This window comes from Scomber japonicus, chromosome 12, assembly GCF_027409825.1.
Source record: "Scomber japonicus isolate fScoJap1 chromosome 12, fScoJap1.pri, whole genome shotgun sequence".
Classification (NCBI taxonomy): domain Eukaryota; kingdom Metazoa; phylum Chordata; class Actinopteri; order Scombriformes; family Scombridae; genus Scomber; species Scomber japonicus.
This window is the reverse complement of record NC_070589.1, coordinates 27,107,905-27,168,852: the sequence shown is the minus strand read 5'-3', so window position 1 is coordinate 27,168,852 and position 60,948 is coordinate 27,107,905. Positions and strand designations below refer to the sequence as shown.

General features: G+C 36.8%; 3 protein-coding genes across 4 annotated transcripts; 1 reads left to right on the top strand and 2 right to left on the bottom strand.

The window, feature by feature from the left end:
* The first annotated feature begins 5,033 nt into the window (after positions 1 to 5,033).
* Positions 5,034 to 14,651, top strand: LOC128368602 (heterogeneous nuclear ribonucleoprotein C-like). 2 transcript variants are annotated; one of them, XM_053329453.1, is made up of 9 exons: positions 5,034 to 5,122; positions 7,781 to 7,893; positions 9,625 to 9,893; positions 11,274 to 11,346; positions 11,475 to 11,528; positions 11,824 to 11,996; positions 12,846 to 12,959; positions 13,153 to 13,310; positions 13,969 to 14,651. In XM_053329453.1, exons 2-9 carry the CDS (start codon positions 7,889 to 7,891, stop codon positions 14,080 to 14,082), a joined length of 960 nt encoding a protein of 319 aa, XP_053185428.1. In that variant the 5' UTR covers positions 5,034 to 5,122; positions 7,781 to 7,888; the 3' UTR covers positions 14,083 to 14,651. The 2 variants fall into 2 exon arrangements, with proteins under 2 accessions (XP_053185428.1, XP_053185429.1); XM_053329454.1 differs by lacking the exon at positions 5,034 to 5,122 and adding an exon at positions 5,635 to 5,752.
* Positions 14,652 to 17,477: 2,826 nt separating this feature from the next.
* Positions 17,478 to 26,742, bottom strand: LOC128369106 (putative ferric-chelate reductase 1). The gene is made up of 7 exons (XM_053330071.1): positions 26,664 to 26,742; positions 24,308 to 24,411; positions 23,338 to 23,547; positions 21,573 to 21,689; positions 19,996 to 20,137; positions 18,728 to 18,850; positions 17,478 to 18,111 (listed from the first exon to the last, which is right to left on the bottom strand). Exons 2-7 carry the CDS (start codon positions 24,407 to 24,409, stop codon positions 18,065 to 18,067), a joined length of 741 nt encoding a protein of 246 aa, XP_053186046.1. The 5' UTR covers positions 24,410 to 24,411; positions 26,664 to 26,742; the 3' UTR covers positions 17,478 to 18,064.
* A 17,028-nt stretch (positions 26,743 to 43,770) lies between these two features.
* Positions 43,771 to 46,631, bottom strand: apold1a (apolipoprotein L domain containing 1a; the record flags this gene model as incomplete). Its single annotated transcript, XM_053330798.1, has 6 exons — positions 46,602 to 46,631; positions 46,396 to 46,473; positions 46,258 to 46,297; positions 45,702 to 45,753; positions 45,139 to 45,553; positions 43,771 to 44,361 (listed from the first exon to the last, which is right to left on the bottom strand). Coding segments are annotated over exons 1-6 (1,206 nt in total), but the record flags the coding sequence as incomplete, so codon positions are not given.
* Between the last annotated feature and the right edge of the window lie 14,317 nt (positions 46,632 to 60,948).

Here is a 60,948-nt window from a genome sequence, read left to right as displayed (position 1 = left end):
AAAAATGAAAAGTCAATGCTCACCTTTAACTCTACTGTACAACACAAAAATCTACTAATCATGCCAGAAATCTTGGCTTAATTATGGACTTGACCATTACAAAATCAGCCTACTACCACCTTAAAAAACACAGTAAGAGTTAAAGAGTTTCAGCCTATAAATGAGATACAGAAAAACCTGGGGGGAAAAAAAAGGTTAATGTGTTTATTTTCAGCAGGCTAGACTACTGTAATGGTGTCTTCACCGGTCTTCAGACAGCTGCAGTTCATCCTGAACACTGCTGCCAAAGTCTTCACTCACACTGAGGAAGTGGAGTACATTACACCAGTCTTTAAATCACTGCACTGGTTTCCTGTGTGTCAAAGGATAGATTTTAAAATTCTGTTACTTAAAGTACTAAATGGTCTTGAGCCCAAATACATCTCTGATATATATTTATACATTACGAAGCACCCGGACACATCAGGGAGAGATTTACTCAGAGTTCCCAAGATCAGAACCGAACAGGATGAAGCAACAAGGTGAATAGGTGCTAAAACAGCCCATTTAAAATCAGGGCTTACTTCTTTTTTAATCTTTAACGATTTATTTGCATGTTTTTGCTTTTATTGTGTTTTAAAAGCACTTTAATGTCTTCTTAACATCTTACTTTCCATGTATTTCTGTGCCACTGTAAAGCACTTTGAATTACCTTTTGTCTGAATGTTGCCATCTAATTAAATTTGCCTCGCTCTGCTTTATACTGGGGTAAAAAAAAAAAAAAAAGATATGTGATGCTCTCCTATCACTGGCAGCACTGACATTTAGAAGTTGATGTGTATACTCCCACATGCTCCAATCGCGTCAAAACTTGGAGATAAAGCCTGACAGCTTGTCAAACATCTGGTCCTCCGTAAGATTGACTGAGATACACAAAGGAGACAAACAAGCAGAGAAACTGTTTCATCTGTGTGTCTGATTACACAGTGAAACTGCAAGTTGGAATTATATTTCTGATTCCCGAGATGATGCACAGAGCAACAAGTCCTCTGGGACAACGCTCAAGAATCAAACCCAGATGGGTGAAAACAATTCACAAAAGAACATATTCTCCATGAAAATTGGGACGTTGTAGGGATTTCATCTCCTAACTAGATACAGAAAACAGCTGTTCTTGGTCCCTTTTACTCGCCATCCTTTTCCTTCTTGTCCTCCTCAGGTGCAATAAAGTCAGTCAGGAAGCTTAATAGGCCTTTTTCACAGCAGATATTGTGACATGTCATAGCGAGGGAAAACACAGGTGTTACTAATAACGTTAACGATGACTCAAGTGTACCAGTAAAATATGACAATACAGAGTCCTGAAACTGAAGCAGCAAAGTGGAGTTGTTTTTTTTTATGTTGTTGGTGTCATGTTTTATGTTTTTCTGCTTCTGGTTTATGTTTAATCTTTGGGTTAGGTACAACGTGTGCTTGTGTGTGTGTGGGTTTGTGTCGTGTTACTTTAAATCATCATTAATCTTTATTGTTTGCATGTTTGCATTTCTTATGGCGGCACACAAAGTACTGTAAGAGTCTTCTGTAATGTATTGGGACCCAAGTGTTACAAAGGAAATGCATATATGAATATATGAATGACAATTGGTTATTTAATACATGTTTTTTGAAAATTGCATTAATGTATTTCCACATTTAAGTATATAATTGCTTCAAGGTTTTTCTTACCCTGTTGTCGTCTCGTTTAATCACATAAACTCTAAACATGTTACTGGAAACGATGTGTTGATGATGCTGATGAGACATATTTGGACAGTAAATTGCTAAAATCTTTTCCACATGTTTCAAAAGTTTTGTCCAGTATAAATTATTTGCAGACGTTTCGACTTTGTAACACTCCCAGTTTTTTTGTTTTTTTTTTTTTGGGGGGGGGGGGTTGAATCCAACATTAATCTGAGAGATTACACATGATTTGATTAATGCAATAGGAAATAAGACACAAATACATATTTCTGTGACACAAATTGTTTCTATCTGGTTGTTATTAAATATACTGGCCCTGTTGTACGTCCTATTGGGACATTTAATGTTACAAAGTCACTGTTAAAACTATTAGTGCTGTTTCTGATAAAATAAGTCAAAATATGTGCTGTGAAAAAGGTCTGCTGTGCATCACCTGTCCACTAGATGTCCTCAGCGAGCCTCAGCGGATCACCTGACTTCCTTCATCGTCAGTCACCTTCCTGCACAGCTGTTTATTATTTTCTCATTAGTTCCTCTGTTTATAGAGAGTGGAGTTATGAATTTGCAAAATGTACCTCTCAATTTTGCCCCTAAAGTACAAAACCAGGTTGAACTTGGATGAAACGTGACAACTCAGCAGACAATATTGGGATTACATTCAAGATCCTTTTAAGTGACTTTCCCTTTTCTTTTCTTTTTTAAAACATCTGTCATCACAGCTTAATGTGTGCATGGGAATCAAAGAGGAACCAACACCATCGACAGGGTGTTCAGATCATCTGCCACATGCTGTATCACATTAACAGTAACACATGATTATTGGGTTTGTATCCATCTGAAACTGTTCAACGCTCGAGTAAATCTGCTGAAGCTGGAGGGAACGAGGTGTATTTTTTTCCCTCACCCTGAAACGGGCTGCAACCACCATCTGTCTTCCACATATCGTGCACTGATGACAAATGATAATTAGGATTAGTATGATCTAATTTAACTGATTAATCAGAACTGATCTGATTTAGGCTTTTTGCAACTTTGTTTTCTCCTTTTTCCCCTCCTCTGTTTTGGAAGAGATGTTTCATTTAGCAGTTTGTGAATGTACTCACAAGATATTTAATTTCTTGTTTTGTGAATGTGAAGTTTGTCAAAATATCAGCCAGCCATGTTGTGTACTTTATTCCAGTTTCACCATTCATCTATTTTTATAACAACACTACTGTCCTCTGCTGGTTGATTTTGGTAATACACTTATGACATTATACCCTGTTTTTTACAATGGGACAATATTTGAATTAAAGTTTGATTTTAAGTTGTTTTCTAAGAAGATAAAAATGCTTTTTAAGGTAGAAAAACACAAAGTATTCCACCACACAGGGTTTTATCTACTGAGAAGTTCAGGAATTAAAGCTAAATCCATTCATAAACTAGTGTTGTCACTTTCATCATTGTTATTTGTAGATAGCAGCATGTGTGTGTGTGTGTGTATTTTCATAATTTTCTTTATATTTTAAGATGTTACTCAAGCCAGACAGATTAATATATATACAGTAGTATTATAATATTACACATGACCAAATTGTTGCTTTTTACATTTCATTATTTGTTCTCAGTTAAGAAAATTAGGTCTCAAGTAGGCTGGACTGTTTGCTTGTAATTTCTCTCATCTGCACACACATGGCAAATATCTAAATGTGTGATTTTTTTTACATATAAAAATAAAAATGACTTTGAAAACTTAATGTCAGCTATAATATTCTTATGTAAAATATATTTTCTGGTGTTTATTCTATATTACAAGAAACTCCTGTCTTGTAAAGATACAGTACATAGAGATGGAGACAAAGTGCAAGATCATGTGCTCAGGTGAACCCTATCAGGCTGATTGACAATTAGCAGCTGTGATGCTATGATGATGAGATTTTTTAATGAAAAAAATGGAAACAATGGTAATCAGTTACAAAAACTGCACCAAAAAGAGGAAAAAAATATCTTATAGATGATTCAGTATTGCGTCAGTGGCCATAAATGCCACATACTTTCTGTCATTAGGGCTGCTATTGACAATTATTTTCATTATAGATTCATGAAATTATTTTATTAACTGTTTCCCAGAGCCCAACATAACATCTTAAAATGTTTTGTATCACCAAGAACCCAAAAATACAGTCACAAAAGAAAAAGAAACCAGAAAATATTCACCTCTGAGAAGCTGCAATCATTTATTAATTGATTTTCAAGATAGTAGGAGAGTAATTAATAGTTGGCAAGTAATCGATTCAGTGACAAATTGTTGCACCTCTACATAAAATACAACCTAATTTTTGATTTGTTCAGACAGAAGAATGAAACATGTAACTAATTGTGTGTGTGTGTGTGTGTGTGGAGGGGGGGGGGGTTTAAATATTAAACTCAAAAATATGTTTTCTCTACTTGTTTCCACAGCTGGATGTTTGAGCTTCACTGTGCAGAGTGATGAATGTGCAGACACCTAAAATCTGTTTTTATATTAATCTGCAGAAGAGGAAAGTTTCTCTGTGCTCATCATGAATCTTAGTTATAGAAATAGGCCAATGAGCATGACTTTTGGGAGCTGATCCTGGTCCAATATTAAACTTAGACAAGAGTGAGGTGGAAACCTGAAGCCTCTAGTGGACAAACACTGAGAGCTGACCTTACAGTGAAGAAGGAGACATTTTGAATTAGCAATATTGACATAATCATAAATACTGTTACTTCATGAGGAAGATGTCATTCTAAGGAAGTCTAACCTAGGTAATTCAGCTTTTTTGGGGGGAAAAAGACAAATTATTATTCAAAGCAAAGTATTAAAACATGAATTGAGGTGTTATTTAATGTTATTTAATATAATATAATGTCAATTAATAACGTGTTTGTTTACTAAAGTTGAAAACAAAAATCAAGCACAAATCATTACATGCTTTGGTTTGCAGCCAGGAGGACGGATTGCTTTTCAAAGACAACAGGTGAGCACGTTGTATACATCCGGACACACCGGAGCCTCTATGTGATGCTCCAGTTATTATTACAGAGTTAGTGTATGTTTTGGTAGATTTTAACTAATCTTATGCACATATTTTAACGTATTTATCACACAGTTGCTTTGGCGATGTTAAATAATGTCCTCTACGCCGAATAAATCCGATGTGGATTGAATTTGTGTTGAAATTAAGCTTTAACCCCGCTCACTCCGCACTGCTCCGCTACACAAAACGAGCGCGCCTCATCCACTACTGCGCCATCGCTGCTACCGTTAGCTCCGCGGCTAGAAGAAAGCTAGCTCGCTGCACAGGGGGGCGACTCGCTTCTGCTCCTAAAAGGACGACCTATTTACTACTATTTAACAGATTTTACCCGAAAGCAAGACATTTTACTCGTAAAGGTCGTGGTGAGTATTTTGTTCCCAGCTATTTTTCATTTTTCCTTCCTTTTTTTTCTTTTTAATTTTGGATTTTTTCCTCAACGATGTGTTTTTTTTTTCTCCCTATTTTGTGCTGGCTAGCGGAGGTAGCTCCATTCACCCTCCTGCACAGAATTTCTCCTCCAAAAACGAACCGAAAAAAAAGAGTTGTTTTGAATTTGGATGCACCTTTTAACAAAAAAAATGCTACAGTTTTACCACCTTTCCTTCTTTTGCAAAAGGCCGTGTATATTTTTGTAGACTTTTCCTTAACGGGACTGCTTTGTTTTTGGTTTTTCAGCCAGCTAGCTTCAGTTAGCTCTCAGCTCCGCCCTGCTGCTCATCAACCAGTCACTACAATAATCAAACATATAGATATATTTATTTATATATATTATGCAGGTTTTGAGAGAGGGGCACGGGGTCTTTTTTGTTTTTTTGCAAACACAAGAACTGGTCTGATTGCTGTGTGTTTTTCATGCTTTTCCATTTTTTGGGTGACCGGCTATCGGTAGCCATGCTTAGCCGGCTTTGAGCCCTCAAGGCCGGGCCTGTTTTCTCCCGCTGCCCGCTGGTGGCGCTGCTGAGCTCCAGGCTGCAGGGTGTTTATGGTTTTAGGTAATTTTTCTTATGCTTTTTGTGGAATAGATTTTTTTTCCTATACATATTACCATCTAATAATGAAGAGTACATTTTTTTCTATTTTTTTAACCTTTTTTTTTTACCTCAGTTTTGTTACATAACGTTACAAAACATTATTTTTTTTTCCTCGCATCTAATAATGAAGAATACATTTAATTTCTATAATTTTTTACGATCTAATAATGAAGAGTACATTTTTCCTTCATTTTTTTAGAATTTCTTTTCTTTTTGTGGAGTAGATTTTTTTTTTCCAACATATTTTAAAATTTATTTTTTCTTATTTATACCAGCTAATAATGAAGAGTACATTTTTTTCCCCTTTTTTTTAGCATTTTCTTTTATTTTTGTGGAGTAGATTTTCTTCCAACATATTTTTTATTTTATTTATTTATACCATTTAATAATGAAGAGTACATTTTTTTTTATATTTTTTCTTTTTTTTTTTGTGGAGTAGATTTTTTTTCCCCACATATACTTTTTATTTTATTTTTTACCATTTAATAATGAAGAGTCGATTTTTTTTCTATAATTTTTTGAAGCTTTTTTTTTTTTTTTGGACCTCAGTTTTGTTGAATAACGTTACAAAACACACATTTGATTAATTAAAGGTTTATTTATCTGAATGAGTATGATGGTGGTTTATCTATATGAAAAATCAAGTCTCTCCATGAACACCCATAAAAGCCCCATTTAGTCACAGATGAAAACACACAAACGCTGGTTGTCCCGTTAAGGAAATAATTAACTAACATGAACTGCAACCTCTGGAGGATAGGGCATTAAAAACAGGGGCCCTGTAGTAAGGTGTTAAAAGAAGCATCCCATTATAAGAGTCATAATAGTAAATATGAAAGTCCATGTAAATATCTTTATCATATCCCAGTTTCTTATCTTGAAGTAGTGAAAGTAATCATTTTTATTGGGTTAATGATGCTGGAAAAGATACTAACATTTGCCTTTATTGTCATACCTTATGAATAATCAGGCTAGAAATTAATTATTTTATATCTGTAATGTCACTGAATGATTATTCCTCTTATTTTAATGTATCATATCCCTGTTTCTTATCTTGAAGTAGTGAAAGTTATCATTTTTATTGGGTTAAAGATGCTGGAAAAGATACTCACATTTGCCATATTGTCAAAACCTATGTATTGTTTTAATTAATAAATAATCAGGATAGAAATTAATTATTTTGTATCTGTAATGTCACTCCAAACGGAGATTCCTCTTATCTTAATTATTATTATCTCTTATTTTCTTATCTTGAAGTAGTGAAAGTTAACATTTTTACTGGGTTAAGGATGCTGAAAAATATACTCACATTTACTTAATTGTCATAGCCTATGTATAGTTTTATTTTTATGAATAATCAGACTAGAAATCAATTGTTTTATATCTGTAATATCACCCCAAAACTGATATTCCTCCATGTATTAGGAGTATGAAATGAATGAGACATTAAAATCTATGAATCAGCAATGAATCCTCTTCCTATGAAAATTACATGTATAAAGTTTAATGATCTGTTCATTTAGAGAAAGCGAAGTGTAAATATGCCTTTTGATAAGTCTACATGAGTATATAAGTATATTTCATAGTTTTATTTACACACTCATAAGTGTTAGAAGGTCATCTCCAGTAAAACTCAGTGTTTCCCCTTTTTAATATAATATAAATGTCTTTCTGAATTCTGTCACAGTCACAAGCATATATGGACCAACTAGGGCCGAATCCCTCACTACACCTATCTGTATAGTTACATATGACTCTTTCACCTTCTTATGTAAATATATTAAATGATATTAATAAGGTTTGTGTCCCGAAACAGACTGGTGCCTCCTTTTAGTTTTAGAGCTGTATTACTATTATTATTGTTTTGTTTTTTTTAACTTCGTCATTCCACTTCCTGTACATAACCCCTTCCCAACCAGGTAAGAGACTTTTTGGCACATACGATAACCCTGCTCAAGCTTGACCGAGGTGTGTTTTCTGTCACCTCAGTAAAAATCGCAGAGAGGGGCGAAGGTGAAGGTTCGAGACACCAGCCCAAACTGAACCCAGCCCACAGTGTCAAACATCAGACAGACGACAGCCCTGCACACAAACGCTATGGAGTGAGTGATGATTATTCACAACAAAGAAAAAGAAAAAAGAAATACCCAATAAAGCCCCTCCCTTCCTCTCCTCCTTTATGTTAGCACAGGGGGGGAGGGGGGGAGGTTACTGTTACTTAACCTGTTTCCATGTTTGCAATATAAGATCTCACTTCACTTCTCTGGGCTTTTTTGGGCTTTGAACCAAGTAGCTGTAAAAAAAAAAAAAAAAAAAAAAAAAGGTAGATTTTTATACATATGAAATACAAGAAATCAAATCTGTGGGAAATATTGATTAAAAAAAAAAAAAGTATGGGCATATGACAGAAGATACTTGTGTTACTATAATATTGTGATGTACCTTAAACGTTGCATCCTCCTGATTTAAAAAAAAAAAAAGCTTTTTAAAACCCTCAGAAAAAATATCTTCTATCTGCATGAAAGCAGCAACAGATTTTGGCAAAAAAAAAAAAAAAGATGTAACAAAGTTATTGAGTTTAAAAGCTTTTCTTTGTTTGTTTTTAAATTGGCTACGTCCTGTTTCTGTCACATGGGTGGGAGTTTTCCTGAGTTAACATTTGTGAGTCATGTGTGAATGAATTTAAATGTTTGTCACGTACACCGAGTCTTAAAAATCCTTTTTAATGTTTGTTGATTTTGGGGGAGGAAAAGGAAAAAGTTAAAGCACTATTTATCATTTTAAAACATCAATTGGTGGCCTTTTTTCTATTAAAACATAGCTCTATGATTCATCTGTATGCCTTTTTTAAAGTTTCTCCATCTGCAAGGAAGAAAACAAGGTTGTCATGACAACAAGTTTAAAAAGAAACAAGACCCTCTGCATTGTGCTTTTCTTCTTCACTGCTGGAGTCTTGGAAATAAACTAAATGAGGCGTTAAAGCTCATTTAAAAAGTCCTTAAAAATCAATTTGTCATTAATGTTATTCACAAGCTTTGGATTAGACTCATTTTAAACATACTTTTATTTTACTTTCATTATGATGCATATAATAGAAAACATTGATAACTTTCTAACTTAAAAGCTTAGTATGCTATTCTGACTTTTTAAAGTTATTAATAACGGCATCAATTCACTTTTCTTTAGCTCAGGACTCAAACTGAAGTCTGTGAGTCAACTGTGGATTAATTTGCCACTAACGATTAGATCTTCTCCACTCCATTAATATCTTTAAACCCATCTAAAGATCCTTTTCTTTTCTCAAGCCTCTTAATTGTCTTGAAAACCACAATCAGGCTTTTTATCTGTTTGTATTTTATTTGTCGTTTTGTGCACTGCTATATAAGTTTTTCCGTCAGTTGGGAATTACTTTTAGATTGGGAGGAAATTGGTTGTCATTAAATGAAAAGAAAGGGAATAATGTTATACAGCCAACAGTGGCTGATTTTAATTAAATTCAAAGTAAAGCAGATGACAGAAGTCGTCCAGTAATTTCAAGGATATTTAGGACAGTTTTGGACTCGTGTCACGTCTTTACAAAGAAATTATCTCATATTGACACACAACTTCCTGCTCTTAATGTCAGCATGTTTTTCTGGTTTCTTTAACCTTTTTAATTTTCCAGGGAAATCAGCCGATCTTGTGTCTTGTGTGCTAATCATTGAGTCATTACAGCCGAGAGTCGCCTTGACGACAGCCGGGATTGGCCTCGGTGTTGTAGTGAAGACGGGGGGGAAAGTGTCACACTGCCGCTAAATCTAAAATCTTGTGTGTCTCGTGTGTCTTCCCGCTAGTCGCTCACCCACCACCTCCAGCCTGATGGCCGCCAGCAACGTCACCAACAAGACCGACCCCCGCTCCCTTAACTCACGGGTCTTCATCGGCAACCTCAACACCCTGCTGGTCACCAAGGCGGACGTAGAGGCCATCTTCTCCAAGTACGGCAAAATCGTGGGCTGCTCCATCCACAAGGGCTACGCCTTCGTTCAGTTCGCCAACGAGAGGAACGCCCGATCTGCCGTCACCGGCGAGGACGGGCGGATGATTGTTGGACAAGTACTTGGTGAGAATTCAAATCAGTCCTCCTACAATTAGGCCTTTCCATTAAATATATATTTTAGTGACTGAACTTTAATACAAGAGACTGTTGCATATGGGTAAATTACATGATGCAATGCAGTGTCAATTGGTGTAACCAGTAATATTTTGTAAAAGGTAAATAAATGTGAACTAACACATGGAACAAATATAATCTACTTCTGCAACACAACATTATGTTTTTTAACAAATTTTACATCGTTTGTCAAAATGTATTTAGAAACAATTGGTTTTTTTTAGGGTACGTCCTGCTCAATATTTAGTTTAGTTTATTTGGATCCCCATTAGCTGTTACCCAGGCAACAGCTACTCTTCCAGTTGGGGTCCATATTGACAAAATGCATTAAAATTTTGATGTCATTTGATGTTTAAATTGAAGTAATTATTTGTATAAGTACACTTTGTAGATGAATGAATTATTTAATATTTATCATTCTTTTGTGGTTACACCATTTGACATTTTCAGGAGCGTTCAGTCTTTTGGTTAAAAAAAATAGTGCACATGTCATTTAAACTGACATAAAACCAACAAAAATACATTTTCACAAACTCATCTTGCCAACCCTTATTTGCTACTGACCCTTATATGTTTAATAGTTGTGAACGGTTACTTTTTCTTGTCAGACTGATCGATTCGAGTCATTTTTTTTAGAGGCTTGACAAGGTAAAAGTAGCCTGTAATTCACATTAAAAGCAACGAGCAAAATGATGGAAAAAAAAAACCTAATTTTGTGTTGCAGAATTATATTTAACTAAATGTTCTGCTTCTCAGCCGTGTTAAGCGTCTCACTACCTCTGGGATTTACCTCGTGGCCCCTTCTTGGAGGGTTTCTGACTCGTAACAGTAGGGTCCAAAAATCTTTTCCTATTCACTTGAATGGGAAAGCAGTCTCAGATTTTTTTTGCACTCGCAGTAGGAGGCAATGAGGTCAACGCCACGGATAAAATAAAAACAAGATTTGTACATTATACGCTTTCATTACTAGTTAATGTTTCAAGGTTTCATCGCTTGTTCTGGTGAGTTTTAAAAACTGAAATTTTAGCTTTTAATTGCCGTCTCCCCTGTAAATATTCCAAGTTTATGTCGGGAAAAACTCCAGCAGTTCGCAACACGAGCTGCCGGATCAAAACAGTTTTATAACGTCTGCCGAGAACAAAAAAAGTTAAACTGTGATTGAATTCACATCGCTGATAAAACTCTGGAGATATTGTTTCTCATAATTGCAGTTTCTTTTTACGAAGCACTTTCAGAATATAATATAAAGATAAATAATGATTCAGTTTTATAAACGGTCAAATTGAAGTTGACAGAATAAGTGATCTGGTTTTTCTTTTTCTCCCTCAGACATCAATCTTGCTGGAGAACCCAAACCACACCGGTCAAAAACAACTAAACGCTCAGCTGGAGACATGTACAGGTCAGTCATCATGATTAACAGCTGATCCTCTCACAGCAGGAGCAATTTTTTAAAGAGAATGCAGTTATTCTCTCATCTTCTTTCACAGTTTCTCACACTCTCTCTCCTCTCCTTTTTGTCTTGAGTAGCAGCAGTTCCTCGTTCGACCTCGACTACGACTTCCAGAGAGATTATTACAACAGGTGAGTCAAATGAAATCACTCATCTGTCAGTCTTCTGCTTCTTCTTCTTCTGCTTCTGCTTCTGCTTCTTCATGCTTCTTCTTCATCTTCATCATGCTTCTTCTTCTTGATGCTTCTTCTTCATTGTGCTTCGTCTTCTTCTTCATCGTGCTTCTTCATCATGCTTCTTCTTCTTCTTCTTCTTCTTCTTCTTTCCACAGCTGTATATTCCCCCTCACAAAACACTTAATTGTAGAGTCCCCTTAATTTGGACTCTAAATCTAATCCTCAACTTCTTTTTATGTTTCGATACCAGAATGTACTCGTACCCGTCCCGCGTCCCCGCTCCCCCTCCCCCCTTGTCGCGGGCCGTGATCCCGTCCAAGCGTCCTCGGGTCAGCCTCAGCAGCGGAGGAAGCAGCCGGCGAACCAAGAGCAGCTTCTCTTCTTCCTCTAAGGCCAGTCAGAGGGCTTCATCGTCCAGAACGAGTGAGTGTCTCCCCCTCTCTCTGCTTGGTTGGTTTTTAACTATCATCATCAGGTTTTTAGGTTATTTAAACATTTATATTAGGGTCTATTTTTAATGATTTTTATTTTGTAAGCTGCTGGACCTGAGTAACAATTTCGTTCCTTCATGTTGTTAACCAGTATGAATGATAATAAAACTGAACTGAACATGTTTAAGACTATCTGAAGCTTTATTAACCTATTTTGGGAATTTGTGTGGCAGCAAAAATGGAAAGGATTCTGCAATTGTTGTTTTTATTGTTGAATACTGGCAGCATTTGTTTCAGTGATAAAGTGGTTCAACAGAGAAAAACTGAAAATCTCCATTTAATAAAAAGTTTATCAAAATGCAGGAACATCTCCCAATAAGGGTTGTTGCTTAAAGTTTGTCGAGGTGTCATAAGGTTTAAGTTTGGAGATACAGGCTTACACAATTCTGTTCTTATTTTATTTATTTATTAGAAGATCTTAGAAATAATGACGTTTTGATGATCAATTGTTCTTTATGAAACAAAACAAGAGGCACTGGTTTCAAAATTGTGTTTTTAATCTTTATCTTTTGCAAATTGAACACTTTTGACTTGTTTGATTTGAGCTGAAATGAGAAAGTGATGAGCGTTAATTATGATAATTGATTCTTTAGTCATTTCTTAAACAAACTGGGTAAATATTCATTGGTTCCAGTGTCTCTAATGTGAGGATTTGCTGCTTATGCTCAGAGACAAGTTGAGTGTATTTAACTGGATATAGATGCTTTGTTTTCTTTTGCTCACTGTAGACTATAATCCTCCTCTTCCCTCCTTTTTTTTTTCTCTCTCTCTTTCTCTGCAGTGAAAGTGGACGAGCTGCAGACCATCAAGCGGGAGTTGACTCAGATTAAAAGCAAAGTTGACGACCTGCTGGAGAGCCTGGAGCGAATGGAGAAGGACCACATCAAGAAGTCAGGTACGAGGTGGATAAAAACTACCAGAGGGTCAGATATGTGTCGTTATTAGGGAGAGGAGAGAGTCATACTGCCCCCTTCTGGTGTAATGTCATATATTTCACAAGCAGGGTGCCATCATGTCCCTCTTTCTCTTAAACAGTATTTAATATAATAGAAAAATATTTAACTGGTTGTTTGGTTTTCTGGCAGAAGCAAAGAAAACAGAGCCGGGTGAGGTGACATCGCCACCACACACAAGCAACAAGAAGGACGACGGAATAAAGAGGGAGAGGGATTGCCAGGAGATGAATGACTCAGATGAGGAGGACGACGAAGATGAAGAGGAGGGAGATCTGCTGGAGGAGGAAGAGGTGAGACTAAAACAGCATTTTTTTAAACAAGGATGCCCTGACTTCTTCACTCAGGATGTCTGAATCAGATTATTAACGGTGATCTTGAGATGGATCGCACAAAGTCTAGCACATTAATTAAAGCTTATAGTGAAGATAAAGTCCAAGACATTAGAAGATTTATTTCTAACATTCTTGTCAGTCAATTTTTAAATTTAAATCTGATTCTCAAATCCAGTTTTTAGGCCTGACTGTCCACACTGTTTTTAGCAAGTGTCCAAAGCGGGTTTGGCTCTGTTCAGACTAGGCCACATTAATGACCAATCTGACAGGTTGCTGTGGCAACGTCATCCAGCATGTATTGTGTGATGTCATATAATTCCGACAGCATAATCAAACCGGATCTAAGAGAATGGAGCCGTCTCCCCAAAGATTAATTAAGAAATTGGTTTCATCCTCTGTCCAAGGACCGATGTTTTTGACGTCCTCCATTGATATCAGCTAGCAACAACAACTGGTGTCGCATAAATTGACGTAGTGTAAAGACGTAGAGAGACGTCACGGACAGCCAAAACCGATTTGAGTGTTTGGAGCTGTTCAGACTCAGACACATCTGTCCAAATGCGATTTGAAACTACCTCCCAAAGCATCACTAAATCATCTGTTTTTCACTCCGCAGGTGAAGAGTCAAGAGCGGGAGGACGACGACGAAGAAGAGGAGGAAGAGGAGGAAGGCGAGCACGTGGAAGGAGACGACGATGCTGACAGTGTCAACGGCGAAGAGGACTCGTAGGCGCCGATGACACAAGACGCATGCAGCGTACATACAGCTTCCAGTAGGAACTCGGACTCCTGTTTTAACACTCATTATGTAGATACGAAAAGGCAAACACACGTGCAAACACACACACAAGCATGGTGCACACACTCTGTCGTTTCATTGTTCCTCAAGCCGTTTCTTTTTTCTTTTCTTTTTTTCTGGGTTTTTCTTTCTTTCTTTTATTCAGTTATTTTTCTGGCCAGTTGTCCTGTATCACTGTAAAAGGAATAACTAGCTGTAGGTTTCGGTTTGTGTTTTTACTGCGTCGTTACTTGTCTTCAGAAGAAGAAGGCAAAAAAAAAACATGGACTGATAATAATGTTCGCAGAGACAACAGCTCGACGGACATGTCTTAATGCGAGGACAGAAATTCAACTACAGAAGTACTTTTTTCTTTTTTGTTTCGTTAGGTTAGACGTGTTTGTTTTCCTCATTGGTAAGTTTGTTTGACCGTGTGTGTCCTGTATGTTGATGTCAGTTTTTTATACTATTCAGTTTAAGTTTCATTGTAAAGGAATAAATTGCAATAAAATATTAAAATTTGATACGCTGCGTTGGTTTGTTTTTTTTTCCCCAAATGCTGCAGTAGTGAATCCTGGGAAGTTCTCCTTGAGTTTCCATTGTGAGCCAGATTACAGGAATTGGGCTCTTTGGGGTTTGTTTTTTTATGGTCTTGGGCATTGGTTTTTCAGTTATGATAACCCCAAAATGATCCCAATTCTCAGATTTTGTTTCTCTCTGACATTGCTTTAAAAAAATAAAAAATAAAATTGTGTGCCTGAAAGCTTGAGCAGAGCAGGGAAAAAAACAAAATTAAGACCTAAATTGTCTGCTGTGAACTTTCTTCATAGTTAACAGACTAACTTTGAACCATGGCACGGATGTAAAGGTGGTCAAACATATTCCAGCTGTGTTAAAGTTATGGCTGCTCAATTAATCAATTTGATCATGATTATGATTTTGTGGCCAAACGATCTCAGAACTAATAGAATTGGGGGGAAACGATTTTTTGTAATTTTCCGTTGATAAAAGGCTGCTGCTTGGAGATAAATTAATTAAGCTAAATGGACAAGAAATGTCCAATTTCTAAAGTTAAAAAAAAAATTGTTTTAATAATCATGATTTAAATTTTGACCCAAATAATCGTGTGTTTTTCCATAAGTGAGCAGCCCTAGTTAAAGTCAGCATACATATCTGCCCCGTAAATAAATGATGTTCACAGATAGAGCAGATGGTCACACTGAGCCTGATTGCATCCTGCTATTCTTGTCTAATTTACCAACTTGAACACTTGGGGCCTGTTTTACTAAGATCCCAAAATAAAGGGACTAAATTATGTCTGCAGTGCAACAGACTGTGTGATCTCAGAATAGCTGCACAAATGACAACAGGGTGCAGGCAGCAGTATTTAAATGAGGGTTTTGTGTGTCTTAATGGAGAGTTTGGACGAGCAGAAAACCCGCAAATACAAAATGAAATTTGGTCCAATGGAATAAGAGATTCTAGTGGAAGAGGTTAACAAATATATTGAGATATAGCAAAAACATATTACCAGCCAAAGTCAATTCAACTTCAAAATAGTTTTCTATGTACTCTGTCATTGTGACTGTCTCTTCCTCACCATAGTAACCGCAGTAATCTGTGCCAGTTAATACCTGAAACCTTTTATTTATAGACAGTTACCATAAGCCCAATTACAGTATTGCAGTTATTCCAGTTCTTCTGCTGCTGCTTCAGAGGGATTGTTTTCCATCCTGACCAGAATACATTTACACAGTGATACAAGAATACAGTACATACACTGCAAAGACTCGGCTTAAGAAAACAAGAAAATAAAGTAATGAAATGAGGAATATATTACTCAAAATAAGCTCAATTATCTGCCAACAGAACAGGAACATTTGACTTGGTTAGACCTTTTAAAAACAAGTAAATATATCTAGTCTCAAAAACCCCACAATGTCTTAAAAGTAGTTTTATTCTCACCTATTAATTACTATTAATATGTTAAGAGATTAAAATGATAAGATGCTTGAAATAAGAGATTCTGACTTTGACAAGGTTTTTTTTTTTTTAAACTCGTCTTAAAACCCATTTTTATTCCTTGGCTTTCAACCCAGCATGAGACTCTCCTCCTGTTTTAGTATTTTATGGTTTGTTTGTTTTTTAGTTATTGTTTTATTGTTTTTAATTTGTTTTAAAAACAAAACAATTATTTTAGTATTTATTTCCTGTTAATTGTTTTACGTTCCAGTGTTGTTTCATCTATTTATGTACAGCACTTTGTTTCAGCTGTGGTTGTTTTAAAGTGCTATTTAAATAAAGTTTAGTTGAGTTGACAAGGCAGTTGTCAGAGTTAATATAACACTTAGAGAGTTATGGTAATTCTCATTTTAAGCTAGAACTTAAGTTATAATACCTTATTAAGATAATTAAAGCAAGTGAAACAGCCTGGTAAAAAGAAATATCTTGGTAGACAAAGAACAAGCATATTTTGCCTTGATTTAACATTTAATCTTAGATTTTAGTTTTTGCAGTGTACATATTATGGTCATATTTAAACCATTCATATATTGAACATTGTGCAAAATGTTGGCAAAAAAATACAAATTTTCACAGTAGATGGTTTATAATAGTAAAGTTATATTACAGATTATATATATTTATAGGTTATTGAATAGTTTTACTTTTCCAGCCCACCTGACATCAGATTGGGTTGTACTGTATGTGACCTTTTAACTACAATGAGTTTCACACCCTTGTACTTAAATGGACAGCGTGTATTATCTTGAACATTTGAAAGATGCAAGCCTCAGTGCTAGTAGATAAAGTGTTCGTAGATCAACCTGCACATTTTTTTGCGGTTCATGTGAAGTTTGCACACTTATACACGCTAACCTTTCAGTGAATCAGGCCCTTCTTGTTCTGCACCTGAGCTGGTCCGACAAGCTGCTGAACAAACATTCACAGGCAAGCAACAAAAGAGCTGCAGTTTCATCCAGATAACGACTAGATTTCCCTCCATTGTACTCACGAACAAAAGGTACCAAACAGTTGGAGTAACACCAGTAGCTCAAGGAGACTCTGCATCATTTTACTCAAACTCTTGATCCCATTACATCAGAGATCTTCCGTTTCGATAAATCACAAAGTCTTCGTCATGTTAGATTGCAGGTTTCTTGGTGAATTGGGCACATTACTGAGTGTGTAACCCAATTACTTTAATCTGTTATGTGCACCATGTGTGAGCCATGCCATGAGGTGTAATTCAATATGTGGAAAAAGCTGTTTTGTTTTGAATCCATGACACAATGCTATAAACTTAGAATCATAGTTTCAACTTTATTATATTATTTTAGATTACATGACATTTTCACCTGTATCCTCCACACATATCTTACATTCACAGCACATTAACATTAACATGTAAATATTAAAACATGACAAACAAACACAATTCTACAATCCGGGCTCGGTTTGGGTTTCTCTGAAATTATGTTTGTTTATTTTCTCTGTTAACCGTTGAAGTTTACTGCCAAAATGTAGTGGAAAACAGCTCAAACTTGTTAAGCCTGTAATTTTACATTTAGCTTGCGTTGCCAGTTGGGCGGCTTAATGTTGTTTGTTACACACAAGCAAAACTAAAGTTACAGTATCTCTCTTCTTTTGTGTAAATGTATTATCCATTATCTTCCTACAGTTAGTCACTAAAAACCCAAGAAGTGCAAATGCAAATCTGAACGTCATCTTTTCTTTTTCTCAGCTCAGAGTACATCTCAGGTGCAAAAGGGTACAGTGCAAAATGTTTTAATATAAATTCTTAACAAGTTCAATAAAAAATATATATGTACTATATGCAGTTTGTTGGTTCTCCGTTCATAAATCCAGCTTATTAATTGTCTTCATTGGATCCTTCCAATTTCCTTTCCTCCCCCACCTGGACTCTGTTTCAGGCTCAGAGCATGATGGACAATGAGAGGACACTCAGCAGGAGGAGCACAGCTGGATGGGAAAGAGACAAGTCAGAAAAAAATTCAAATTCAAATATTTTAAAGGGATCTGTAACTTAAGCATAAACTGTGTTCCTGTTAGAGGTACTAGTCCTATACTGAGGTAGAGGTACTAGTACAGGTACTTGTACTATACTGAGGTAGAGGTAGAGGTAGAGGTACTGGTACTATACTGAGGTAGAGGTAGAGGTACTAGTACTATACTGAGGTAGAGGTAGAGGTACTATACTGAGGTAGAGGTAGAGGTACTAGTACTATACTGAGGTAGAGGTACTATACTGAGGTAGAGGTACTATACTGAGGTAGAGGTACTATACTGAGGTAGAGGTAGAGGTACTATACTGAGGTAGAGGTACTATACTGAGGTAGAGGTACTATACTGAGGTAGAGGTAGAGGTACTATACTGAGGTAGAGGTACTAGTACTATACTGAGGTAGAGGTACTAGTACTATTAGGAGGTACTGGTAGAAAGTAGTTTGAATAAAAACTGTTCAAGAGGTCTGAGTGAAACCATCCAGATGTGGATGAGTATCAAGTGATTAGGATACGGACTGAAGTGTGAACATTATAGCATATGCGTGTTGTTCAGCGTGATTGTGGATGTTACCATTGGCTGCCAATGTAGGTGCCCTGCCAGTGGGTGCTGTTGTGGCGTTAACAACGTTGCTGGTTGGGTCGCGGAGGTTCAGAGGGCCGCTGTCCAGAGACACGTTGAAGACACCGAGAGTGTCTGAAGAACGACGAGAAAGAAAACAGGGAAAAGTTATAGACAGTGAAGGTGAGATGCTTTCAAGTATCAGTTACATGAGATTTTCTTAATTTGTCTTTTCACTTTTAAACACAATCATGTAACGATTGAAAAGGTGGAAACCAATCAGCCCGAGAGGGAAGTAGGTTGATATATAAAAAGTGATGTTTGTTTTTTATTGATCTAATCCAGCCCAGTAGACTCTTTTCATAGACTTCTTTATTCAATCAGCACTATGTTATAAAAAATGAGACAGTTTCAAGGCATTGAGAAAGTTAATTGCAATGTGATATTGGGCTATGTAAATAAAATTTGACTCAACTTTGAATAAAGTCAACGCTGCATAACAGTCAAATTGCTCTTGCCTCTTCGCAAGTTTGTTTGCTGCCTGAAATTTGACCTAAATAAAAAAGTCTTTTCCTACAAGATAAGATGTATTTCCTTGCCTGTATATTAGTAATCTGGTGTCAAATATGTTTTTATTGATGTGGAAATAACATTAAGTTAAAATTTTCAATGAATTGTTAATTTGTCCTCAGTAAATGCATGATACACTACTTTTGTTTGCACTTTATAAGTATACTTTATGTAATAGCTAGGGCTGGGTATCATTAACTACTTTATTCAATACCTATCATGCGAGTAGAAGCATTACATTGCATAAAATACCACTTCTCTACATCTAGATTAGATTTACACAAATTCATTTTAAAGTCTTTAAAAAAATGGGCCAATTACATGCTGTATTAAACAGAACACTTAGATTGGCTGTGAGCAAGTCAATACAAATAGTCATATTTTCTAGCTCAGGGGGCAAAAAGGATCGATTGCAGGTATAATTTCAAAACTAGCTAGTATCCATTTATTTCGATTGATACCTTAAAGGTTTTGAGTCAGTCCTAGTAATAACAGTGCATGCTCAGGGGGCAGCTCGTGATATTTAAGAGCGCCTTTCAAGACACTTTACACAATGAGTAAAAACTATCAAAGACTCCAAGTGATGAAAACAGGTTAGATCAATGCCCCCCACACACCCACACTAAATATAAGCATGTAGGTTGTATGCTTATATAAACTCACATGATATGAACAATACAGTATATGTGTGTCTGTCAGTGTCCACTTACTTCCATCAAAGCTTCCTTTCCCGAGCAGGATGGTGAAGGTGGTAGCGTGGCTGGACCTGGAGGTGGTGGCGTTAATGTCCGGGATGTTGAACTCACAGCGGATCATGTTGTCTGTCACTGAGCCTCGGATTTCTGTCACTGTCTGGAGAAGAAAGTGACATTTAAGTTTAGATACAGCGATGAAGAATAAGTTATGAATAAATCTAGTAGAATACAGTAATATATAGCAATGAAATTAAGTGAGAAAAATAGAATTTAAATGACTGTTAATCACTGTTGTGTCTTTGTGAAGTTAATTTACCATCCAGGCCTGCACATCTCAGCATGGTGTGAAAACACAGTACTTAAAATAGATATATTTTTAAAGAAATGTTATTTTTGTGGTATAATTTAAGTACATTTTGCTGATAACATGTATGTACTTTTACTTAAGTGTTGCAAGTTTTACTTATTTTTAATGATAGTATTTCTACTTTTACATCAGCAAAGGATCTGAAACTCCACCACTGGCTATCAATTTGTGTGTTCCCTTCTGATACAAGTCATAAACCTTTTGAAAAGATTAGTGTTTGTTTGATTATTGAAATGGAAAAAGATTTATGTATTTATTATAGGTTATCATGTTATAGTCACAGGTTAACTTGTGCAAACATCTTCCTGGACATCCTGTGAATGTTCCTGTTGAGCAGCCAGCTGTGAAGTGTGAGCTTCTTATCATCAGCACTTAAACAGGTGTTTCACTTCAATTTACATTACAACATTACCCTAGAAACATTTGATAATCTCCAAAGACAAAGAAAAGGACCAACATACAGTGAGTAACTAATGCAAATCCATCCTAACAGGTTATATGGGATCACTGAAGGTTTGAAAATGATTAATTATGTTACAACCTTCACAGCGGTTACTACCCATTTCAGGCAATGATGCGGCACTAATTGCCTTCCTCTTTTAGCCCAGAAGAAATGGATGTGATGAATTGTATATTAAATTAAATATGGCTCAAATATCCCAAATGAAATGTAAATTCAGTTCTCTCAGGTTTTTGTATTCATCAAAACGTCAGCCACTTCTGGTTAGTCTGGTTTTTCTTTGTTGATATTTGGCTGACTTGTGACTTTGCTTTTGGGAAACAAGAGCTTTACCGCCCAAGTGGCATCATTTCATGTGGTATGTGCATGTGGGCTGCATGAAAGTGCATGCAATGTTGGGTGTGGAGGCTGGATCCAAGCCAGCTGTTTGCTATCTGGGTAGGTATCTACTAAAATGAGCTTCTATGGAAGATTTTACATGTCTAAATTACAGTGCTACCCATTAAAATACCAGATGAGGGAATATCTGCTTGTAGAATCGAGTCCATACCCCCAAAAGAGGTTCGACAGCCAAACACCGTAACTAAATACTTTAATGTTGGGCTTTAATTTGTATCTCAAAGTTAAAGGAGCTGCCAGTTGATTGATATCAGTATCCATTCAATACGGACACACTAAAAAGTTTCTGTTGAGCCTCTAAACACTTTTTTTTATGTGTGAAGATTGAAATAAATAGTTTATATGACAGTGAAGTGAAGGCCTCACCTTCTCTAATGGAGTAGGTGCATCGGTAGTGTTGACGTTGTTTCTCTGCATTGTGCGGAAGAAGAACGTCCCATTGCTTGAGCTGTTTTGAGCACAGATGAAAAGCATGGTGTTGCCCTGTGGAGAGAAGGAGAGAAGGAGTTATGAAAGAATGAGGTGGCTTCCCTGAAGGTGAAGACAACGGCAAATTCCAGCAGGACAAAGTGTCTTTGTATACTGGTGATGAGTTTATCACACGTTACATTTCTGGTGCTATTGTGTTTTTTTTCCTGCCTCTACTTCCTTGTTTGCATCATAAAGGTTTCACAATACGCTTAATACAACACAAGTCTCAGATATTCTGCCATTCTTTCCACTGTTAGTCAGAGCTTCATTTCCTTGGCTTTACATTATATTGAAAACCAAACCCTGTAATAAACTTACAGGATTGTCTGATACATTTATAAGTAAAAAGCTTTGTTGCTAAGCAGATTGAAATGTATAATGTCCTACAAGTGAATCAGTTGGTGGTAAAATGTTAGTCATTGTGGTCATATCCAAAAAGTAAAATAACCTGAGCACAATGCATGGCAAAAAGTTTACAAGAAACTATAACTTGATGTCCAAAGTCATCACAAGAGTTTGTTTTAATGGAGGAATATATGGTTGAGGATATATGGTTTGTCATCTGCTGCTGCTAGTATCAATCCAACTCTCAACTATTTCCTCTTAATTGGTTTCTATGACAACCTTCTGAACCACAAATCATTCAGAAATACCTCAGTCACAGATAACCATGATCAATCATTAATGAAGCTTTCAGAGGGCAGAGAGGGGTTTTTATGAGAAAACTACACAAAATTATGTTGTGGTTATTATTGATTGGAAATTTTGGATAAATATGCATCTAACACTCTACAAGTTGAAATCTTTGCTTTTTGTTATATTCTGGACCTCATTAGGAGAAGACATCAAATGTCAGTCTAATACAGTATGGGGATGCCCTCAGATGTAAAAAAAATAAAGGAACAGTATGTAAGGGTTAAGAGGTTTGATTTGTGTTTGTTATAGTCACCTTAATTTTTTAAAATGTCATGTTTACTGTCGCTGAAAATGTGATGACCCAATGTCTTCATGCATGATATCCACATAGCAGGTTACACAATGAGAAAAGTAGGATTGTGTGACTCAAGATATTAAAAAAGTAATAAGCCAGTGGGTTTTTTTTTAAGTGCACACAAAGACAGGTATTTCAACTCCATGTTCTTTCCTGGGAACGCCAACGTTTTGTCTAGTCAAGCTTGTTTGGATAGGCCAATATGAGCAAACAAGCCTCAGGAGACTTTACAACCTGTACAGCTACACACCCTCCATCCATAAAAACAAAAAACATTTTTAGACACTTTCAATTTAAGTGATACATTTCCCTCCTAGTGAATCATAAACCTTATCAACTCTGAGCCACAATCCTAAGTCATAATGTGCCAGTAAATTAATAAATAACAAGAGTCAGGTTTATTTTGCTTGGCGCCTCGGACACGGACTAACAATAGGTGATGTTTTAACAGGAGTTTATCATTACCTGTAAACATATGGAAGCCTATCAGGAGACCTACGTCATAAGGTATTTGCATTTATCAGCTGATAAAGGAACAACTTCCTGCTGGGAATTTTTCAGCTGGGAAAGTCAAAATAATAATTTTGCATTTATGAGGCTGGACTGCTTCATTTGGGGAAAGCAGTATGTCTGGTTTTCAAAGCCCTTTTGGAGGAGTGTGTCTCTTACCACTGATGAGTTCACGGTGAGTCCCAGTGCGATGTATCCCATGGACTCTCCGCTGAGTTTGACGGTCAGATCGGTGCCATTGGGAGCCATTGGTGTGCTGGCGTTGATAGCTGCAAACAGGCAGGTTGTGTTTCCAGCAGGATCACAGTCATCTGGAGTCTCAACACACAGTTCGGTGACTCCACAAGTTTGCCGAGTGAAGTTCGACACCTGGATAAAAGATCAAAAATGGAAATGCATATGAGTCAGTGTGTTTTCTGAACTCTTAAATCTACTTCCAGAGATCAGAGGTCACTACAAAAACCTTGGTGTGAATTACTTTTCCATTATAAACTACAATTAAACCACTAAATCCAAGGTTTTAAGAATAAAAATGTTTATTTGAAGGCTTTAGGTGTGATGCCTTTAAATGTAGGAAGTCTGTTTCAGCACCTTTTTATTTTGGCTACTGCAGTAGTGAGGGATTAAAATATAAAGCCACTATTTCTACTTGATACTGTGTGTTGTTTGTTTTGATGCGTATGCTGACGTAAATGCTGACTCAGCGTAAAATGAGAAAGATGAACCAGTATCTGTTATCTGGATGAGTTTCTGGTTAACTTTGCTGAGTTGAACTAGAACATTTAGTGAAGTTCAAGGTTTTTTTATTATCAAAGTTTTACCGTAAAACTCCTAATATATGAAAAACAGCTTCGTTAAGGCGATAACTATAAACCATCAAGAATAACAGCTTTTAATATCATAACTAGTCACTTTAAAATTTGCACTCTGAAATTTGTTTAACCTTTGAAATGTAAATAGGAAAAAAAAAGACTCAAGTTAAAATTGACAGTGTTAGATCTGTTAGAACAGGTGGTGGTGAGGTTGTCAAACACTCATTCTACAGCTTTCTGTTTAAAGTACAAAGGTCAGGAGGATTTTTTTATAGTATTTACATTGACACACTGGATGAAAGAGAATAAAGGATAACCTGTGTTGTATTATTGGCGAAGGACAAATGTGCTGTTCCCTGGATACCCGGTGCCATGTAAGCCATGAAGGCAGCAACCAACAGGATCAATACTCGTTCCATTTCTAAGAAAAGGCAGATTAAAAAAAAACACAATCATACTTTTAGACCATTGTAGTTCACAAGAAAATGTATATAAAACAACAAAATACTGGAGGAAGATCAGTAAATACTTGTGACAAAGTGGGTGAGAACACACCATTTGTCCCCATGGACTACATTTGTACCATAACTTAAATTATACTTGTTGTTTGGACCATAAGTTAGTCAGTAATCATACTTTGCAGATACTTACTATCCCGGGTTTGTTTGTGTTTTGCAGTATATTTGGTTATAAGTTACATCTCAGCAGACTTTTGGTTAAAATAAAACACACTTGTATTAAGGTTAGTTAGAGTCCATTGGTTTAGTTTGAGGACATAAGTTTAGTATCCTCTTTCTTTGTTACTCTCCATACTTACCATGTGCTCAGGAAACAAAGTAATGAGATGGCCTACATCTCCTGAATTTATAGATTGGTGACATCATTAGTGATGTCACTAGGGAAGAACCATGTGGAGGGGTGGTCAGTGAATTGTTGTATTAATTATTAAGACCGTTTGTAATTTGATTAAGTTTGATTGCAGATGTAATGGAGGCAGGCTGTATAAAAGTGATGTCATGTGAATGTTGGTTAAATGCTAATCTCGTTGTTACTTAGCTGTTTCAGGAGGGGTTCAGGACTTACCTGAGGAGTGGTATAGTCCACTTTCATTCAAGGGCAGGCTAATGGAGGGCTCTATATAAGAAAGAGCTGTGAGACTGCTCAGTGGGTAGAGATTGCTCTGGTAGAGTATAGCTGTGCACACGCTACTTTAATTTTTATTTCAGTTATGCTTATGAGTTAAGATAATTGTTTTTTGTTTTGTATAACTTTTTGGTTACATGTGAAACATAGTGACACATTTTATAATAATAATAAAATACCGTTGGACAACTGATCCAACCCTGTGTCTGCCTTCTACCAAAGATTAGACCACTTCGGTCGGTATGTACCACATTTGGTGGCAGCGGTGGGATCCAGGCCAGTAGGGGGCAGCAAAGAACATGTCAACCAGACGAAAGAAAGCTCAAGCTAAGGAGTGTCTTCCAGAGGCATCCCAAGATGTCAGTGACCAGCTGGCTGGCTGCAGGTGGTCAAAGCCCAGGAGCAAGAAAGTATGGCTGAACTGTCAAGTCTTCAAAGTGTGATCCAACAATAGTCCGACTCTGGTGCCAGGGTGAAGCAACCAGGCCAGCAGCAAGAGAAGGGCTGGGACCGACTCCTGCATCGGTGTGTCGAGCGTCGGCAGAGGGGGAAGCAGGGTTAGGAAGGTGCTGCAGCAGTCTCCAACCCCTCCAATGAGCTCAAGGTGCTTCTCAACCCAGTTATTTGGGGGATGCCTGATGTCCGGCAGACATCCAGCAGAGGACTTTTTGGTCGAGTGACAATCCTTGACTGGAGAGGTCTGAGGATTCGTGGATAATGGTAAGGGAGCTCTAGCAGTTAAAATGAGCTTTAGACGCTTTGAAGTACGTCAATTAATTTTTATTTTATTTGTTATGCTTATGAGTTAACTGTTGTTTTTTGTACTGACCAATTCTATAAAGTCTCATACCGTACATTTTATTTATTTTTTACTGTAACCCCAATTATTTACATGGCTAGATCTGAGCTGACTTTTTTTTTGTTTGTTTTTTTGCTTTTTTAATTTTATTTGTCCTGTTCTGTTTGTTTTGCTTCTCATTCATGTGAACCACATTATGTATTCACCCTTTACTTAAAAAGTAAAAAATGAAAAAGTTTAAAAAGTTAAAAAATGAATAAAAATATTAAACTTTTGTTCTTAATTTGTACAACTTTTTGTTAAATGTGAAACATAGTGGCACATTTTATAATAAAACCATTGGACAACTGATCAGTCCTCTGTGTCTGCCTCCTACTAAAGATTAGACCACTTTGGCTGGCCTGTACCACAATACTGATTAAATGGTTCATTTTGCCCTTCTTTGCAGACAAATTAGTCTTAATAATCTTTACACCACAATATTTCAGTTTTTGAAAGTTGTTGAACCATTTTTCTGTTTAATCATGTTTTACAAAAAGTAAATATAACAAATTTATCACTTTCACAAAGCAATGTAGATTTCTGTCTTTTAAATCATCCAGTTATCACTCATTAACCAGTTAAACCAAATAAAATAATGAAAATAAAAGACAAATTCAAGTAATTATTCATAACAAGTAGAAATATAAAAATCAAATTATTATTTGATCTTTTTTGTTTGAGAGACTTACCTGAGCTGTGAGAGTCAAATGTTGATCTTAAGTAAAGTTTCTTGCGTGGCTGTTTCTGCTCCTCTGAGAGAGAACGATCCCTGCACAACAATATAAGTCAGCAAATGTGAAGGTCGCTGCTCCTGATGACAGTGATGAAGGGAGGAGGAGGAGAAGGGGTGGAGGAGGGGAGGAGGTCTTTGGCAGCATCCCGGAGAGGGTGCGGCTTTGCAAGAATTTACCTGCCTTACCGCCTGGAAGGTGTGTACTTCCTTTTCTGTTTGTGTCATGAGAACATCTTCTGGTCATTTGCTGAAAGGAAAGAAGTTTCTGGTATTCTGAGGAGGACGTATCGACCCCTCAGAGCTCCTCTCTCGAGAATTTATTCCCTTATTCTTTGTGTTGCAGACTGCGAGTCTATAGTCATGTGATACTTTAACAGATTATTAACAATTACATAAGTATGATAAATGAAGTAAGAGTCTGCTTTAATATAAAACCAAAAGTAAAACGTGCTCTTATATTTTGAAAATCATCACAAAACCAGATTTTCTATTGCAAACTCATATCATTACTACAGTTTTAAGTTTTTAAGTGTGAAAGATACATTAAACATATTTACTTTGAAAAGACATTAACAAAGATAAAACATTAAAAAAAATCCCTTAATTGTAACAGAAAGAAAAAGAAAACAGTAATCTTAAAAAATACTAGAAAAAATACTGCATTCAAAAGGTTAAAGTATGGATTTATTATTAGAAGCATTAGCAGCAAAAATACATTTAGTAATAGTTAAAGTATTTAAATTGTATTAAGTACTTGAGTAAATAGTTACTTTCCACCACTGTTTAATTATATGTGCGTGTGATATGTTAACGTCCATTGCTTTGTGGTGTATAATAAAGTTCAGTTTTATTCTGAGTCTAAACAATATCCCTATTATTTATGATTAAATGATTATAATAGCCGTTATACACATGCACACAGAGAAATCCTAAACTGAGGAACAAAACAGTTCCTCTGTCATTTTAGTCGAGCCTGAACAGGAACTACTTTCTCTATTGTCTATTCAAGCCTCGATGTCTCTGTGTGGATTAAACACTGAATGTTAAAGAGATGCACTTTTTCATAATGTCACATGATGTAATATATGTTTTGTTATGTGATTGTGTTTGTGTAATGTTGTGTTTTGTTACTTATGATAATAAAGTGAAATGAAATATAAACCAAATCCAGAGGCTGCAGGTATATTTTAAAATAATGGTATAGTAAAGTCTGATAATAAAACACATTTTTAAGTAGAATCACTGCTAATTAGTCTATTTTAATACATAATACATATTAAATGTAATGTAATTAATATAGAGTTAGTGTTTTATTTGACTTTTTCTTGTATATGTCGTGTGTCATAATTAAAACACTCTCTTCCACATTTTTCACATTTTTCGGCTGCATCAAATGAGAACAAGCTAAACACCGAAAGTGAAACAAAGTAAATAAAAACATTGAAAATAAAATATGATGTATGTTTCTATGATTAGGAGAGAGTAAAGTGTGATATAATCAGATCTAATTAGTGTAGAATAGATTAAAATGTCTTGATTCATTAACGAGCTGATCAAAGGACTCCACTTTATTCCAAATTGACCTCTAGTGACTCATTACGATACTGACTTTAACTTAATTCCATTCCGGAATGTGATGATGTCACAAAAGAAACAAACAGCTGATGACTCACTGACATGATTCACAGTGAGACTATTGGTCAACATGCTTTAATTAAATATTTTGGCACATCTTCATCTAAACGTTCCTGTCAGACTAGTTTTTAGTCATTTTTTCCACTGAACGTTAACAGTAAAGAGGTTTTGCTTTGTTTCCTGAAGATGTGATGATACGATGATAATTACACACAGAGTCCACACTAAAAAAAAAAAAATCCCTGGGTCAAATTTTAGCCTATAGCCAGAACAATACTTCTGGGTCAGTGTTATCAAGGAAGTCACTCAAGATAAAGGGTTGTATTTGACCAAGTTTTAGAGTTAGCTTTATCTACCCTTTGTAAATACACATGTAACAGTTTGTTCTTAACCCTTACATACTGTAAAGAGTCAAATTTGACCCATTCTGACATTTGACAGCTGTAAAAACCCTGCAAATATTCTTTTACCCTGAAATTTGATGACTTTTTCTAAAGTGGCCCAAAATGCACAAAAATGAACATATTTTAAAATGTTATCCTTTTGTATAGGTGCTACAGCTGTTCTGGGTCAAATTTGACCCGTATCTATTGACATGTCTTTTAGTTAAATGAATAGTTAATAGTTTTAATAAGATAGTAGTTATAAGGATTTGTTTTTATGATGTAGCAGTGAAGACTGATGGCTCAAATGGTTATACAGTAACCCACACAGCTCCATAAAGTTCTTGTAATGTATTTAAATCATTATTGCTATGTTATATTTTCATATCTTAGGTAAAAAATAGGATGTGAAATTGTGTGATAGAAGCTGTTTTTGGTGTAAAATGTAAAAAATCAATCTCTCTGCTCTCTGAAACATTAATCAAGGTTTAATCACACATTTATCGACTATTCGTGCTTTCTAAACAGATCTGTGGTTCAAAATTTGCTATAGACACTTTATATTAGGGGATTTTTAGACCGGGACAAAACTGACCCAGAACAAACTGTGAGGGTGCAGAATACGAACAGTACTGTATGTAACGGTTAATAACTTGTGTAATAATAATAATAATAGTACACTTTATTTATATAGCACCTTTCAAAAACAAACTTCACAAAGTGCTTTGACAGACAAGGCAAGCAAAAGCATTCCAATAAAAAACATGACATACAACATAGAGAGAGGTAAGAAGACTGGCATTGACAGGATGAGAGTAGAGGACAATGGAATACAGTGGGAGATAATGAGAATGTAAAAATATATAAAATAAATAAGACAAAGTAAAATAAGATTAAATAAAAGACAGTAGCAATAAGCAATGTATAGAGGTATCACGTGCTCATTTTAAGCATGTTAAAATGTGACTTATCAAACTGACAAGGAAGTTTTTTTCCAAAGCTCTGAAACTATTTTTGGGACTCTAAACTCTGCCAGGACTGATCAAATTTCTCTTCTTGTGACCACTAAAACAAAACAAACAAAAAAACCTGCTCAACAGGAAGAAAAACTATCAACACGCACTCAGCACTTTAATGTCTTTTTTTTAATTATACCATCACAAACCTAATTACAGTCTGATTTTACCTCTCAGTTTCATTTAAAGCTTTTTCTGAACTCCAAAATGACAAAATGTGTGAATTTAACATGAGAACAAACCTTTTAATATTTTCACACTAATCTCTCCATGGATGTAATAAACACAGCACAGCATTATAATTACTTTGGAGTTTGATTAGAGAACAGATTGTCCTGAATCAAAACAAGTAAAAACCATTATACAGTTCATGGATTATTTAGATATGCTGTATGCTGCTGCTACTGGAAGCTATCGACCTCTGTGTCACATGATTCATTACAAAACACAACATTTATTTATTAGAGATGAGGAAACTTCCATTTGGAAACACATAGAAAATAGAAAATGTTACTATATTCACTTGATATTGAGATCTGATTTCACTTCACATACACTTTGATAGAAGATATAGAGTTTAACAATACAAGATATTCATGTTTTACTATGTATGAGAAGTGTTTCAGCACATTTCACACCTTTGTTTGCTCTGCCGGCCCCTTCAGCAGCAGATAAGTGACGTCTGGTGCTAAGTCAATGTTTCCTTCATGTGTGTATTGATGTATTATAAAGGTGACTTTCCGTCAGCAGTTTGACTTCTGGTGGCTCCTCCTTATTGAGCACAAATCATTATTTATTTATTTGTTCATTTATTTACTTACTTACTTATCTATTTATTTATTTATTATTTTATTATTATTATTATTTTTTTATTATTTACTTACTTATTTACTTACTTACTTACTTATTATGAAACCTTTATTTAACCAGGTTAGTCTCATTTAGATTAAAACCTCTTTGGCCGAGATTAGCAGCAGCAGAATATACAGTTTCAAAACATAAAACACATTATTATTATTATTTTTTTTTTTAAATCTTTTTTATTATTATTTTTTTCAATTCCCAATTATATCATTACTAAATTATCTACTTATTATTTTTTTATTTCTTTTCCCTCCATTTTTTTCTTTTCTTTTTTTAAATTTATATATATTTTTTATTTCTAATATTACTGTTATCATTTCCTAATTATTCATCTATTACCATCTCATCTTATTATATATACATTTTTCGATTGTACTTTATTATAAGTTGATATACTTTACAGTTATTTTACATATGTGTAAAGACTATGTGGAGCTGTTAAAAGGGGAAAATGTACATGCACCTGTCATGTTGTTGAGAAAGTTTAAAAAAAAACATAAAACACAAAATCATAATAGAATGAATTAATAAAATAGACATTTTTAAAGTGCAAGTCAATTAAAGTGCTTGGAAAATACCATTATCGATCAAAAACATCTGGAAGTTTGTATAGACTCAACAACCACTGGCTTGACAATGCGTCTAAACTCTGTAATTGATTCTGATGCACCGATTTGATATTAATATCGGATATCGCCCCGATATTGACTAAATAGCTAGATCGTGTATCAAATAATGAGACTGATTTATTCACTTCAATTCTGATGCATGACTTGTGCTAATGTCATGTAAAAATAAAAGAAGTTTATTTCCTGTTTATTTTAAATCTGTTTCAAGTTGCTGCCAGTGCACAATTATTTATGATTTTAATGATTAATAACAATTCAGTACATTTCTATCATTCATATGTGTTCATTCAGTCTTTTCCACACAGTGAGGTTTACAGTTTATTAATTCAACCATCAGACTGGTATTGGGTAACGGCCGATATGCAAAGCCCAGGTATCGCTATCACCTATCAATACTGAAAACGTTGGATGGGTGCATCCCTAGTTAATGAGACTGAGTCCTGGAGTTTAAACTGGTTCTGCAGAAAACATAAAGGCCTTTTTGCCAATCTCAGTCTGAGCTTGAGGCACCGTCATAAAGATAAGTAGCCTCTGACCTCAATCCACATGCGTCATGGTATTGAGACATAAAGACAGTTAAATAAAAGGGCAATCTACCTAAAAGTGCCTTAGAGATAAAAACAGTTAACAGAGAAGAAGAATAATGAGTGACGGCTCATTAGTTTCAGTTTCTTATGAAGCTCAAATCACAGTATCCAGCATATGTAGACATTGAGATGATGTGTTCATGTACAATAGATCACCATAATGAAGAACATTTGTAGAGGAAGTATTTTAAATGTACATATATATGGAGCTTGTTCTGCATGCACACAGTTACGACTGCTTTCAACTATAAAACAATAAAAAACAAAGCTAGTAGCTCATTAATGTAAGTAATGAGCAGACACAAGCTAATAAATGAGTCTTTCTTTAGCCTACTGATTGCACTTCTTATCAGTCTGAAGTCGGGTGGAGCTGGAGGGAACTGTGGCATCAACCAATTTTAATGATGAAATAATTTAGATTAATTGTTTATAGCAATATGAGAGAATAGGCACTCTACTTGGGTTGTAATAGATGTGATAGACCTCAGTTTAATATATTTCTTTAATGTTCACCTTCTGTTAATCCAGCTCAAAGGCTGAAAGGTGTACTATACTATAGGTCTTTATTCTGTCATGTTTCCATAATGTCGTCATATTTATGGAGCACTTACTCCAGAGAAAAGTAACTACGTCACACCAGGATCATGTTTGGGAGAATTTAAATAGTTGTAAAAGTTGTTTAAAAGAGATTTAGCTTCAGCGATCCTTCGTCAAACAGACGGCCAGGTTGTTCAGGTTTGATTTCGTCATGTTGTTCGTCTCTTCTGTTTGTTCTGCAGGTCTGGAGTGTTTGGCCAAAATACACACCTTAAATGATCCATGTAGAGTTTGTTAAAGGAGAGAAGCGATTAAAAAAAAGAAAGAAAGAAAGAAAGAAAGAAAGAAAGAAAGAAAGAAAGAAAGAAAGAAAGAAAGAAAGAAAGAAAGAAAGAAAGAGTAAATACGATATTAAGATTAAAATAGCACTAACCCTACTGAAATTAATGGGTGTGATGTTGTACACTGAGCTATTGAATGTTGTTAAATAAAAGACTTCCTTTACATGAACCTTTAATGATAGATCATATAAGACTCATGACTCAATAATGAGCTTATTCACAATTAATGAGCGTGAAGCAAAGAGTATTTGCACTGTTATCATGAATACAACAGGGCTGAAAGGGCATTCATGGACTTTAATCAGCAATAAAACTAAATAAGTAAACATGTCATTACTTCATAACAAGCTCATATAAAGCTGATCAGCATGCAACACAATAAGTTTGAATTATTGAGTGAGCTTTTCTTATTATGTATAATCACTTTCCTTGTAAATTCATATGTTGAACACACCTTTTTTAAATTTACACTTCCAGCAGTTAGGGAGCAACATTATCTTTAATTTGCAGTCACATTTCTGTCCAATATTCACTCTGTGTTTTTGCTCTCTACCATCCCATCAAACTATCTGGCTCTTTAGCTGCTGAATGCTAGTTGCTAACTACGTCTGCTGTTTGGTGCTGAACAGGTCGTGTACAGTGAGTTTTTACAAAAATGACGTTTTGACAGTGCTGAGAGTGAAACAAATCATTGAAGTTGCAGTCGGACGGCTAAATAATGAGCTGAAAGTCACTGTAAAGCTCCATAAAGCCGAGGGGAGCTGCAGAGTCTCTGATAACGCTCTGGAGGTTCATCACTACGAGTCACAACCAACACATCAAACCTGATCATTTTATACATTGCTAATATAAAAAATATTGATTGTAGCTGTTTTAAAGGTGCTCTGTGGAGTTTTTGACCACTAGTGGCAGCATAGAGCAATGTTTTTATGAGCGGTTCCTTCAGTCAATAGTTGTGATGTACCAGTAAACACAGAGAAGAAGAAGACCATATATACGTTAGCAAACATTGATGTAAATAAAAAGTACGATGTTAAGACATTTTGAACAGGTTTGTTCAATCAATCAATCAATCAATCAATCTTTATTTGTATAGCGCCAAATCACAACAGCGTTATCTCAAGGCACTTTACACATAGAGCAGGTTCTAAACCGAACTCTTCAGGTTTTAACTTTAAAGAGACCCTGGAGACCTCAGGCAGAACCAGACTCAGAGTGGGCGGCCATCTGCATCGACCGGTTGGGGTTGAGAGGAGAGAAAGGAAGGATAGAAGAGAGAGAAGCACAATGAAAATCAACAATGAAGCTAGAAGGTCCGGGACTGGAATCTGTCATCTGGACGTCTACAGGCCCAGATTATCTGTGAGACCAGAAGGCACAGACAACTCCGGGGAAGAAGTTTAGGTTATTGAATGCATTAATAGAACATGAATGTTAATGGATACAGATGGATGGATAGAGAGAGAGAGGGAGAAGGAGAGAGGAGCTCAGTGCATCATGGGAGTCCCCCGGCAGTCTAAGCCTATAGCAGCATAAGCTAACTAATAAGCTAACTATACGTAAGCTTTATCAAAAAGGAACGTTTTAAGCCTACTCTTAAATGTAGAGAGGGTGTCTGTTTGTTAGACCTCAAAGGATGCACAGAATGGGTATTGCTGAGAAATACTGAATGTAATTGATTTTTTTGTTTAAGAACTCCTCAGGGCGTCTTTAATAATTCAAAATTTATTGATAAGAAAATCATCGCAGTCATCTGCAAAGAATTACACAATTTAACATGAATTTATGTAGCATTATAATTGTAGGACGGCATGCTTCTTTTTTATTATGTTTATTTATTGCAAATAAAGAATCGAAGCACATAATACAAAAAAGTAATACATGCAGAAGTTTTTGAGATTAAAAAAGTAAAACATCACTAAAAAAAGAGAAATGTGCAGAAGGAGCTAATAAAGCTCATACAGGCTTGTCAGGTGGCTCTCCCATGGTGAGATTATCAACACAAACAGTCAAATAGATACAAAAGCCAAACAAAACATTTTTCAGGGGTATGACTATAATATGAGGTTGAAAATGCCGGAAATTGTAAAATGACACATGTGTGAGTATGTAAGCAGTAAATGAGGCGAATAAAAAGACAAAACTAGTGTCAAAATGTCAACACACATAAGACAGTCAATACTCTATTCATCATTGTTTTTGTCACTCAGTCATGTGAGTCTTCCTCATTCTGTGAAGTTCAACACATGTGACATTTCAACATGTGAAATATGCAACGGAAAGTATTTCAGCAGCCGTTTACTTCCTTCTATTCATGACTTTTCAACTTCGTTTCATGTTACTTAATCAGATGAACTGAAATTGATCTGAGCTGATGTAACTTTATTATTACAGCTGTAAAAATATAGACTTGAGTATTTAAAAGGTCAGTGAACTTCGTGGACGCATCACGTCCCACTGACATTATTTCTGTCAGATATCCTCTTTAAATGTATATACTCAAATATTATCCTTACTTTCTTCTTTCCTCTCTCGTCAACTATCTCATGATCCCTCACATTTATCCTGTGACCCTTTGGAGGGGCCCGAACCCTAGGTTGGGAACCACTGGACTAAACTAGCTAACTGTATAAAGTATTGTAAACTAGCTAACTGTATATAAAGTAGTGTAAACTAGCTAACTGTATATAAAGTAGTGTAAACTAGCTAACTGTATATGAAGTAGCGTAAACTAGCTAACTGTATAAAGTAGTATAAACTAGCTAACTGTATATAAAGTAGAGTAAACTAGCTAACTGTATATAAAGTAGTATAAACTAGCTAACTGTATATAAAGTAGTATAAACTAGCTCCACCTCCATAATACTGTAGTACTTTAACTGTAATACTGCAGTACTTTTACCTTTAATGAAGTATTTTTTACATTGCTGTATTATAACTTATAAGTTCTTCTTTCAACACTGATTATTTGTATTTGGTGTGTTTCAGAGCGACTGCTGCCTCTGAAAGTGAGAGTAATATAAATGCTTGTAGTTTCAGTGAAGTCCAGTGTATTATATTTAGTATTAATGTGTAAAGAAATACCTTCTTTCAGTCAAGGACATTATCAAGATAAGAAAAGACAAACTTAACATAAGATTGCCTTTTCTACACCTTTGTTAAACAGAACTCAACCTCTTCCGTTAAAAGTAATTGTGCATGTTTTCAGTGTTCAGAATCAAGTATTTAATGAGAAAGGCAGGGCAAGGCAACTTAATGTGCTTTACATAAAACAGAAAAACATGTAATTTGAGAAACATTAAAACATACAATTAACACACACACTAATAATAAAAACAGTAGGCCTACAGAAAAATAGAAAGAGAGAAATAAAATGCTAGAATAGAGCATTAAATATAAGATTGCAACATAAAATAATGATTAGCTTTAAAATCATTAAAAGGACATAGAGTGCAAATGAATGATTCAAATATAAAGTGCTTTAAAATAAGAGCTCAATCATAAGCTCAGGAGAAGAGAAGAGTTTTGAGAAAACATGATTGCAGCTTCTAAACGGACTAATAGTGACATAATGTTCGTTACAGATTAGCTCAAACACACCAATGATAAACCCAGACAGACGTCTCCTCTGGATCATTTGAGAAGGTGGGCTGTGATTGATCGTGACATTTCTCTCTTTCTTTCTTGACCTTTCTCTCTTTCTTTCTTGCACAACTTCAGGAAAACTTTGCCGTTTTAACAATCAGTCCCTTCAGCTCCACCCGACTTCAGACTGATAAGAAGTGCAATCAGTAAGCTAAAGAAAAACTCATTTATTAGCTTGTGTCTTCTCATTACTTACATTAATGAGCTACTAGCTTTGTTTTTTATTGTTTTATAGTTGAAAGCAGTCTTAACTGTGTGCATGCAGAACAAGCTCCATATATGTGTACATTTAAAATACTTCCTCTACTAATCTTTATTTAATTTCCAAAATAAAATATAAAGTATTTACCAGCTTTATAAGAAATATTAAAATACTTTACTGAATCCAAAGTACCTTAATGTGAAAAATACAAAAGTACAAGTCCTGCCTTCAAAATTGTAGTTAAAGAAGCTAAATGTACTTATATGTATATATTAATATATATTACATTGTTTAGTTTAGTTTATTTGGATCCCCATTAGCTGTTACCCAGGCAACAGCTACTCTTCCTGCTGGGTCTTTATTACAAATGAATTCATGTGCATTGGGAGCATTTTAGTTGTTGTTGTGGAGTGTATAGCCATCGGTCGATAAGTAGATGATACAGCATGACAGCATGACAGCAGATATTTCACCTCTTCCTGGTTCAGCTCTCCGTTGCTCCCTGGTGGTCGTCAGCTGTTTAGTCTCAAAGCACCACAGTAAATGTTCAAAATCTGTCATCTGTAGTTTCAAAGTCCCAACATGACTCTTAATGCAATAATAAGCATGACTTTTTTAAATTATACTGTGCAAAAGTTTTTAGGCTCTTTAGATTCTTAATCATAATATAATATCACCAGGGAGGCATCTGATTGGTCCCAAATGTATCCAGCTGCATGACAACGAGCCCAAACATCCAGCTGGAGTCCTGCAGCAGATGGTTTGACCTCCACAGAGCTCTGATCTCATCATCATGGAGTCAGTCTGGGATCACATGAAGAGATAAAAGCAGCTGAGACGCTGAAATCCACCAAACTTCTCCAAGATGTTTAAGTTTAAAAAGAGCTTAAAGGCAAAGCTCATAACAAATAATTTTCATTTCATTTAGTTTCTTTCTGTTTATTATCTAACTTTGTATTTGGGTATTCTGAATTTGTATCCTCCCTCTGGTGTTTTTCTCAATGCAGATTCATGAGAGTTATGACAGCGTTTCCTCAGTTTCTGTTTGTCTGGAGTCTTTTTGTTTGTTTTGTTGTGTGTTACATAACCACTGGATGGATGATTGGGCTTACAAGACACCGAAACAAAAAAAGGAACAAATAATAACAAATGAAAACCAGATAACAGACACTAGAGCATTTAAAGATATAAACCATCCTGATGCTTTTTCCAGGCTTCAGATACATATTTAGCCAACTTAAAGACATTAGGAGTTAAACAGCCAGTCCATTCTGTCATCATCAGAGCTTTTAACAGACATTTCAGTAAATATTGTTCTCAGCTCATCATATAAGGGACAATATGAAAGAAAATGTGATTAATTTTCAGCTTCATTGAGTTCACATAATTCACATAATAACCTTTCATCTTCAAGAAAGTTTTTAAATCTGCCGACTTCAAGGTTCAAGGGAGGGATTCCTGTTCTCAGCTGTGAGACTAAGGATCTTTGAGTTCTTGTTAAAAAGTGCTACACAAATAAAGTTTCATTGATTGATTAATGAATTACAATTACAAAAAGTATTCATAGCGTTATTTTTTGAAAGTATCCTCACTTAACTTTTAGTGCCTTAAACTTTTCTAATATTGTATTACTTTTACTTATTACAGTATTATCATTGAATGTACTGTATACATATATATACTGGGTAAGTAAAAAGATGGATGGATGATTGTATTTTCTTTTTTTTTGGTATGTTTTATTTTGCCTATGTAAAGCACTGTGTGACTAATATCAATGAAAGGCACTGTATAAATACATTTAACTAACTTACTAATGTATAAGTAGGTTAAACTATCACGAGTCGTTTTGTATTTCAGAAGCAAATTACCTCGTGAAGAGAAAACCACAACCAGGAAACAAAAAGCAGAAGCTGAAATAAACAGATCAAACAGTATCACGCTTCAGTAACTTTAATAAAGATAAGAAACCAGCACCATTGAAAAGAATCTATATAAATAAATACAAAACTACATAAATACATGAATACATTACCAAATACCAGAAAACTAAGTGAATCATTGCACAATATCCTAGAAATACTAGAAAACTGGATTAAGTAGTCATCATTAACTTTAAAACTCAGTGTGACAGTGTTAGTAACACACCTGAAATATAATGACTCATGATTTGTGACAGTCCTATCGGCTTGTGAATTAAAAACAAACCATTAGTCTATAATAGAGGCGTCTTTAACAATCTTTAACAGTCCTACTGGGCATCAAAATATCTCATTTTACCCTAAAACACATATAACACAGACAATAACACATCATGTACTACGATTTCATGTTTTACATATTTATGAAGGTTAGATGGAACAAATGTGTCACTAATGAATGATGACTCTGCAAACAGTTTGATTAACTTAAACCTGCAACTCATTTCACTCTTTCACAGCAGGCAGACATTCCTGTAAGCTTTAGTCAGTTCTTTACTTTAGTTTTTACCACTTGGTCATTTCCTGCTCTCTGCAACGGATCCACACTTCCAGTCTGCAAAATGAAGCTCTAATCTTCACTAAAGCAGCTAAATAATGATAATAAATCATCATCATGAGGTAGAAACACTACTTGTAAGATTATTAGGTGCAACTAGCAGATTTTACGTTAATAAATCATCATCATAAGGCATTAGACACAATTTATAAGATTATTAAGAGCAACTAGCAGACTCTACATGCTGTATTTTACATCAGATTCAGCAGGAAAGCTTAAACTGAACTTTAAGAGGATGACTGAGGTTTTTCAGTCAGAACATGTCAGTAAAAGATAACGTCACAGCCTGTTTGGACTTTTTAAAATGTCCGTATGACACCTGAGTTTGTCTTTAAATATGATATAGTCGTATTTATCTTCATAATCCTTAAATCTAAATATAAAGTCCGTCTTCCTTCAGAGAGTTGGGGCGAGATCCTTTGCGGCTGTGTTCCCTGTCTCTCCTCCGAGTCTCTCCTTCCTCTCTCCTCCGACTCTCTCCATCCTCTCTCCTCCGACTCTCTCCGTCCTCTCTCTTCCGACTCTCTCCGTCCTCTCTCTTCCGACCCTCTCCTTCCTCTCTCCTCTTCCCTCTCTCCTCCTCGCCTCCTCTCTCAAACTGCCTCCTGGCGCTCTCTACCCGGCTCCCTCGTTTCTCTTCTCCTCCCCTCTCCCTGCGCTCTTCATCATGGTGGTTGCTGTTGCTCCTATTTGTCTCCTCCCGGCTGCTCCCCTGCTCTCTTTCCAAACGCTCCCTCCTCTGTGCCACCGTCATCCCTCTCTCCATCTCCTTCTGAGAGTCTTTGCTTCCTCTCCTCTCTTCTCTACTTCTCGTCGTGTCTACTCTCCAGTCCCTCACTCCTCTGTCTTGCTCTCCCCTCCTCCGGCTCTCGGTCGTGTCGTTCTCTTTCCCTCTGTTGCTGCTGCTGCTCTTTCTTTCTCTGTCGCTCTCTCTCATTTCGTGTTTGCTCCCTCTATCACTCCTCTCCTTCTCTGCGTCGCTCCTGCTGTTGTGCCTCCTTGCGCTCGTGCTCTGCACCTCTTTCTTCTCCACCTTGCATTCAGCCTTTCTGCTCATCCCTCTTTCTTCTTCTTCTCTGCTGCTCTTGCTTCTTTGACTTTCCCTTTCAGTATTTCCACTCCGGTATGATCTGCTCGTAGCGTCCTCCTGTTTTTCTTTCTGCTTCTTATCTGTCGTTTTATTCGTGCTGCTATCTTCTTTAACCTTACTTTCATTTTTCTCTTTTCCGGCTGTTATTCGGTTTTCAGTTTCTTTGTCCTTTTTGGTTCCTTTCTGAGATTGTTCTTGTAAAACTTCGTCTTTTGTCGTTTTTACTGCTTTGCTGCTTTTCTCCTTGTTTTCTTTTTTGTCTTCATCTGAAGTCTTCTGTAACTCCACCACCAACTTATCCTCTCCACCACCTTTCTCCTTCTTAGTCTCAGCTTCCTTCTTTTCCTCCAGCTCTAATTTCTCCTTCACGCTCGTCTCCTGCTTTTTCTCCTTCTCCTTCTTGCTCTTCTCCTCCTTTTCCTTCTCCGTCTCTTTACTCTTCTTCTGCTCCACCTCGACCTTCATGTCCAGTTTCTCTTCGATCAGGTCCAGCTCCTCCTCCAGCGCAGCCAGCTTCTTGGGGTCCGACTCAAAATCGTCATCCACCTCCACCTCCACCTCCTTGATCTCCTCGTACTCCTCCACCTCGATGCCGTCCATCGTTTTCTGCAGCTCCGTCTTCACTTTGTTCAGCTCCAGGAGTCCATCTTGAAGTTCTTTACACACATCTCTTATCTTGGTGGCGAACTTAGTTTTGGCACCCTTGTGGAGCTCGTGAGAGTCCTTGGCCAGGAAGAAGACATCCAGAGCCAAGAAGAGGGCCGACATCACCCCCGTGGTGACGCTGATGGCCTGGGCGGCTTTGGCGGCGCCGCCTGCAGCTCCCAGGACCTGCACGGTGCTGATGAGCTGGTCGGTGTTGATCATCAGAGCTTTCCCAGCGCGTCCGCTCTCCTTCATCAAGTGCTTGATGTTGTGGTTCAGAGCATCCTTGGCAGCGCTCTGCATGTATTTCTCAAAGTCCAAGTCCTGCAGGGTGTCCATACCTTCCTACAGCGGGACACAGACAGGACAGAAGGGAGACAATGATTGTTTTCAGTCAATGTAATCAAATGCTGTAACTACCATGTTGCATCATGTGTATTACGTATATAGCTATAAAATTAAAAGTGTTGTTAAAAAGATGATTAATAGATGATACAGCAGATCTTTCACCATCTCATCCCAGTTCAGCTCTCTGTCTCTCTCCACTGGTCATTGAGTGATTTATAAATACATTTTACTTACTTACTAAAGTATAAGGTATGTTAAACTGTTATAAGAGGTGTTGTGTGTTTCAGAAACAAATAACCTCACCAAGCAAAAAACAACAACCAGAAAACAAGCTGAGTACAAGCTGAAGATGAACAGATGACACTGTTTCACATTTCAGTAACTTTAATAAAGAATTATATGAAACCCGTACCATAGAAAAGAACCCATATGTAAAAAAAATAATACATACATTATCAAATATTAGAAAATAAAGTGTATCATTGCATAATATTGCAGAAACATTAGAAGACTGGATTAAGTCATGATTGACTTTAAAAAACAGAGTGCAGATTGGAGGTCGACCAGGTTAAAGTGCACTGAGTGAATCACAGGTTCACAGTGACGACCTGATCCCGCTCACTGAGACCAGCTACGTAAGGACAGAAATGCTGATTATTAGTCTATAAATTCTGGTGCATTTCCCAGGACGAGCTGTAGTGTTTGTACAACACCTGAAATATAATGGCTTATGATGTGTAACAGTCATATCGGCCTTTATAGTGAAATAATAACACAGTTTGTCTATAATAAAGGCATCTTTAACAGTATTTAACAGTCTTTGACAGTCTTTGACAGTGCTACTGGGCATCAAAATGTCTCATTTTACCCTGAAACACCAGTAATACTGGTGATAACATACATCATGTACTAATAATTCATGTTTTTATTAAAGTGTTATTAAACCTAGGAGTGCAGACTGGAGGACAACCAGGTTAAAGTGCACTGAGTGAATCACAGGTTCACAGTGACGACCTGATCCCGCTCACTGAGACCAGCTAAGGACAGAAATGATCATTGTTGGTCTATAAAGTCTGGTGCACTTTCCAGGAAGAGCTGTAGTGTTTGTAAAACACCTGAAATATAATGATGTGTAACAGTCATATCGGCCTTTTTAGTGAAATAAACAGTTTGTCTATAATAATAAAGGCGTCTTTAACAGTCTTTAACAATCTGTAACAGTCTTTGGCAATAACACTGGGCATCAAAATGTCTCTTTGTACCCTGAAACACCAGTAATACAGACAACAAAATACATCATGTACTAACAATACATTTAAAGTTACATCATTTAAACTCAAGGTCAGATTTGCTTTGTTTTGTTCAAAATGTCAGCGTCCAGCAGTAAAAGAGACAACAGCAGATGTTTGAGCCACCAGGATTTTAAACTGTCTGACGTTGGTGACGTCTTGCTGATATATTTCTAAAAAGTGTTTGTCTATATTTTCAACAGCAGCGGTATCAGTTGCTTCCCAGACCAGCAAAGTTTTCTCCACAATGTCAGGAATGACATTATTCCAAATAAGTCATGATTATATAACATTTCCATACAATAAACTGCCTCTAATGTGATATAGTCATATTTATGTTTATAATGTTTAAAACTAAATATAAAGTCCATCCTCCTTCAGCAAGTCGGAGCGAGGGCGAGATCCTCTGCGGCTGTGTTCGTGCTCCCTGTCTCTCCTCCGACTCTCTCCGTCCTCCCTCCTCTTCCCTCTCTCCTCCTCGCCTCCTCTCTCAAACTGTCTCCTGGCGCTCTCCACCCGGCTCCCTCGTTTCTCGTCTCCTCCTCTCTCCCTGCGCTCATCGTAGCGGTGGTGGCTCCTCTTCGACTCCTCCCGGTCGACCCCCGGCTCTCTTTCCGAGCGCTCCCTCCTCTGCGCAGTCGTTTTGTGACTTTCATGACTCCTCTCATCATCCTCTCTTTTCACCCCTCTCTCCATCTCCTTCTGAGAGTCTTTGCTTCCTCTCCTCTCTCCTTCTCTACTTCTCGTCATTTCTGCTCTCCAGTCCCTCACTCCTCTGTCTTCCTCTCCCCTCCTCCGGCTTTCTCTGCTGCTGCTCCTTGTCGTTTCGTGTTTACTCCCTCTATCACTCCTCTCCTTGTCTGCATTGCTCCTGCTGTTGTGCCTCCTCGTGCTCTCCACCTCTTTCTTCACTTCCCATTCAGCCTTTCTGCTCATGCCTCTTTCTTCTTCTCTGCTGCTCTTGCTTCTTTGACTTTCAGTATTTCCACTCTGGTATGATCTGCTCATAGTGTCCTCCTCTTTTTCTTTCTGCGTGTTATCAGTAGTTTTATTCATGCTGCTATCTTCTTTAACCTTGTCTTGCTTATTCTCATACTTCTCTTTTCCGGCTGTTATTTGGTTTTCAGTTTCTTTGTTCTTTTTGGTTCCTTTCTGAGATTGTTCTTTTGTCATTATTACTCCTTTGCTGCTTTTCTCCTTGTTTTCTTCTTTGTCTTCATCAGAAGTCTTCTCTAACTCCACCTCATCCTCTCCACCACCTTTCTCCTTCTTTTCCTCCAGCTCTCCTTTTTCCTTCTCCTGCTTTTTCTCCTTCTTGCTCTTCTTCTCTTCCTTTTCCTTCTCCGTCTCTTTACTCTTCTTCTGCTCCACCTCGACTTTCATATCCAGTTTCTCTTCGATCAGGTCCAGCTCCTCCTCCAGCTCAGCCAGCTTCTTTGGGTCGGACTCAAGATCGTCCTCCACCTCCTCCTCCACCTCCTGAATCTCTTCGTACTCCTCCACCTCAATGCCGTCCATCGTCTTCTGCAGGTCTGTCTTCACTTTGTTCATCTCCAGGAGTCCATCTTGAAGTTCTTTACACACTTCTCTTACCTTGGCGGCAAACTTAGTTTTGGCGCCCTTACGGAGGTCGTGAGAATCCTTGGCCAGGAAGAAGACGTCCAGAGCCAAGAAGAGGGCCGACATCACCCCCGTGGTGACGCTGATGGCCTGGGCGGCTTTGGCGGCGCCGCCTGCAGCACCCAGGACCTGCACAGTGCTGATGAGCTTGTCGGTGTTGATCATGAGTTTTTTCCCAGCGCGTCCTCCCTCCTTAATCACGTGCTTGATGTTGCGGTTCAGAGCCTTCTTGTTGGTGCTCTGCATGTATTTCTCAAAGTCCCAGTCCTGCAGGGTGTCCATACCTTCCTGCAGCGGACAAAGACGGGTGAGAATGATCATTTTCAGTCGATGTAATCAAATGTTGTAATTACCATGTTGTGTCATGTGTTTCAGCGTTAGGGATGTTAGGATTATCCAGTTTTACTATTACTAAGACAACTGCAAGAATTGTTATAAGTTATGGTATCTCGTGAGGTTGGGGTAGTGGAAACTTTCTCTTGAGTCGAGACGGGAGACACATCCTGTTTATGTGGACGTGTGGTCATACTGTGTGCTCAGCGTGTCACACACATCCAGGTTACCCAGTAAGTCAAAAAGCTGGAAAATGGCAGAGGGAAGTGATACTCCATATCCACCAAACAAACACACGAGTCAGCAGTGTGGGACCATTTCAGGGATTTAAAAAGTGTCGCCGGAAAGTTGCTACTAAAGGCTCCAACACGTCCAATATGTGCAAACATCTTTGGGATCATCATCCATCTTTGTATGCCCAAATCAAGGAAAAAACTAAATTAGTGAAATGTACAAAAGTGGCCCTAAACTGTGTAACTGTGACTGTGTAAAGTCCCCCAAGTTCAGAGACACGGCACTTCTCCGAGGCAGGAGGGGGGAGAGGAGGGAGAGAGAAGGAGAGGAGGGGCTCCCTCTCGGGCCCCCTCTCTCTCTTCCACTGAGAATGTAGTATTTCATTTTATTTTCTAAAAGTATGGCATATTATTTTGGTGTGAATTGAAAATGTGCCTGCTATTCCCAAACTTATTCGGGACCGGCTTCAGTTAAAATTCAGATCAAACATTTCCTCACCTGTACGAAATCCAAACACTCTCTGATGTCTTTGATCTTCTCCTGGTAGTCCTGAATCATCTTCTCCACTTTCTTACGGTCCATGTTGGAATGAACTGAATCTGTAATATTGGCTGTTGCCGAGGTGAGGCTGCCTGCTGTCGCCACACCGATGCCCACAGCCGTGACGATAATGGAGGCACCAAAAGTGAAAGGTGCCAGAATGAGCCCCGTGATGGTTGCTACGCTGCCGGCGACGCTGGCCACGCCTCCTCCCACAGCAGCCTGCAACGTTTTCTTGTGGAACTGATCGGCGGAGTCGGCCACAGCCAAAAGCTCCAGGATGATCTGCTGTAAGGACGCCCCCCGCTGGTTGAAAAGACGCACAAACAGCTTGGCGGCCATGTAGACACGATCAGCTGCCTGCTCCATCGCCCTGCAGACACATGGAGGAAATGTCAACACTTCAAACATTATAGAAACTTTATATTTGTCTGTAACACTGAATTAAAAATCTCTACAATGGCAAATGATATCATCTAAAATCTGAATGAAAAGTTTAAAAAAAGAGAAACTTTACATACATTTCCTGATCCCCCTCCTGGAAGTTAGACAACTCGTTCCACTCCACCCAACCTGCGAACCAGTAACAGACATTATAATGTTGTTTATGATTTTTAAAATGTTATTTTCCACATACTTTTACTATTTTACAGGGTTCGTTTGATTCCCTAAAGGCAGACGAAAGTCCACACACAGTAGCTCCCAATGCAGGTATGGTTTAGTGGGATATCTAGACTCTTGATATCCTAATCCTAAAAACCCAGATGCCTGTGTCTTGTTTGAGTTTGATTCACTCAACAAGGGTATCAACTCTTTCACATGATGTACTGATGATGATGTACTTGTGTGTATGGCCTGATTTGTCATTTTCTCCTCTTTCATGTTCATTTGTGATTTTCTCTACTTTTAATTTTGGCACTACTGTAAAAAAAAGAGGGATCGAAATAAGGGCTGACATACAAGTAGACCAAAATCAGAAGTATTTGCTTCTAGTTTTAATTATTTTTTATAAACATCATTTATTTTAAGTGAAAGTTCAATAAACACAAACTGACAAATAGCTTCTGTCTCACTCACCTTTGACTGTGTTCCACCAGTCTGTCAATTCATCAATTTCCTGGAGAGAAAAACCAAAACATTTAAAACTAATTGTCGCTCATATGTGTGTAATAATAAAACACACACACTAACACACACACACACACACACACATACCTCCTCAGCTTCGGGCATGCTGTTCTCAGTTGGATAAGCTGCCATCTCTACAGGCTGGACCTCCACTGTGCTCTCCTCCTGGAAAACATAAACAGCTGGAAGTTTAGTATCTGCAACTATTTTCACTCCTCTCCTCCTCTCCGTACGTCCGCTCGCGTCACACAGACTCAGTTTACAGTCTGTGATGTTCAGTGAAGTCGACCTACATCTAAATGTTTACTGTCACACTCGCTCATTAACACTATCAGCTCTGCATGTGATCACTTCAAACTAAACCACGCTAACTCGTGACCACTTCACAGGCTTGTGCACGTGTAGACCGACTTTCTCTCCTCTCTAGTTATTTCACAGCTTCATGATGAAGTGATAAATAATGTAATGTAGTAGAGGAGAGTTTAATCTGAAATAAAGTCTATCTCAATCTGTAGGTTGGATATGGAGTTAAAACAAAGTGCACATATAAATCTGTTCAAAAAGATTTTTAAAAACTATCTTTAACCCTCCTGTTGTGTTCGAGTCAAGGAAGGAAGGGAGGAAGAAGGAAGGAAAGGAGGCAGGGAGGGAGGGAGGAAGGAGGGAAGGAAGGGAGTAAAGGAAAGAAGGCAGGGAGGAAGGAAGGAAGGAGAGAGAGAGGAAGGAACGACAGAAGAAGGAAGAAGGAAGAAGGAAGGAAGGAAGAAAGGGGGATGGAGGAAGGAAGGACGGAGGAAAGAAGTAAGGAAGGAAAGAAGGTAGGAGGGAGGGAGGAAAGACGGAAAGAAGAAAGGGGGATGGAGAAAGGAAAGAAGGAAGGGAGGAAAGAGAGAAGAAGGAAAGAAAGAGAGAAGGAGAGAGGAAGGACAGATGGAAGGAAGGAAGGAAGGAAGGAAGGAAGGAAGGAAGGAAGGAAGGAAGGAAGCAACAGTCAAAACAGACGAGTCAATTTGACCTGGGAGGACGACAGGAAGGTTAAAGAGTTATATGGATGTTTATTTTTTTACATATAAATTGGCATATTTTCTGTGCAGTATCATCATCGTCATCATCATCATCATCATCATCATCATCATCATGCTAACCTGTGGTGCGTTCATGTCCTGCAGCTCCACAGCCTCCTCTATCAAAGCCATCTTGTCTGAAGACTGTGGATTAAAAAAAAGGAACAATCAGCGTAATTTAATGAGCCTGTTTGAGAACTGAAAACATAATGAGAACATAATAAAGGCAGAACAGCAACATGAGCGATAACTTAGGAACAACTGTCAGAGAGCAGCTTTACCTGTGCTGATGAGTTGAGTTTGGGTATTTTGGGAAGAGTTTTCTTGACTCTGAATGACACAACCTGGAGAGATTACAACAAAAAACAGGTTCAAATATCAAAAAGTTTTAAGCTAAAAGAGCTCAAACTGCAGAAGCATGAAAGTGTTATTGTAGTTTTAGACTGAAAATCATTTCACACCATAACTTCTCCCGCATTGAGTGCAGTTTATAGTTTATTTGACACAATTGAGAGAGATGGAAGACCACAGGTTAAACACATCTACAAAAAACTCACTCGTCTTTTCTTCTTGATGGTCCTCCGGCGTTTCAGCCCGCTTCCCTGTGACGGCTCCGAGCCCTCGCCTTCCTGTCACAGAATAACAGAATCAGTTACAACAACTACAGTATCATCAACATTATAAACTGACCATAAGAACAGCAATAAAATCTTTAACATTTAAACCTTGTTGCTAATTATCTCCATTTCTCTCCTGCTACTGTATAATTATGACCACTATTTAATATCGTACCTGTTCAGTTGTTTTCGGCGTCCTCCGAAACCTCCCACCAAATCCTACTTTTTTCTCCTGTTAAAAAAATAAATCCATTAATCTCTCATAAAAAGGCACATCAAGCTTTTAACCTTCCTGTCGTCCTCCCGGGTCCAATTGACCCGTCTGTTTTGACTGTTCCTTCCTTCCTTCTTTCCTTCCTCCATCCCCCTTTCTTCTTTCCTCCCTCCCTCCTACCGTCTTTCCTCCCTCCCTCCTACCTTCCTTCCTTACTTACTTACTTCTTTCCTCCGTCCTTCCTTCCTCCATCCCCCTTTCTTCCTTCTGTCGTTCCTTCCTCTCTCTCTTTCCTTCCTTCCTCCCTGCCTTCTTTCCTTTACTCCCTTCCTTCCTTTTTTCCTTTACTCCCTTCCTTCCCTCCTTCCTCCCTCCTTCCCTCTCTCCTTTCCTTCCTTCGTCCTCCCTTGACTCGAACACAACAGGAGGGTAAACATGTTGATACAATTAAACAGAGTGATAAACTCTTCAGGACTCACCTTTGTGTTTCCAGCTTCCAGCTCATCTCCAGATAAATCATCCTGCAGAAAAAATACATTTTAGAGGAAGAAGAAGCATCAGCTGTAAGTTCAACACACACTGCTGCTCAATTCTTCTACATTTCAGCATTATTAGATGTTACTCAGAGATTAAGATAAAATATGACATTAAACATTTTCATCAATCCGAAAACTCACCTTGTAGTTTTCGTTGAGGCTGTCGCAGCTGGCGGAGAGATCCTTAGTGAGAGGATCCTGGGAAACAAGAAGAAGGAACCGAGTCAGGCGGTGCGTTGAAGAAACTCATACTGCGAAGACTTATTTTTCATTTTTTGTGTTTTTTTAACTAACTATTTCTGACTTTGTGTTAGATGGTAAAAATAGACAGTGACAGAAAAAGGTGGGAAGAAAAACAAAGGTTCACAGTTAGATTTGAACCTGAATATTAATGACTTGTTAGAATTAGCCTATTTTCATACTTCATCACAGTCTAATTAATTAATAATTATTTCTACTATGTTACTATATAACTACTACTGCTACTACTACTACTACTAATAATAATAATGATAAGTGATGAATATTAGTACAACACCTTTTAGATGGTGCTACAAAGTGCTTTACAAAAGAAAAAAAGTGTAATAAAAAGAGAAAAAAGTAGAATGAAATACAGAACATACAATAAATGAACATCAAAATGTTATAATAAACACATAAAACCTAATGTAACCTGAAGTGAGAGCTCTTATTATTTGATTACCTTAGCAACAATGGTGCGAGGAGCTGGTTTGGGAGACCTCTTAAAGATCCCTGCCAAACCTCCGGTCTTCTCCTGAAACAAATGAGATCATTTGTTAAGAAAAAAAAAAATCAATAATCAATACACACAAAAAGAAATAGTTTGACGCCATGATGGCCAAACATTTTGTACCTTTAGTGTGTTTTCTTCCAACAGATTTTCACAACTGGCCGATAACTTCTTATCATCGCCTGTGTTTGAGTCCTGAACACACGACAGGTAATAAAGCTCACAGTGTTACATTATGAACAGCACATATTATGAAAGTCAACTGATTGTGTTCATATATATATTAGGGCTGGGCCGATATGCTTTTGTACCGATTCGATTTTTGGGTCCCGATTCGATTTAAATTGCGATTCTGATTAAACAAGTATTGAGATTTTATATTTCAATTATTGTGATTTTCATTCCTTAAACAAGAACAGGTTGAACCAAACACTTGATAATACATCATAAGTCATATTTACAAAAAACAATCGATAAACACATGACATCAGTTTGTGAGATTTATTTTTAAAACTGTGCACCTGCCTTCACAAAAAACATTCTCATCCGCCAACATCTTACAATAAACTAAACTGCTACATTTAGCTGCTCTTTAGAAAAAATAAATAAATATTGATTCTTGTATGAGAATCAATTTTTAAAAATCGCCAGAAAAACATCGCGATTAATATAAAAATTGATTTTTTTTTTTGGGCCCAGCCCTAATATATATATGTGTGTTATACTGTGAACTCATTTCTGCACCTCGTCTCCTGTCGTCTCCTCTGCTGGTTTTGGAGTTTTCTTAAACATCCCACTGAAGATACTTTTCTCCTGAACACAAAGACATTAAATAAAGGTCAAATGTAGTAAAAGACAGCAAAATGGAAAATTCATTATACAGCTCTGGCATGCTTAAATTTCAGACTCTGAGTGAAGTCCAAATAAAAAAAAAACCTCCTGTTAGCTTGAATTTGAATGTCAGTTTTGCTGTTTTATTGCACAGAGCTGATGTTTCCTTTTTATATCAACCAACATCTGTCTCAGTTACCTTGGTGCTGCTGGTGTCAGACAGATTGTCGTTACTGGCTGACAGCTCCTTCTGGGAGTCTTTGTCCTGAGAAAGAGAAACAGACAGTAAAGAAAAGAAAAGTGTAAACTATCAGAAACACAGACTGTGAAGCTAACAGAGTAACAGACTCACCTCTGCAGCTTCCTCCTCTCCAGATGCTTTTGGTGTTTTCTTGAGACGTCCGCTGAATAATCCTCCTTTCTCCTGATGAGTGAAACCACAGGAGAGCAAATGAGGAGTTTTAGAGGAGAGATAACAAAGATACAGACCTTACTACAGTTTAATGTTGGATATGTGGTTGATGATCTTCTCTACAGGGAAACGTTAGACTTAAAGAAAAAGTGGTTTTAAAGTTTGGCCGATCACAGTGAACAATTTCAGACCTTTTTTTTGTCACAGTAAGATTGCAACAGAGTCTCTCAGCAGGTTTGTGAGCTAGTAAAGATATTTAATTTATATATTTGTGGACAAAGACACACTTTTTCTAATTTTGTGGCTCTCAGCACAACATTATCTTTTTCTTTCAGTCAGGACACAGAATCCGTTAAAAATCTATTAACCTTTGTGTCGTCCTCCCGGGTCAAATTGACCCCGTCTGTTCTGATTGTTCCTTCTTTCCTTTCCTCCCCCCTACCTTCCTGCCTTCCTTCTTTCCTTTCCCCCGTCCTTTCCTTCTTTCCTTCTTCCTTCCTTCCATCTTTCCTGCCTTCCTTCCTTCCTTTCTTACTTCTTTCCATCCTTCCGTCTTTGCGTCTTTCCTTTCTTTCTTCCTTCCTCCCTTCCATCATTCCTTCCTTCCATCCTTCCGTCTTACCATCCTTCCTCCTTTCCTTCTTTCGTCCTCCCTTCCATCATTCCTTCCCTCCTTCCTTCCTTCCTTCCTCCCTTCCCTCCTTCCTTCCGTCTTTCCTTCCTTCCTCCTTTCCTTCTTGTTTCCTTCCTTCTCCCTCCCTTCCTTCCTTGACTCGAGGACAACAGGAGGGTTAAACCTCCACCCAACCCATCACCTCCAAACATGGAGACTTTATACAGACTTTATATAGGATGGCGTCTGTCACTCAAACGTGGTGCAGGCACTAAATATATTTCCAATTCAAATATATTAGATTAAAAGTTGTGCTGATCATCGTATAAAAATTAGATATAGATTAAATGTTGTGACTATTTCATAAAGTGCTGTGAGACTGGGTTGAACATTACTGTTGTGTGTTCGTGGTGCCTTCAAAGACACTCTGGATAATTGTGAGTCAACTTAAATGAGTCAGATAAATGCTGTAACATGCTATCAGAGAATGAAATGCACGAGTCAAATGAAAGTGTGAATAATATACATTCCTCACAACTATAAGAAAGACAATCAAGACATTATATTATTATTATAACCATATGAGACCAAAGCATGATAGAGAATAAAACAGCTGTAGGGAAGACGAAGCTCAGAAGCTGATTCACATGAAAACCTGTTTTTAAATGCGGAGGAGGATCTGCATGCAAAGCGGGACAATTACTCACCTCGTCAAACAGGTTTTCGATGCTGGCTGATCTTTTGAATATGCCGGCGAGGCCTCCTTTCTTCTCCTAAAAAAAGGTTAAAGGAGGTTACTTCTCCAAAATAATTTTAAAAAACAACTTCAGAAACAAAAAAACTGAAGAGAAACAAAATCTAAGCCTCAGTTTTCAGTCTTAGTCGGAGTTTCATCATAAAATTAGCCTGAAGCACATTCCTCCTCTTTACTCTGTACTCATGACTAAGGAGATAATGATGGATAATGGAAACAGGTTGTGGAGGAGTATTAATAATATATATAATCTAATCTCATTTAATATCTTTTATTTACCTTTTCCAATTCAATGTTTTATTTTTCCATTTGCTTTCATGTTATTGTTGGTTTTAAAGTACAGTAGTTGTCTTATGTGACGCACTTTTTAACTAACACTACTACTCTAAAACTTGATCTCTGTGTTCGACTTTCACTTCACTTTACGATTACAGAAGGAGCCGTAAATAACACCCAAAAAATAAAGAAGTAGTACCTTCGGGGCAGCGGTGTCGGACAGATTATCACAGCTGCCAGATAACTGATTTTCACTGCTCAGTTCCTGAATTCAAACCAGAAAACAATAAATACCTTCTTTCTCTTTCAAAACATGAGATTTTTAATAATGTCTGATTGAGTCACAGCACCTTCTCTGCTGCAGCGCCCTCTGCTGGTTTCTGAGGCTTCTTGAACATGTTGCTGAAAATATTTTTCTCCTAAAAAATAAAGTGTTTGGATCAGTGAACGTTCAACCCCTGAGGATATTTAGATGATACCTTTTTTTTATTGAATTACACGACTCACCTTTGTAGTGTTATTCTCAGACAGATCGTCATTGCTTGCCGACAGTTCTTTCTGCGCCTCTTTATCCTGAAACAGAAGAAATAGACGCTGTTTGAAATGACTGAACTGAAGAGGGGGATTAAAAGAACGGTCGCTCTCACTCACCGCTGCATCGGTCTTTTCTCCTGAAGCTTTGGGAGTCTTTTTGAGGAGTCCACTGAACAGGTTTCCTTTCTCCTGATGGAAACAAGAACAACTAAGATGAGCTGATATCAGTGTTGAAAAGACACTTTTACTGTCTTTGGATTTGAACTCTCACCCACCTGTTTGCTCTCAGATAAATTCTCGTTGCTGGCTGAGAGATTTTTATCTGGAGACTCATCCTGTAAGACATGAAAAGATAAATTTATAGCTGTCGTAACTTTAGAAAACTACAAAAAAAAAACCCAACAGATTTAGTCAGATGAAGGTCTGAGGAGTGAAACAGTAATGAGAGTTCAAGTTTAAGTTCAAGTGAGCAGGATTTTTTGGTTTTTAATGCAAGTCACCTGTCACAAGATGTTTTGGTGCACAGAAACCAAGAATGTCGAGAATAAAAATATGAAAGTGAAAAGATGAACTGAAACATGTTGAAAGAGTTTGACACAGTTACCTCCTCAGGTGAAGCAGCTTCTGCAGATTTTGGAGCCTTCTTGAATATCCCACTAAATATTCCTCCTTTTTCCTGAAACACACAGTCTCAGAGCGTCAGCGTCATCTCTTAAAGAGCAGTTATACAGATATATGATCATAAAAGAGGCGTTATAATCTACTCACCTTGTTTTCCTCCGACTGTCCTTCACTGCCGACTGAGAGCTCATCATCTTGTGGCTGCAGAGAAGATTCAAATCATCACAAACTGTTACACACTAGATGCTTTTAAACCTTTCATCACTACGATCTGGACAGTGAAGAGTAAACTGAGCATGCTTTACAACTCAGGATGAAGATTTATTCATTCAAGGCACATTTCCTTCTGTTAAAGTCTACTGCTCAGACAGCTTGGCATCAACGTTCAGTCCTGCTGTGACTAAATGGATCCAGATGTTTAGAGGAGTATCTGCTGCTTACTTCTTCTGTGTTTGACCCGTCTGCTGGTTTGGACGACTTCTTGAACACTCCACCGAACGCTCCTCCTTTCTCCTAAAAACACACAAACGACCGGGTAACTTTTTTTTACTCTTTATACTCATCATCCTTCATCCTGACAAAACACAGACGGACTGATTTAGTAGAGCAGCGGTGTCAAACTAATTTTTGTTCAAGGCCCACATACGTACAGCCAAATTTGATGTCTCATGTGGGCCGGATCATTAAAAAGATGGAAGGGAGGAAGGGAGGAAGGAAACAAGGATGGAAAGAAGGGACAAGTGATAGGAAGGAAAGAAAGGAGGGAAGGAAAGACAAAAGGAAGTAAGGAAGGAAGGAAGGAAGGAAAGGAAGAAAGGAAAAGAAGATGTAGTGTATTTTCTGCTACAGATGTGTGTTACTCTAATGCTAAGAGTTCTGCTTCTGTATAGGCCTTAGTATGAACCTTTGTTCATAACAGCCATAGTCTGGGGATGACAGCTGGTCCCATCCTGTATAATGGTCATTAATATTTGGAGGTTGTCAAACAGTAAAGGCATTGGAACTGAGAATATAAACAAGTATAGATTGTGTCCTTTTAAGGATGAAAAGCAGAGTGCTCTTGGGAAAATGTATACATTTATGGGGCGTAACATCAGTATAAATGATCTTACACACAGAGAACGCGAGAGACAGAAGGAAGGCTCATTGGACTCGGGACACCTTTTATTCAGCAGCCTCAAATTGATAAAGTTCTGTCTCCACTGACCTACGCAGGGCTCTAATTGATTGGTAATAAAGAAAACTAAAAAGAACTTCGACTTGGTTTTTAATTCATTCTTCTCACTTGGAGTGGTGGCATAATAAGCTATATACCACAAAGATGAAGGAAATATGGAAGGAAGGTAGATGTGAATGTGTGTCTGCTAGTCCACATGCGTTAGTGCTCATGTTGTCTACATGTGACGGCTGCTGATCCGTCCAGACGCCAGATGTAGGAACAATGAGTTTGCATGTGTGGTGGGAATGCTTTCCAGAGCCAGCCGCAGGGGAAGATTATTTCAATGGGAAAAACTAGACTCAAACTAATCAAAACAGAAAGAGAGAAAAAGGGCTCTAGCTTCTTAACTTTTAATATTTTCAGGTTTTTTTGAGTCTTCGATGACAGTAAACTGAATATATTTGGGTTATGGACTGACAGTCAGGACAAAACACAACATTTGAGGTGTGCTTTAAGAAATGGTGATTGTCATTTTGTTGATTATTGTAGACAATAATTAGCATATTAACCGATAATGGTAAATACTTGTTTGTTTCAGCCCTACAATCAAACCCACTGAGAGCTACTGTAGCCTTTATTCTGAGTCTGTTCTCCATTTTTTATTGTGTAGTCAGATTTCAGGAAATAGCACAAGTTTCTGATGTCTTGAATGTTTTTATGGCAAAAGAATCATGTTTGACTTAATAAAGATATTGATCTCTGATAACGTGTCTAACTATCACCTTTCAAACTAAACAAAATAACATTTTCCAGACGATGCCGAAGAGTCTTTAGCAGCAAACTCACCTTTGTGTTTGAGGCTTCAGACAGACTGTCAGAGCTCGCTGAGAGATTCTCCTGGAACAAGAAGAAGAGAATAAAAACATATTAAGACTTTAAGCTTATTAAGAACAAAAAACTGAAATTGACAGTTTAAAAGAAATTAGCAGATTAGTACCAGAGAGTTTTTATAAATGCTCCTTTATAAAAATATGTTGTTCTGTAATTCTGCTAAGTCAGATTTTATCTCTAACTTCATATGATTTCATTTATTGTCCCTCTTGTTAGAGGAGCTGCTTTGTGTTGGTCATCACAGTTATTGTAGATTTTAGTAATATTTTTATTTTTATTATTTTATTTGTCATGATCATACACGATGTAATGCAGTCTGCTTACATTATGAGGCTATTACCAGATTATTTTTTAAAGTTCTGCTTAAATAAAAAATAAAAATAATGATGTACAATATGTGAAACATTTATATGACGGGGTTCTGTACGTTTGTCAAAAATATAAATAAAAATAAAATATTATAAGATTAATAAATATAACATAACATAAATAATATCCCAAATATAATATAGATATACATTTAATATAAATAAAAATATGAATAGATGAAAAAAAGGAATAATATCAGCAGGATAATTAACAACAGCCACATGTAAAAGGCGACAGAGCTACCAGACTGTTGTTACCTTTAATCTTTTCTTCCTAAAATTAAAGCCTAACCTGGTGTTTAGTGCACTGAGCTGCTGTTATTAGGAGTTCAACAGTATTTACAGGAAGCTACTCTTTTACCTCTGTGGATGTTTTAGGAGTCTTTCTGAGCAGTCCGCTGAACAAACCGCCTTTCTCCTACAAAACAACCAAAAACATGACAACTCATTTTCATACAGTGCAGAACTATCATGAAACTTATCTTCCACCCAACAACCAAACACACACACACACACACACACACACACACACACACACACAGAGAGCTTTTCATGTTAGTCACACACTGACTCATGGTTTCAGTAGGTGAGGGATCAGACTCTCACCTTGTGGTCTGACAGACTGTCGCTGCTGACGGAGAGCTCGCTCCGTAACGCCTCCGCACCTTCAACTTCCTGAAAACAACAAAAATGTTACTGAACCTGTGTGAACGTCAACACTGCTCTCCTAACACACACCAGCATGAAACAGGAAACCAGAGGAACACCATTACAGCAACATTATCTGTAGTATAAACTCATCACCTGAAAACCTGTGATTTTTGAGAATAAAATTTTATCCGCGAGTTTAATTTTGAAGCAAGTGTATTAAATGTTATATAAGACTTATAAATCCAACTTCAGTGGCTTAAAAGAAAGAGATAAAGCCAATACTGTTGAAAAAGAAAGAGTCTTCTTAAATATTTTACCAATAATGTCTCATTTGCTTTAAAGTGTCAAAATTATTATTATTATTATTATTAATCATTAAGTTACTTACATTTTGAGAGATTTTAGGGATAAAGTCGAAATATGTAAAATTTATGTTGAGAATAAAGTAAAAAAATCTACAAAACAAAGTTGTAAAATTCTGAGATTGTAAAAAGTTTGTAGTAGTAAAATAGAATAGTACAGCTTTTTATGTGTCCTCTAGTTTAATTGTGAACAAGGTGTATTAAATGTTGTATATCTCTCTCTATGTTGGAAATTAGTTCACAGAATCTGGACTTTAATTCAATGGGAAATCAATTTCACATATTTTGGAAATGGCCAAAAATCAAACTGTAGTGGCTCAAGAGAAACTGAAATAAAGTCAATACTGTGGAAAAAGAAAGATTAATAATGTCTCATTTTGTCCAAAGATTAATATGTGACTGAATTTTGCATCTTTCTTCTTTTTCGACTTTCTTAAATATTTGACTGATAATGTCTCAAGTTTGTTAAAGTGTCTAAATTACAACAAAGTTTTAGGGACACTGCTGCGAATAAAGTTGAAATATGTGGAAAATTAAGTAAAAAACCTGCATATTTTGAGATGACGTTGCAGGTTTAATCAAGAAGTACTTTATCTTATGATCAGAGATTTTATGATTGACCTGGTGAAATAAATAAAGAACCACTTCCCTGATGCATGAGACAAAAAAACAATTAATTCTCTTTTTAATAGTGACCCTTATTCTCCATCATACTAAATGCCATCCCTCCATCCCTCCAGGTCTTTAACATTGATCTTCTTAAACGAGGAAGTTCAGAGTCACGGTGACCTAATGACCAGGCAGGATTACAACGCTGAGGTTTTGACACACAAACGAGCTTTTCTGGCAACCAAACCAGCTGACTCTTAATCTCGTTAATCGCTCGGCTCCCACCACATTTTTTTGTGCACTAATCCTTTAATTTCCAACACATTCACACACTGGACTCTATTGTGTTTGTTCCTGAACGCTAATCAGGGTGTGAACCACAGCGGAGCCAGGGGGAGCTCGATTAAAACATGATTTATGAAATAAATTTTTTTTACGGGATGCGACTTTTGTCATGCATGAATTCATAAAATTGGGGTTTTGTTGATGTAGAGAGAGAGAGAGAGAGAGAGAGAGAGAGAGAGAGAGAGAGAGAGAGAGAGAGAGAGAGAGAGAGAGAGAGAGAGAGAGAGAGAGAGAGAGAGAGAGAGAGAGAGAGAGAGAGAGAGAGAGAGAGAGAGAGAGAGAGAGACCTAGCTTTAGCCCAGATTTTATTAAACTTCATCTTTTATTTCCTTTTCTCTTATTTTATTTATTTAATCACTTTTATCTATTTAATGATCTATTTTTATTTATTTTATTTGAATTTGTAAACATTTTTATCATTTCATTTCTTCTTCTTGTCTTTTAATCTCTTTCTTAACCTAACTTACGTCCAACTTTTATTAAACTTCATCTTTTATTACCTTTTCCCTTATTTTACACATTTTTTAAATCATATTTATCTATTTTTAAACATTTTTATCATTTTTATTTTCTCTTGGTTCATTGGTCTTAATTATGGTCTTTAATTAATCCTTTTTTCTTCTGTCTCCTTATCAGCTTGTTAATCAACTAACTGAACTACGCTAGTCTGTATATAAATAAAATGTGATTGATTGCTGATTGAATATGATTACCCGTCACGTGAGTTTACCTCTTCAGTCTGAGCAGCTTCAGTTTGTTTCTTCTTGAACATCCCGCTGAATATTCCTCCTTTTTCCTGCTGATAAGAGACATTACAATATCAGCAGCAGTTACACAATGATATTAATTATAATGCTGCAATTAATAATAATTAATAATGTGTATCCTGTCTGAGCTCACCTTTGAGTGTTCAGACAGATTGTCGTTACTGCCCGACAGATCGCTGTGTAGAGACTGTCGGTCCTGAAACACAAAATACTTTTTAAAAAGGAAACTCAAAACCTGTTGAGCTTTTGAGTAATAGTTTATAATCTTTTTATTTTATTCTATTGTGCTTGTGTTTGATGTTTTTTTAATCTTTTATTTTGTCTACTTTATTTTACACTATTTCATTTTTGTCATTCTAGTTTCATCAATTTTATTTGTCTATTTTATTTTATTTTTAAATTTTTTCATCCGGCATAGACGCCTTTATTCAACAGTAGACTGACAGGAAACATGGGAGAGAGAGGGGGGGGGGGGGGGGGGGGTGTGACATGCAGCAAAGGACCTCCGGCTGGGATTCGAACCGGGGTCGGCCGCATACATGGCATGCGCTCTAACCACTCGACCACCTGCATGCCATTTGTCTATTTTTTTGTCTTTTAATCTCTTTTTTAACCCAATTTTAGCCCAGGTTTGATTAAACTTCATCTTTTATTTCCTTTTCCCTTATTTTATAAATGTATTTAATCACTTTTATCTATTTAATGATCTATTTTTACTTATTTTATATGAATTTTTAAACGTTTTTATCATTTTTATTTTCTCTTGGTTCATTGGTCTCAATTTCAGTCTTTAATTGTTCTTTTCTTTTTTATTCCTTTTTTCTTCTGTCTCATTATCAGCTTGTCAATCAACTAAACAAATATGATTACCCGTCTAATGATGTGACCCTTTAGTTTTCTTTAAGCAGATAAATATTAAAACTTTAAATCAAAAACTGTCATATTTCCTCCTATGAGTTTACCTCTTCAGTCTGAGCAGCTTCAGTTTGTTTCTTCTTGAACATCCCGCTGAATATTCCTCCTTTTTCCTGCTGATATCAGACATTACACTGTTACAGTTACACAATGATATTAATTATAATGCTGCAATTAATAATAATTAATAATGTGTATCCTGTCTGAGCTCACCTTTGAGTGTTCAGACAGATTGTCGTTACTGCCCGATAGATCGCTGTGTAGAGACTGTCGGTCCTGAAACACAAAATACTTTTAGTTTATAATCTTTTTATTTTATTTTATTGTGCTTGATGTTTTTTTTATCTTTTATTTTGTCTACTTTATTTTACATTATTTTATTATCATTCTACACTTTTATCTTCTTACCAATTGTCTTTTTGTCTTTTACCGTCTTTCTTAACCTTCCAGCTTTTAAACTTCATCTTTTATTTTTACTTTTCTTTTGTCTTTTTAATCTAGTTTTTATTCTTACTTTTAATAAACTTTTTCTCTTTTTCTCTCTTATTCTACTCATTTAATTATTTAGTTTTACTGATTTTATTTGAATTGTTTAACATTTTTATTTTCTCGTGTGCATTGCTCTCAATGTTTGTCTTTAATTGTTCATTGTTTCTATTTATTTTTTAATTTATTTAAATGTTTCTATTTTGTCACTTATTGTTTGATTGATTGCTGATTGAGTATGATTACCTGTCTAATAATGTGACTCTTTTGGTTTCCTTTAAGCAGATAAATATTAAAACTTTCCCACGTGAGCTTACCTCTTCAGTCTGAGCAGCTTCGGTTTGTTTCTTCTTGAACATCCCGCTGAATATTCCTCCTTTTTCCTGCTGATATCAGACATTACACTGTTACAGTTACACAATGATATTAATTATAATGCTGCAATTAATAATAATTAATAATGTGTATCCTGTCTGAGCTCACCTTTGAGTGTTCAGACAGATTGTCGTTACTGCTCGACAGATCGCTGTGTAGAGACTGTCGGTCCTGAAACACAAAATACTTCAATATGATGAATCAGTTTAATGATGTGACCTTTATGGTTTTGTTTGATGAGATAAATAATAAAACTGTCAAAAACTGGCATATTTCTGGATTATTGTAGATTTAAATATGTAGCTCTTCATCAGTGGAGAAAGTGCACGGGAGCACGAGTTGTCTTACACTTACAAAAAGGTTTATTGACTTGATCAACGAGAATGAAAGAAGTTTTGGTCATCCAGGGATAGTCTGAAGACATAGTTTTAATCTATTTTCACCTAGTTTATACTCTACTTTTTTTCTTACTTATGCTATACTTTCAAT

What these genes read in the sequence shown, in the direction of transcription:
- LOC128368602 (XM_053329453.1), top strand. An exon ending in GATTGTTGGACAAGTACTTG is followed by an intron (nt 9,894 to 11,273) that starts GTGAGAATTCAA and finishes TTTCTCCCTCAG; the next exon opens with ACATCAATCTTGCTGGAGAA. An exon ending in GGACCACATCAAGAAGTCAG is followed by an intron (nt 12,960 to 13,152) that starts GTACGAGGTGGA and finishes TTCTGGCAGAAG; the next exon opens with CAAAGAAAACAGAGCCGGGT.
- LOC128369106 (XM_053330071.1), bottom strand. Translation starts at nt 24,409, where the DNA reads ATGGAACGAGTATTGATCCTGTTGGTTGCTGCCTTCATGGCTTACATG. An exon ending in TCACCGTGAACTCATCAGTG is followed by an intron (nt 21,690 to 23,337) that starts GTAAGAGACACA and finishes TTCTCTCCACAG; the next exon opens with GGCAACACCATGCTTTTCAT. An exon ending in ACCTACATTGGCAGCCAATG is followed by an intron (nt 18,112 to 18,727) that starts GTAACATCCACA and finishes TTTCCCATCCAG; the next exon opens with CTGTGCTCCTCCTGCTGAGT.